This window comes from Pseudophryne corroboree, assembly GCF_028390025.1.
Source record: "Pseudophryne corroboree isolate aPseCor3 chromosome 3 unlocalized genomic scaffold, aPseCor3.hap2 SUPER_3_unloc_1, whole genome shotgun sequence".
NCBI lineage: Eukaryota > Metazoa > Chordata > Amphibia > Anura > Myobatrachidae > Pseudophryne > Pseudophryne corroboree.
The window spans coordinates 154,928-227,016 of NW_026967493.1; the positions used below are offsets into that span (position 1 = coordinate 154,928).

A 72,089-nucleotide genomic window follows, 5' to 3' on the forward strand; every position below is an offset into this window, starting at 1 on the left:
CAAAATATTACCCATGCCACGCGCTAGTCCAGGGAGGCAGAGGGAGATTAGGGAGGTAAATGTGTGGCTTAGGGATTGGTGCAGGAAAGAGGGGTTTGTGCTCCTGGAACACTGGGCGGACTTTTCAGTCATGCACCTTCTTTTTTGTCGTGATGGATTGCACCTGAATGAGGAGAGGGCAGCTGTGCTGGGGGGGAAGGATGGTTAGAAGGTTGGAGGAGATTTTAAACTAGGAGCCTGGGGGTAGGGTTTAGCTAGAAACTACTGGTCATGCAGTGAGAATAGTGGGGATGGCGGTAGTAAACAAAATGGGGGAGAAATTGGGGGGAGGGTAAGAGCATCCGGTAAGGTTACTAACATGGGTACTAAAAGAGATTTTACCAAAGCACTAACTAATAACGATTATGGGCCATCATTGCTACATAAGGTGAATGATGTCCCTAACGCAAGGGGAAATACTTACCTTAGTTGTATGTATGTGAACGCTAGAAGCCTTACTGGTAAAAAAAAGGCAAGCTAGAAATACTTACAGCAAGCAAACAGTATGATATTATAGGCATTACTGAAACTTGGTGGGACGAATCTCATAATTGGACAGTCAATCTAGAGGGCTATATGCTGTTTAGGAGAGACAGACTAAATAAAAGGGGTGGAGAGGTGTGTCTTTATGTAAAACCATTTTTAAAACCTGATATATGGGAAGATATGCAGGAGTGGACTGTAGACACTGTTGAGACGTTATGGGTAGAAATTGCATGCCGGGAAAAAGGAATAAAAAAGTTAGTATTGGGTGTATGCTTCAGGCTACCTGGTATTAATACAAAGAATGAAACAATGACTTGCGCCCTAGCCGCAGCTTGATATACGTCCAAAAAGAACATCACTTCTTTCTAAATACAATAATACACTGATGGGCGATCTCCAAGCGCTGCTATGTAAATCTGGAATCCTTGTGTTTGAGAACCCTCAAAAAAAGCAGAGTACAACCATATTTATGAGGAAATCTCTGGATTTGGACGTTCACTTGTAGTATCCTCAATGACTGACCTTTGTTAATTGCCCTATGTTCCCATAAAGGTTTCTTTCACACTCTCTTCAATTCAAGGCACTGTGACATCACCATCTATGACATACAGATCATTAGAACCAAGCTTACCTTAATGATAAGCCCTACATGCATCCAAAGGTATCTTTAATGGTTCCTCCTTCACTGAAATCCTCTATCACTCCTGTGTGCGTATATACAGCCTCTCAACAACTCATTAAAAAAACTCCAAAAAGTCCTTTTTTTATAAAAAAACGATAATTTCTCTTTAATTTCCACAATCCGCATAAAAGAGATTAAAATTCCATACAGAAATAGAAGTACCCAATTTGTAGACAGGCAGAACCACTTCTACTTACACCCCTAAGATGGAATGGGGGGTAGGTACAAACCACTACTGATGCAGATATTTAAAGCCAATCAAGTAGGTGTCCAAATAAGTGGTAGGCTCAAGCCTGGGGTCTTCAAGTATACAAGGACACCCTGAGGAAGGATTGATATCCGAAACACGTTGGTATTTATACTTGAAGACCCCAGGCTTGAGCCTAACACTTATTTGGACTTTCTCGGTGCTTCACACAGACGCCGGTAATAGCTTCCTGCATGCTGCTTTGGTTTGCTGAGAGTCTGTTCCAGTCCTGCTGTATCCGGTCATTCCTGTCCTCAGAAGTCCTGTATCCGGGAGTTGTCATCTCATCTCAGGAAGTCATTTGGTCCCCAGTAGTCCTTACTGATCACCTTAGAATATCGAGTGGTGTTTCGTGAGTTGCGGCTCTGCCGTGTGTTGCGGCTCAGCCGCTTTATCTTTATATATTCTGTTTTTGGAGCATTTGCGGAGGGTTTCGCTTCCACAAGTCCTCTCTGGAACTCGGCGGTGCCGGGTAGGAGAAGTGGACAAGTGGATATTTTGGTTGTCCTTTTCCCTGGCGGTTTTTCTGCACATATTCTAGTTTTAAGTTAGCTTGTAGCCCCTGGCCTGGTTGTTTAGTCAGAGGGCCCCTTGTTATCACTCTGTCTCGGATTTCCATTTGTCTCTCATTAAGACCTGGGGGGGCATCGGAGTTGGGCAGACATAATCCGCCCTTTAAACGCGTCTGCCATGGGCTCAAGCAACCATAGTCTCGCAGGGGATTTCTGACAGCACGGGCGAGACAATGGAGTTAGGGCGCAAGGGGCTATTTTCTATTCCCGCTCCCTTCCCCAGCATTACGTTCCAGTGCTCCGGTCCTCGCAATAAGATCTCCTCAGACCAGAGTGCTGGAATCATAATATTATTACCGGCACTACCAAAAAATTTAAATTAAACAGGGTTTAATTTTTTCCTCTCGTTAGGTTTTTGTAAAAAATTTTTGGCCTCATGAATCCGACAGGTTTAGGGCCAAATCCTGGCCAGCTCTTAGTCAATCAGATTCAAGAACTTACTCAGATGGTTCAGGATCTTTCTCTTCGGGTGAGGTCGCAGGAAGATCTTTTGCGAGCCTCCCCAAAGGTAGTCCCTGAACCAAAGATGCATTTGCCTGACCGTTTTTCTGGTGATAGAAAATAATTTTTAAATTTTAAAGAATCCTGTAAACTTTATTTTCATTTAAGACCTACTTCCTCTGGTACTGAATCTCAGCGGGTTGGGATTATTATTTCTTTACTCCAGGGGGATCCTCGGACCTGGGCATTCGGTTTAAGAGCAGAGGATCCTGCGTTGTTGTCAGTAGACGCTTTCTTTAAGTCTTTAGGGCTTTTGTATGATGACCCAGATAGAGAGGCGTCCGCTGAGAGTCAGCTGCGCGCTCTCAAACAAGGTAGAAATCCTGCAGAGGTTTATTGTACTGAGTTTCGCCGTTGGTCGAACGACTGTGGCTGGAATGACCCAGCCCTGCGCAGTCAGTTTCGCCTCGGCTTATCAGAGTCTATTAAAGACAGTCTCCTCCAGTACCCCGCTCCTGAGACTCTCGATAAACTCATGGAGCTTTCTATTAAGATTGATCGTCATCTCAGAGAGCGGAGGGCTGAAAGAGGAACATCTGTAAGGTCAAGTCCTTGTGTTTATTCCATTCCAGAAGACGTCGAGGAGCCCATACATGTTGGGTCTCTCCCGGCTGTCTCCTGAGGAAAGGACCAGAAGGCAAAATTCCGGTCTTTGTTTGTACTGTGGTGGTAAGGGACATTTTGCTCGTAACTGTCCGAACAAGTCGGGAAACGCTTTGACCAGGTGAATTGTGAGGGGGTTCACCTAGGTATGCAGCTTACCTCCTCGAATAACTCTCTTTTAGTCCCAGTTAAGGTTTCCTTTGACAACCTCAGTTCTTTGGTGTCGGCTTTTGTTGACAGTGGAGCTGCAGGAAACTTTATGGATTTAACTTGGGCTAAGGCCTTAAGCATTCCACAGTTACCATTGGATAGGTGTGTCACCATGCATGGCTTAGATGGGAGTCCGCTTTCCAATGGGGTTATTACTCACCGTACACCTCCCGTAGTACTTACAGTAGGAGCCTTACATTCCGAAAATATCGAATTCTATCTAACACATTGCCCAGCAGTTCCAGTTGTTCTGGGTCACCCTTGGCTGGCCTTTCATAATCCCACCATAAGAACCTGCAATAAATTGAATCAGCTAAACGGCTTAATGCCCGGCAGGCACGTTGGGCATTATTTTTTACTCGTTTCAAATTTATAATCACTTTCAGGCCTGGTTCCAAGAATACTAAAGCTGATGCCCTGTCACATAGCTTTCTTCCGGTTCACAATAACAATCCTGTTGTTACCCCAATACTTCCTTGTTCGGTTATCCGGACAGGCCTCACACAGGATTTATTTACCCAGTTAAACCAGCTTCAACACCAAGCTCCTAGATTTACTCCTGCTGGTCGTCTTTACATTCCTGAATTTTTGAGAGCTACTGTTTTAACTGAATTCCATGACAACAAAGTTACAGGGCATCCGGGAATCACTAAGACATTGGAGTTAGTCTCTCGCTCAGTATGGTGGCCTAGTATTTCTAAAGACGTTAGGGAATTTGTTTTTTCATGTCAGGTTTGTGCACAGCATAAGGTTCCCCGTTCCTTGCCTATCGGGCAACTTATGCCCTTAAGTGTCCCTCTCAGGCCATGGTCTCATATTTCCATGGATTTTGTGGTTGACCTTCCCCTTTCAGCCGGATTCCGAGTCATATGGGTGGTAGTGGACCGTTTTAGTAAAATGGCTCATTTTATTGCTCTTCCCCGATTGCCTTCTGCTCAAGGGTTGGCAGTTTTGTTCCTCCGCCATGTGTTCAGGCTTCATGGGTTGCCCACTGATATTGTTTCTGATCGGGGTCCACAATTCATCGCACAATTCTGGAAATGTTTTTGTGCTTCATTAAAGATGAAACTGTCGTTAACATCCGGTTACCACCCACAATCCAATGGGAAAACTGAACGAGTTAACCAGTCATTAAAACAATATCTGCGCTTGTATTCAGCCAAACTCCAGAATGATTGGTCCGAGTTTCTTCCTTTGGCTGAATTTGCTTACAATAATTCTTGTCATTCCTCCACTAAAGAGTCTCCTTTCTTTTCAGTTTTTGGTTTTCACCCCAGAGCTAATTCTTTTTTTCATCATTCTCCAGTCTCCTCGCTGGCATTGACCTCCCATCTCAGAGCAATTTGGAAAAAAGTGCACCTTGCTCTCAGAAAAGCGGCCTTTCGGGAGAAGAAATTTTCTGACAGGCTCCGACGTCCTTGCACTTTTAAGGTGGGAGATAAGGTGTGGTTGTCAACTCGCAACATCAGGCTTCGACAATCCTCGGCTAGACTGGGACCCAAATTTATTGGACCATTTCTTATTATTAAAAAAGTCAACCCAGTTGCCTTTCGGCTACGTTTACCAAGATCTCTTAAGATTGGTAATACTTTTCATTGTTCCTTGTTGAAACAATACGTTTCTTCCAGTAAATTTCCTCGGAGGGTCTCTCAGGGTAGATCTCCAGTGGATGTACAGGGACAACAGGAATTCTTGGTGGAGAAAGTTCTTGACTCTAAATTGTCCCAGGGTCGGCTTTATTTTTTAGTGCACTGGAAAGGCTATGGTCCGGAGAAGAGGTCTTGGGTACTGGATAAGGATCTTCATGCCCCTAGACTCAAGAGGGCATTTTTTCGAGAATTTCCTCAGAAACCTGGCTTTAGGGGTTCCTTGACCCCTCCTCAAGGGGGGGTACTGTTAGGCGCCGGGGTCCGCGATGTCCTCACGGCCCGGCGCCTAGCAACTAGGGACGCCGTGCGTGCGTAGCCGCCGGCTCCCTAGCAACGCAGGGACGCCGAGCGGCTGAGCCGCCTGGACCCTGGCAACGGGGACGCCATGGACGGATCGCGTTCCCCGTTGCAGGGTCAGATTACTAATCACACGCTGCTCTTGTGGGTGTGCAGCAGGGCAGCTGCACAGCATTGGGGGCAATTAGACTGGGGGCATCTGATTGGAGGTCTCTTTGTTAAAGGCTTTCTCGGTGCTTCACACAGACGCCGGTAATAGCTTCCTGCATGCTGCTTTGGTTTGCTGAGAGTCTGTTCCAGTCCTGCTGTATCCGGTCATTCCTGTCCTCAGAAGTCCTGTATCCGGGAGTTGTCATCTCATCCCAGGAAGTCGTTTGGTCCCCAGTAGTCCTTACTGATCACCTTAGAATATCGAGTGGTGTTTCGTGAGTTGCGGCTCTGCCGTGTGTTGCGGCTCAGCCGCTTTATCTTTATATATTCTGTTTTTGGAGCATTTGCGGAGGGTTCCGCTTCCACAAGTCCTCTCTGGAACTCGGCGGTGCCGGGTAGGAGAAGTGGACAAGTGGATATTTTGGTTGTCCTTTTCCCTGGCGGTTTTTCTGCACATATTCTAGTTTTAAGTTAGCTTGTAGCCCCTGGCCTGGTTGTTTAGTCAGAGAGTCCCTTGTTATCACTCTGTCTCGGATTTCCATTTGTCTCTCATTAAGACCTGGGGGGGCATCGGAGTTGGGCAGACATAATCCGCCCTTTAAACGCGGCTGCCATGGGCTCAAGCAACCATAGTCTCGCAGGGGATTTCTGACAGCACGGGCGAGACAACGGAGTTAGGGCGCTAGGGGCTATTTTCCATTCCCGCTCCCTTCCCCAGCATTACGTTCCAGTGCTCCGGTCCTCGCAATAAGATCTCCTCAGACCAGAGTGCTGGAATCATAATATTATTACCGGCCCTACCAAAAAATTAAAATTAAACAGGGTTTAATTTTTTCCTCTCGTTCAGTTTTTGTAAACATTTTTGGACTCATGAATCCGACAGGTTTAGGGCCAAATCCTGGCCAGCTCTTAGTCAATCAGATTCAAGAACTTACTCAGATGGTTCAGGATCTTTCTCTTCGGGTGAGGTCGCAGGAAGATCTTTTGCGAGCCTCCCCAAAGGTAGTCCCTGAACCAAAGATGCATTTGCCTGACCGTTTTTCTGGTGATAGAAAAGAATTTTTAAATTTTAAAGAATCCTGTAAACTTTATTTTCATTTAAGACCTACTTCCTCTGGTACTGAATCTCAGCGGGTTGGGATTATTATTTCTTTACTCCAGGGGGATCCTCAGACCTGGGCATTCGGTTTAAGAGCAGAGGATCCTGCGTTGTTGTCAGTTGATTGCTTTCTTTAAGTCTTTAGGGCTTTTGTATGATGACCCAGATAGAGAGGCGTTCGCTGAGAGTCAGCTGCGCGCTCTCAAACAAGGTAGAAATCCTGCAGAGGTTTATTGTACTGAGTTTCGCCGTTGGTCGAACGACTGTGGCTGGAATGACCCAGCCCTGCGCAGTCAGTTTCGCCTCGGCTTATCAGAGTCTATTAAAGACAGTCTCCTCCAGTACCCCGCTCCTGAGACTCTCGATAAACTCATGGAGCTTTCTATTAAGATTGATTGTCATCTCAGAGAGCGGAGGGCTGAAAGAGGAACATCTGTAAGGTCAAGTCCTTGTGTTTATTCCATTCCAGAAGACGTCGAGGAGCCCATACAGATGGGTCTCTCCCGGCTGTCTCCTGAGGAAAGGACCAGAAGGCAAAATTCCGGTCTTTGTTTGTACTGTGGTGGTAAGGGACATTTTGCTCGTAACTGTCCGAACAAGTCAGGAAACGCTTTGACCAGGTGAATTGTGAGGGGGTTCACCTAGGTATGCAGCTTACCTCCTCGAATAACTCTCTTTTAGTCCCAGTTAAGGTTTCCTTTGACAACCTCAGTTCTTTGGTGTCGGCTTTTGTTGACAGTGGAGCTGCAGGAAACTTTATGGATTTAACTTGGGCTAAGGCCTTAGGCATTCCACAGTTACCATTGGATAGGTGTGTCACCATGCATGGCTTAGATAGGAGTCCGCTTTCCAATGGGGTTATTACTCACCGTACACCTCCCGTAGTACTTACAGTAGGAGCCTTACATTCTGAAAATATCGAATTCTATCTAACACATTGCCCAGCAGTTCCAGTTGTTCTGGGTCACCCTTGGCTGGCCTTTCATAATCCCACCATAAGAACCTGCAATAAATTGAATCAGCTAAACGGCTTAACGCCCGGCAGGCACGTTGGGCATTATTTTTTACTCGTTTCAAATTTATAATCACTTTCAGGCCTGGTTCCAAGAATACTAAAGCTGATGCCCTGTCACATAGCTTTCTTCCGGTTCACAATAACAATCCTGTTGTTACCCCAATACTTCCATCTTCGGTTATCCGGGCAGGCCTCACACAGGATTTATTTACCCAGTTAAACCAGCTTCAACACCAAGCTCCTAGATTTACTCCTGCTGGTCGTCTTTACATTCCTGAATTTTTGAGAGCTACTGTTTTAACTGAATTCCATGACAACAAAGTTTCAGGGCATCCGGGAATCACTAAGACATTGGAGTTAGTCTCTCGCTCAGTATGGTGGCCTAGTATTTCTAAAGACGTTAGGGAATTTGTTTTTTCATGTCAGGTTTGTGCACAGCATAAGGTTCCCCGTTCCTTGCCTATCAGGCAACTTATGCCCTTAAGTGTCCCTCTCAGGCCATGGTCTCATATTTCCATGGATTTTGTGGTTGACCTTCCCCTTTCAGCCGGATTCCGAGTCATATGGGTGGTAGTGGACCTTTTAGTAAAATGGCTCATTTTATTGCTCTTCCCCGATTGCCTTCTGCTCAAGGGTTGGCAGTTTTGTTCCTCCGCCATGTGTTCAGGATTCATGGGTTGCCCACTGATATTGTTTCTGATCGGGGTCCACAATTCATCGCACAATTCTGGAAATGTTTTTGTGCTTCATTAAAGATGAAACTGTCGTTAACATCCGGTTACCACCCACAATCCAATGGGAAAACTGAACGAGTTAACCAGTCATTAAAACAATATCTGCGCTTGTATTCAGCCAAACTCCAGAATGATTGGTCCGAGTTTCTTCCTTTGGCTGAATTTGCTTACAATAATTCTTGTCATTCCTCCACTAAAGAGTCTCCATTCTTTTCAGTTTTTGGTTTTCACCCCAGAGCTAATTCTTTTTTTCATCATTCTCCAGTCTCCTCGCTGGCATTGACCTCCCATCTCAGAGCAATTTGGAAAAAAGTGCACCTTGCTCTCAGAAAAGCGGCCTTTCGGGAGAAGAAATTTTCTGACAGGCTCCGACGTCCTTGCACTTTTAAGGTGGGAGATAAGGTGTGGCTATCAACTCGCAACATCAGGCTTCGACAATCCTCGGCTAGACTGGGACCCAAATTTATTGGACCATTTCTTATTATTAAAAAAGTCAACCCAGTTGCCTTTCGGCTACGTTTACCAAGATCTCTTAAGACTGGTAATACTTTTCATTGTTCCTTGTTGAAACAATACGTTTCTTCCAGTAAATTTCCTCGGAGGGTCTCTCAGGGTAGATCTCCAGTGGATGTACAGGGACAACAGGAATTCTTGGTGGAGAAAGTTCTTGACTCTAAATTGTCCCAGGGTCGGCTTTATTTTTTAGTGCACTGGAAAGGCTATGGTCCGGAGAAGAGGTCTTGGGTCCTGGATAAGGATCTTCATGCCCCTAGACTCAAGAGGGCATTTTTTCGAGAATTTCCTCAGAAACCTGGCTTTAGGGGTTCCTTGACCCCTCCTCAAGGGGGGGTAATGCTAGGCGCCGGGGTCCGCGATGTCCTCACGGCCCGGCGCCTAGCAACTAGGGACGCCGTGCGTGCGTAGCCGCCGGCTCCCTAGCAACGCAGGGACGCCGAGCGGCTGAGCCGCCTGGACCCTGGCAACGGGGACGCCATGGACGGATCGCGTTCCCCGTTGCAGGGTCAGATTACTAATCACACGCTGCTCTTGTGGGTGTGCAGCAGGGCAACTGCACAGCATTGGGGGCAATTAGACTGGGGGCATCTGATTGGAGGTCTCTTTGTTAAAGGCTTTCTCGGTGCTTCACACAGATGCCGGTAATAGCTTCCTGCATGCTGCTTTGGTTTGCTGAGAGTCTGTTCCAGTCCTGCTGTATCAGGTCATTCCTGTCCTCAGAAGTCCTGTATCCGGGAGTTGTCATCTCATCCCAGGAAGTCGTTTGGTCCCCAGTAGTCCTTACTGATCACCTTAGAATATCGAGTGGTGTTTCGTGAGTTGCGGCTCTGCCGTGTGTTGCGGCTCAGCCGCTTTATCTTTATATATTCTGTTTTTGGAGCATTTGCAGAGGGTTCCGCTTGCACAAGTCCTCTCTGGAACTCGGCGGTGCCGGGTAGGAGAAGTGGACAAGTGGATATTTTGGTTGTCCTTTTCCCTGGCGGTTTTTCCGCACATATTCTAGTTTTAAGTTAGCTTGTAGCCCCTGACCTGGTTGTTTAGTCAGAGGGCCCCTTGTTATCACCCTGTCTCGGATTTCCCTTTGTCTCTCATTAAGACCTGGGGGGCATCGGAGTTGGGCAGACATAATCCGCCCTTCAAACGCGGCTGCCATGGGCTCAAGCAACCATAGTCTCGCAGGGGATTTCTGACAGCACGGGTGAGACAATGGAGTTAGGGCGCAAGGGGCTATTTTCCATTCCCGCTCCCTTCCCCAGCATTACGTTCCAGTGCTCCGGTCCTCGCAATAAGATCTCCTCAGACCAAAGTGCTGGAATCATAACAACAAGGGACGAGGGTGTTACACTCCCGTAATATAAATCACTAGTGAGGCCACACCTTGAATACTGTGTACAATTCTGGGCACCATACTATAAAAAGGATATCCTGGAGCTAGAAAAGGTTCAGAGGTGGGCAACCAAACTAATTATGGGCATGGAGACACTGGAATACGAGGAAAGGCTTGCAAGACTAGGCATGTTTACACTGGAAAAGAGGAGGCTGAGAGGGGACATGATGAACATCTACAAATATATAAGGGGACAATACACAGAGCTTGCGTGGGACCTGTTTTTGGTTAGATCAACACAGTGGACTCGTGGACACTCGCTCAGATTAGAGGAGAGGAGATTCCGCACAATATGGAGTAAAGGCTTTTTCACGGTAAGGACAATACATGTTTGGAATTCCCTGCCTGAGGGAGTTGTAATGGCGGACTTAGTCAACACCTTTAAGAATGGGTTAGATAAATTCCTAATGGATAAGGATATCCAGGGTTATGGTGCATAGTCACGCACTATAGTTAGTATAAAAAGAGGGATAAAACGAAATGGCTGACATCAGCATCAGTCAAAATTTTAGACAAAATAATCCTGCATAGGAGACCACAAATAGGTTGAACTCGATGGACAATTGACTTTTTTCAACCTTAGATACTATGTTACTATGTTACAATGTAAATTGACAGTTAGGATGTGATTGACTGGTGCATTATCACCTTCCACTTATCACTGCTTTATCCCTTTTCCAGCCTTAATACATCTACCCCCAAATTTGCTAGTGATGCCAGAGGTGATTGTGAATGCAGCGATGATGAATGGTTCACCAGATGGTTCTCTTGGCTAAATCCAGTCAACTGGTTTAAAAGCATAGGTGAATGATTTGCAGGGATCTTGCAATTGATACTCAAGGGCGTATTGTTACTAGCAGGTATTTACATTACCATAAAATTAATAATATGTATTATTAAAAAAATCTCTGAAATGTTTTTTTTTTTTCAAGATAAAGAGAAGTCTTATAAGTAACCAGTAAAAATTGGACTGGCCCTGCATATTACTGCTTCATTTTACCAAAGACGTATCACTCTGAAATAATGCCTTACAAGACAACCAAGGAGAATAATTTCATGACCGTGACTAATCAGTATTGGTCTGTTAGCAGCATGGTGGTGATAAATCTGATATCTGAAGTTGCCCATACAGACTCCATCTTGTAAGGCAAACATGTTATTTTATGCAAGACAGCTTTAAGTAAAGACTTATTCAGAACACAAGACATGATTTTTCACAGTAGATAGTTTCTAGGGATGGTCATTGGTGGGTTATCCATCGATGGCTGTCATTGATGGTACCATTGGTGGCAACCATCGATGATCTTAACCTATTTGCTAGGGATACATCGATGGTTTCACCCATCGATGGTTATCCCTGCTTTACTTAAAAAAGTGGACTGTGGGCCAATCAGTGACTGGGGGTGGGGCTTAATGGGTGTCAGGGGGCGGAGCTATGCTTCATCTCCAAACACATTGTAAGGGAAGAAAAATTAGGATTTTAATTACCTGCCGGTAAATCCTTTTCTTGTAGTCCGTAGAGGATGCTGGGGTCCACAATAGTACCATGGGGTATATACGGGTCCCTTGGGAGCCATGGGCACTTTAAGAGTTTAATAGTGTGGGCTGGCAACTCCCTCTATGCCGCTCCTACCAGACTCAGCCTAGAAACTGTGCCCGAGGAGACGGACATACTTTGAGAGAAGGAAATACACAGATAGTGGTGAGATTCACACAAGCTCACCCAAAAGAGGCAAACCAAGCTAACCAGCTTGAACAACTTCAGCAACAGCTGAACAGCAGTACTTAACCAAGTAACAATGCAGTACTGAACCAAGTAACTACTGCAGGATAATGAAGCGCTGGGCGGGCGCCCAGCTTCCTCTACGGACTACGAGAAAAGGATTTACCGGTAGGTAATTAAAATCCTATTTTGTCTTACGTCCTAGAGCAGGGGTGTCAAACTCAAATTCATCGGGGGCCGCATCAGCAGTTTGGTCCCCATCAAAGGGCCGGTTGTATCTGTAGGTCTATCCAAAATTTACCGCTCCACCTGCCTTATATGTGCCCAGCCATCTGCCCCCTTTTAAAGTGCCCAGCCATGTGCCCCCTTTTATAGTGCCCAGCCATGTGCCCCCTTTTATAGTGCACAGGTCCCCACTTTACACATTGCGGCAGGCACAGGTCCCCATTTTACACATTGCGGCAGGCACAGGTCCCCATTTTACACATAGCGGCAGGTACAGGTCCCCATTTTACACATTGTGGCAGGCACAGGTCCCCATTTTACACATTGTGGCAGGCACAGGTCCCCATTTTACACATAGCGGCAGGTACAGGTCCCCATTTTACACATTGTGGCAGGCACAGGTCCCCATTTTACACATTGTGGCAGGCACAGGTCCCCATTTTACACATAGCGGCAGGTACAGGTCCCCATTTTACACATTGTGGCAGGCACAGGTCCCCATTTTACACATTGTGGCAGGCACAGGTCCCCATTTTACACATTGCGGCAGGCACAGGTCCCCATTTTACACATTGCGGCAGGCACAGGTCCCCATTTTACACATAGCGGCAGGTACAGGTCCCCATTTTACACATTGTGGCAGGCACAGGTCCCCATTTTACACATTGTGGCAGGCACAGGTCCCCATTTTACATATAGCGGCAGGTACAGGTCCCCATTTTACACATAGCGGCAGGTACAGGTCCCCATTTTACACATTGTGGCAGGTGGTGGAAGGAGGGAGAGAGAGAGAAAGAGAGGAAGGGAGAGGGGCTGACTTACATTTGAAGCGGTTCTCGCCGCTCTTCAGCCGCCTCTCCCTCCTCGTCTGCGCGGCTCCCTTCTCCCTCCTCCGACGGGGTTTCGTTGAATGACGCGTTTGCGCCGTGACGTCACGACGCAATCGCGTCATTCCGCGAAACCCCGCCCCCCCCCGAGCTGGGCACTCGGGAGAAGGGGGTTTCATGGCGGCGGCACCGCGGGCCATCAGACGAGGTCTGGCGGGCCGGATTTGGCCCGCGGGCCTTGTCTTTGACACCCCTGTCCTAGAGGATGCTGGGGTCCACATTAGTACCATGGGGATGTACCAAAGCTCCCAGTACGGGAGGGAGAGCGCTGAGGCTCCTGCAGAACAGATTGACCAAACTTTAGGTCCTCTGAGGCCAAAGTATCGAACTTGTAGAACTTAGCAAACGTGTTCGACCCTGACCAAGTAGCCGCTTGGCAAAGTTGTAAAGCCAAGACACTCCAGGCAGCGCCCAGGAAGAACACACCTTATGAGTAGAGTGGGTCGTAACAGATTTTGGACACGGCAATCCTACCGTAGAATATGCATGCTGGATAGTGATTGCAACAGAAAAAGAGGAGGCTGCGCTTTGAGAGGAAATGAACAATATCCACTATAATGTGTAAAATTTGTAACAATTTATTAAAAAAACATTACCTAATTTAAAAAACAGTATTATTCTGTACAGTTATATTGTGCCATATGTATATACATATACACGGCCGGGGAACTTTTACAGGCTACTGAATAACGATACGTCACTTCCGGTTTCCGTTACCCAGGCAACGGCCCAGGAGCGAATGTAAAGCCTCCACAAATAAACACATAAATACATCCAGCGGCTCATAAGAATAAGAAGGTCTGGAATAAGGCAACAGTAATGGTCACCCTTAAATAACAGATCAATATGGGTCTGATTACCTCCGTAAAGCTAAGTATATAAGAACAGGTTGTTCCTATCTGGATCATGTGACACTAAGCACATGACCAATACTAATCATATGACCTTTCATTCTACCCATGAAACCCTTCTGCTCATAGTTTCCATGACTACATAGTAGTAAACAAAAGTATTGATTGGATCAAACACATCTCTAAGTATGAGTCAGATGTATAACAAACATTTATTAGGACTAGAAATAAAAGTATAATATTACTAGAAGCTCTTATTCACAAGTAGGTCTGTCTCCTATATTTATTTTAACTGTTTTAGTCATTGTAAATAGAGATATGTATGATTAACAGGAAATGTGCATCCAGGTGCCAATTAAGCCACCATTTTGTCTAGGGTATATAAAGCCCAAACCCAGGCATTATTGTATTCCTTTGAAAAAGCTGCAAGGCATACGCAACGAAACGCGTCAGGTTTCTGCATGTTCTGAGCACGACTTTCTCCAATTGGATCCGAACCAGCCCACAACATTTCCAGCTACCCAGAGGAATCCCAGAGAGGCACCATCCAACCACCGCATTGCATGAGGTACCCACAGCTTTTGGGACAGTTTTTCCATCTAAAATCCTCTAGCGGTCTATGGAAACTATAAAGGACTCTCCTGGTACCATCTAAATGGGACTCATATAGTGGAATACCACTGGATATATACCACCTAAGGGCAATACTTGGAACGGATCCTCTAGAGCTCACACGACATATGTCCGGAATTAATATTTTGGGTAAAAATTTATTTCTCCAAAGCATGTATATGGCACAATATAACTGTACAGAATAATACTGTTTTTTAAATTAGGTAATGTTTTTTTTAATAAATTGCTACAAATTTTACACATTATAGTGGATATTGTTCATTTCCTCTCAAAGCGCAGCCTCCTCTTTTTCTGTTGCAATTGTATGTATATTGGGAGTGACTTCCCTCTTAAACATTGGCTGCCGCTTAGCTGAGCTCTTCATCTCACAGCGCCCGAATACCCCAGGGTATTTTTTTACCTTTCTTTTGCATGCTGGATAGTGAACCTGATCCAGCGAGAAATCGTCTGCTTAGAAGCAGGACACCCAACCTTGTTGGGATTATAAAGGACAAATAGAGAGTCCGACATTCTGTGACGAGCAGTCCTCTTCACATAGACCATCAAAACCCTCACAACATCCAAGGACTTTGAGGGAATTGAGGAGTCAGTAGCCACTGGCACCACAATAGGTTGGGTGATATGAAAAGCCGACACAACCTTTGGAAGGAACTGCTGATGCGTCTGGAAAATTAAGTAGGGGCTTTTACAGGACAAAGACCCCAATTCCGACACACGTCTAGCAGATGCTAACACCAACAGTGTGACAGCCTTCCAAGTGAGAAACTTGACCTCAACCTCCTGTAAAGGCTCGAACCAATCTGATTGTACGAACTGCAATACCACGGTAAGATCCCAGGGTGCCGTAGGAGGCACAAAGGGAGGCAGGATGGGCAGAACCCCTTTCAAGAAAGTCTGAACCTCAGGGAGGGCAGCCAATTGTTTCTATAAGAAAATGGATAAGGTCGAAATTTGGAGTAGAAACCGTCCAAGTTGAAACTCCACTGTAGGAAACTTCTTGGATTCACACCAAGACACACGCTATTTTCCAAATCCGATGGTAATGATTAGACGTTACTCCTTTCCTAGACTGTATCAGGGTAGGAATAACCTTATTCAGAATGCCCTTCCGAGCTAAGGTCTGGCATTCAACCTCCATGCCATCAAACGTAGCCGTGGTAAGTCTCGATAAGCGAACGGCCCCTGTTGCAGAAGGTCCTCACGAAGAGGAAGAGGCCTCGGATCCTCCAACAGTAACTCCAGAAGATCCACGTACCAAGCCCTTCTTGGCTAGTCCGGAGCAATGAGGATCGCCTGAACTCTTGTTCTTTTTGATGAGTTTGAGAATCCTTGGGATGAGCGGAAGCGGAGGGAACACATACACTGACTTTAACTCCCATGGAGTCACCAGGGCGTCCACCGCCACTGCTAGTGAATCCCTCGACCTGGAACAGTACCTCTGAAGATTCTTGTTGAGGCGTGAGGCCATCATGTCTATTTGAGGTACGCACGAAAGACTTGTCATCTCTGCGAGCACCTCTGGGTGGAGGCCCCACTCTCCCGGATGGAGATCGTTTCTGCTGAGGAAGCCCGCTTCCCAGTTCTCTACTCCCGGAATGAAGATTGCTGACAGCACCACTGTGTGCTTTTCCGCCCAGAGGATGATTCTTGTTACCTCTGACATTGCAGCTCTGCTCTTCGTTCCGCCCTGTCGGTTTATGTAGGCCACCGTCGTTACATTGTCCGACTGCACCTGAATCCTGAATGGCCTGATCTTGCAGAAGATGTGCCGCTTGTAGAAGACTGTTGTACACAGCTCTTAGTTCCAGAATGTTTATCGTAAGGATGGATTTCAGACTTGACCACCTTCCTTGGAAGGTTTCAGTGGCGCACGCAGGGGGGGGTTCGGAGTACCTGGAAACCTTCCCTGATGACCCCCAAAAATGTTTTGAGATGGAGACACAGCTGTGTCTCCATCTCAACAAAAGCAAAAGCCCAAGCCTTGAAACAATGTTTTTTGCGCCATTAAAAAAAAATTTTAATACAGTTTGACTTTATTTAAGTCCCTGGAGTGCCACCTATTTTTCTTCAATAGAGGTCCTATCACAAGACCCAAGGAGGATTACCGGTTATATTAATTTCAGGAGGGCACCCTGGCATCTTTGCTTTTTATCATCCAGAGTGCCAGACGACCACACAAATATATTAAGACTGAATCGAACAAACGGAATTCTCCCATAGGGAACTTCTGAAATGGGGGCATGATGCTTGAGGGGCTACACCTCAAAAGTGATTGGACATACTGAGCTGAAATTTGGCATGGACGCATAGAATCGTCACCCTGTGCTGCATGCCAAATTTCAGGCCAAAATGAGGAATTGGGAGTAACCTAAAGTTTCAACTGTCAGTTTTTTTCTGTGACTTCCTGTGTGGCTTTTGAGGATGGTTTTTCCATATTGTCTATGAAAAGATTTTTGGGATGGCATAACTCAGGGTAGAGGACAAAGAAAGACTTGGGGTTTGTTTTATTAGATAGAGCATGTCCCAGTGTAGTGCCTTTTGAGGTTGTGGTTTTTCAGAAAGTTATAGTTTTGTTTTTTTTATTTAGTAAAATATGCCCCATTTTAAAGATAGGGCTTTTCAATTTGTTACACCTGCGCAGTGGCCGCCAGCAGGGGGTGTACAGAGAGTAGCTTCACTTGGGTGTACAAACATGGCCGATGTCACCCATCTAGCCAATTTTATCCGTGTGTAGTAGAGGCTTTAGAGACATTTGTGTCATATTGCAAAGTAAGGGGTGGGGGTGGGGGGGGGGTGTTTTTTAGCTGTGCCGTGCAAAATGTGATTTTACGCTAGCAGTGCTCACATTAAAGAATGAGTTTGTGCGGTGGTCAGGCAGGTATTAACATAGCCGCACCCACTTCAGTGACGTCACCAGCGGGAAATATATCTATATAACTGCAAATGATGAATGGCACGCCTTACTAGTACCGCACAACATGCTCCGGAGCCCGTCAGAATCAGATAATATGTATGGAAGCAGGACGGCACTCATAGAGACTAGTAAACCATAGAAAATCAGCACAGGACGCTGTAGCTGTATGTCAACATTTCAGAGTTAGACTCTTTTAAAGGAGTCTAACTCTGAAACGTTGACAAACAGCTTCAGCGTCCTGTGCTGATTTTCTATGGTTTACCAGTCTCAATGAGTGCCGTCCTGCCTCCGTACATACATATGTATGTATGTTTGCATGTGTGTGTGTGTGTGTGTCTGTATATATCTATATATATATTTATTACACATACCTGCACATATACATACACACCCACCTACCCACCCATCCACGGAAACCCCCCTTGCTAAATCCTGCGTTTGACACTGGGTTTCCCCTTGGGTGACAGCGCCCCAACCTCTGAGACTTACATTTGTGGTTAGAAGGATCCAGTTCTGAATCCCAAACCTGCGGCCCTCGAGAAGGTGAGGCATTTGCAGCCACCATAGGAGTGAAATCCTGGCTTTCGGCGACAGACGAATTCTCTGGTGCATGTGTAGGTGAGCTCCTGATCACTTGTCCAGGAGATCCAGTTGGAAGGACCATGCATGAAATCTTCCATACTGTAGATCCTCGTAGGAGGCAACCATCTTCCCCAGAAGGCAAATGCACTGATGAACCTATACCTGGGCAGGCTTCAAGACATCCCGGACCAGTGTTTGTATCACCAACGCTTTCTCCACCGGTAGAAATACCCTCTGCACTTCCATGTCCAGGATCATACCTAGGAAAGAGCGTCTCCTTATTGGCTCGAAATGTGACTTTGGAAGATTCAGGATCCATCCCTGATCCCTGAGCATTCGAGCCATGAGACTGTAACAACCTCTCCATGGACAATGCCTTTATCAGCAGATCATCATATATGGAATTATGTTCACTCCCTGCTTGAGGAGGAGTACCATTATCTCTGCCATCACCTTGGTGAACACCCTCGGTGCCGTGGAGAGGCCGAATGGCAGTGCCTGCAACTGATAGTGACAGTCCAACAGCGCAAATCTGAGATAAGCCTGGTGTGGCAGCCAAATCGGAATGTGGAGGTATGCATCCTTGATATCTAGGGATACCAGCAATTCCCCCTCCTTCAGACTTGAGATCACTGCTCCCAGAGACTCCATTTTGAACTTGAATTTCCTCAAATAAGGGTTTAACGACTTCAGGTTCAAAATTGGTCCGACCGAACCATCCGGTTTCGGTACCACAAATAGGTTTGAATAGTAACCCTTGCTTTCCAGATGAGGTGGAACTGGAACAATTACATTTGCCTTTTCAAAGTTTTTAATGGCTTCCTGTAGGATAGCCCTTTCTGTCAGCAAAGCTGGTAAGCCTGATTTGAAGAATCTATGAGGTGGGAGCACTTGAAACTTCCAGTCTGAACCCCTGGGACACAATATCCTGTACCCAGGGATCCAGGCCAGAAGACACCCAGACGTGACTGAAATGTCTGAGCCTCGCTCCCATCCGCCCGCTCTCCAGGCTGGGAGGTCCACCGTCATGCTGAGGTTTTTGAGAAAATAGAGCCAGGCTTCTGTTCCTGGGAACCTGCAGGTGCAGGTTTTCTGGATTTTCCCCGACCACCTCTGAAGAAAGTGGTAGGGGCCTTGGACTTCTTAACATTTGCGGTCCGAAAGGACTGCACTGTAGACGTAGAAAATGATTTCTTCTGTGTCTGAGTGGCTGAGGGAAGATAGGTTGACTTACCCGCGGTTACCGAGGAGATCCACGCATCCAATGCTTCCCCAAATAGAGCCTGACCTGTGAAGGGTAGGTTCTCCACACAAATTTAACTTGGTTTCCTCGTCTGCAGACCATTGGCGCAGCCAGAGTCCCCTGCGTGCCGAGACAGCCATGGAAGACGTCCTTGCATTCAGATGACCCAGGTCTTTCATGGCCTCCACCATGAAACCCGCAGAATCCTGTATGTGACGTAAAAACATTTCAATGTCACTTCTATTCAGAGAATCTAATTCTTCTAGTAATGTGTCTGACCACTTTACTATGGCTTTAGAAACCCATGCACAGGCAATGGTGGGCCATAACGCCACGCCTGAAGCAGTGTATATGGATTTGAGCGTAGTCTCAATCTTGCGGTCTGACGGTTCTTTGAAAGCGGTAGACCCAGGGACAGGTAAAACCACCTTTTTAGACAACCTAGATACAGAAGTGTCTACTATAGGTGGGGTTTCCCACTTTTTTCTGTCCTCCTCAGGAAAAGGAAAAGCAACGAGAACCTTTTTTGGGATCTGGAAATTTTTCTCCGGGTTTTCCCAGGATTTTTCAAATAATGCGTGTAATTCCTTTGACGCAGGGAAGGTCAGGGATGATTTCATATTGTCTGTAAAGTAAGCCTCCTCAACCTGCTCAGGTGGTCTGTCAGTCATGTGTAACATATCCCTAATGGCCATCAATCATACCCCTTTTGCAAGGAAAGCCTCCCCCCCCCCCTCTCCCCCCCTCAACCCCCACATATTCCCCTCACCGTCTGCCGTGTCAGAGTCTGTATCTGTGTCGACCTGCATAATCTGGGCAAGCGCACGTTTCTTTGGGAATATACAAGAGGAATTTGAGGTAGTGGGTACAGAGCCAGATAAAACATCCACAGACTGTTTTAAAACCCTGTGCATCAGTCTCATAATGCGCAATACTAGTAGAAATTTGGGATAACATTCCCTTATTAGAAGCCACCCCCTGTTCGGATTCGGCAGGCTGAGACATAATCTAACATCCCTGAGTACATGGAATGGATTCCTCTGGTGAAGATACATACTCTGCAGCAAGATACAGAGCCCCTGGACATAGTAATGTGAGATTTACATACACACACACACACACACACACACACACACAGGAAAATGTCAGACACAGTTTTCCCCAATTACCTTCAGAGAGACACAGAGCATGGAGCCAGCACACCCAGTGCCCCAGTAGACAGTTAGAAATAATTGTCTGGCGCAGACTGTGTACCTTTAACAGACTACACAGTAAGAATGCCCTCACCCCTTCCCCCCCAATCTATAACCCCCTGTACCTTACAGGATGACTGGAGGTCCGTGGAGGGTCAGCGTTGCTGTGTGATTTCTGCATGGAGAAAATGGCGCTGGAGAGCTGCTGGATACGCTCTGAGAAGCTCCGCCCCTGAAAATGGCGCATCTTCTTACACTTGAGATTCCTTATACTGGCCTGAGGTTAGTGTCTAGCAGCAGTTCAGAGACCCTGATAGAGGGAGCGACCAGTGTAAAGGTATTGCGCTGGCCCAGTGCGCCCCTCACAGCGCCACACTGCAGTACTGCTGAGCCTCAGGAGCGCAGCTTCAGTACTGCGCTCCCACCCCATAGCCGCCATTCACACTGGTTCCCCGCTTGTCGGGTTGCTGGTGACTAACTCACCACCGGAATCTTCTGGCTCTGTTAGGGGGTGGCGGCATGCTGCGGGAGTGAGCGGTCACCTCAGGGGTTAACGATCATCACCCTCAGGAGCCTAATGTCCTGTCAGCGGAGATAGTGGTCATTAACCCCTGAGAGTTGGACACTACTCCCCCCCTAAGTCCCACGAAGCAGGGAGGCTGTTGCCTGCAGCCTCCCTGTGCCTAAACTCTAATAAAAATAAGAAAATTAGAAAAACTCCTATGGAGCTCCCCTAGCTGTGATCGGCTCCACCGGGCACATTTTCTAAACTGAGTCTGGTAGGAGGGGCATAGAGGGAGGAGCCAGCCCACACTATTACACTCTTAAAGTGCCCATGGCTCCCAAGAGACCCGTCTATACCCCATGGTACTAATGTGGACCCCAGCATCCTCTAGGACGTAAGAGGAAAAACTATTTGGTTGGCCTTTACCATCGATGGCAGGAAACCATGTGGTTCTCCACCATCGATGACTAAAGTAATCAACATCGGCCATAAATCATCAATGATTTTGAATCATCGATGGTCGATGGCCATCCCTAATAGTTTCATTAGTTCGCATAAGATAGCATATGTAGCTGTGAGTGGCCTTCGTGATATACTAGAGAACAATAAAGAATAAGTTAGGGGGTAGTCAGCAGCTGGGGAAGCTAGACTCCCATGTAGTTCACACCATGTAGATGTAGCTATTACAAAGACAAGGGTTTTTCTGTATGCTCCTTTGTATTATTCTATGCACTTCCATGTTTGAAAACATATATATTGTTTGACACCGCCCATAGGGCGTCATTCCGAGTTGATTGTAGCTGTGCTAAATTTAGCACAGCTATGATCGTAATCTCAGGCATGCGCGGGGACGCCCAGCACAAATAAAAAGGCATCACGCTTTTGTAGCTGTGGAGTAACACCCGACCAGTGCAGGTCCTGCAGCTGGCCGGGAGTTGTTTGCCGCCGCGCCACCCCCCCACCAATGGCCAGGCTACGCCTGCGTTGGCCGGACCGCGCCTACTAAACAGCGGCTTAACGCCGCCATTCAGCCCCCTCCCGCCCAGAGTCCGCCTCTGTCTCAGAGGCAATCGCTGGGCACCGACGACTACCATGCAACGGTGCACTGCGGCGCTGGCGCATGCGCAGTTACGACCCGATCGCTGCGTTACGACAAACTGCAGCGAGCGATTGGGTCGGAATGACCCCCATAATAAATTAGAGACTGCTTATACACAACCTGCTGTAAATGTGTCCGTTCTCTCTCAGCGCTGATATACTACGGGGCTTCTGACACATTTAGGGCCTAATTCAGATCAGATAGTCGCTGCCCAAAGGGGGATGGTAAAATCGCTGTGCAAGTGTGTAACCACATGTGTTGCAGAGCTGCACAAAAATCAATTTGTGCAGTCTCTGCGCAGCCCAGGACTTACTTATCCAGTGCGATAGAATCCTGCTGATCATGGCCGGAGCTGACGCCACACACCCTCCCCGAAAATGCTTGAGCCTGCCTGAATTTTTCAGGACACTCCCTGAAAACGGTCAGTTGCCCCCCACAAATGGCCGCTTTCTGTCAATCACCCTGAGGTACGCCCGTGCGAATGGATCCTTCGCACCATCCCGACGCTGACCGGCGATGCCCATTGTAGCTGTCCGACGCGCCTGCACATTGCGGTGCATACGCATGAGCAATTCGGACCATATCGCCCGCTGTGCGACAAACCACAGCTGCGATCAGATCTGAATTAGGCCCATAGAATTCTTGTCGGCAGTGAACCAAGAGAGTCATCAATTATCGATCTGTTACCTGGTATCAGTGGGATATGGTAGGCTGGTATCAATATAATAGTATAATAGTAATAGAGGGGGAATAGACCGGGAGGAAGGGGAGCATACACCATCTCCTCGCAGGTGACAGTTAAACTTCTCGGAAACTGAGAGCACCGGAGCCAGGCCGGGGGGGGGGGGGGCGGTACCTAACTGCAGGGAGAGGCCTGTACCACAGACAGCGGGGGATGCCCAGGAACAACATGCCGCCAACATAGATAGAGACGGCCCTAACCAATATGGTGCCCTAGGCAAGATTTCGACTGGTGCCCCCTAGCACCGCCTCTAGTTCCGCCTCTGACCCTGCACCCCTTTCCCAGCACCATCACCCCTGACCCATAGCAGTCCTCATTTTGGTGTTCCTGTTCCCTATATTTTAAATAAGAACAGTGCACACATTCGGCGTACAGCCCAAAAAGGGGCGTGTTCTTGCTGGGAAGGGGCATGACCTCACAATAGTACCCACAATTCAAAATATGTTACACAGTAGTGCCACTTTATTCACATTTTATCATACGATAGTGTCCCACCCGCACACAGCACTCACATAGCCGCTAACACTGTGACCTCTGCCTCTGCTTGGATACAGATGTGTACTCATACATCCTGCCTCAATACGCCATGCAGCAGATGCCTGGTGTGAGTCAGCTGGCAGCTTTGCTTATATCGGGTGCCTTTGTTTCATTAAAATGCGTCTTATTTGCATTACTATGTGGCTAGGATGCACAAGCAGCTTCTGCTGATTAAAATGATATGCAGCATGGCATATCATGTGTGCGACTGTGGCTGTATCTGCATACGAAATGCTACATTACAGTGATTTCCAGGAATACACTGTAACGTAGCATTTCGTATGGCAGATATAGCCGCAGTCGCACACAGAATATAGGCATGCTGCATATCATTTTAATCAGCAGAAGCTGCTTGTGCCCCTAGGCATACCAAATGCCCTAGACATTTGCCTAGTTTGCCTATGCCTAGGGCCGGCCCTGCCAACATGCCCCAAAGGCCTGTTCCGCTCCCCACACTGCACTGGCGCCTGGTGTGATGATGTGATTATGTCAGCATCAATGCAGACTGCAGTGCAGGGAACCACGGAGAGCCACCTGTTGTTCAGCAGCGATGCAGGATTCCGTGTCCGTGCAGCACTGCTATCAAATCTGGAAGATTGTATCCACCCAGCGCAAAGTGGTACAACCCCTGTTTGCCGACACAGACCATTAAAAAATGGTACTGTACCGGCTAAAACAGTATAGTTGGAGGGTATGCATTGCAAGGTAAGTTGGGATGGTAGCAACACCACCACGAGACAGGTGGGCCTTGTTGCAACACACTGAGGGAGCGGCTATTACACTGATGCAGGTATCTGGCGTGGTCCCAGCTCACTTCGGGTTTGCCATAAGTCACCGAGGGGTGTGGTATTGAAAGTCGACAGTAACTAGGCCGACAATGTCTAGGTCGACCACTATTGGTCAACAATAACTAGGTCGACAGGGTGTCTAGGTGGACAGGGTCTTTAGGTCGACATGTTCTAGGTCGACAGGTCAAAAGGTCGACATGAGTTTTTAATGTTATTTTGGTGTCGTTTTCTTCGTAGAGTGACCGGGAACCCCAATTAGTGCACCGCGTCCCCTCGCATGGCTCGCTTCGCTCGCCATGCTTCGGGCATGGTGCCTTCGCTCCGCTGCCGCTTCGCTCGGCACAGATTACCATTCCAATCGTAGTCCAATTGTGAAAAACTCCTGTCGACCTTTTGACCTGTCGACCTAGAACATGTCGACCCAAAGACCCTGTCGACCTAGACACCCTGTCAACCTAGTTACTGTCGACCCATAGTGGTCGACCTAGACACTGTCGACCTAGTTACTGTCGACTTTCAATCCGGATCCCGTCACCGAGGCCTGGTCCCTAGCTCTCTGTATACCGGCCGACCGAACTGCTTGCCCAGCCCCGGTCTCTCAGTGTGGCTGGACCGGCCCATGAGCCCTTCTGGCATTTGCAGGATGACCAGCAGTCCAGCTTGCCTTGATCAAGGGAGCTTAATAAGAAAAAATATATTTTTATTTTTTATTTTTTTATTCTACACATCAAGGATCACTTGATGTACAGATCTTTTATTCTGACACGTTACTAAATATCATTGTATTCTATATGAAGTACAATATGTGAGGGGAGTTAATATATGAAATAGTAGATGCAAAAATAGATAATATTCAGAATCCAAGTTCACATTTTGGTTTTGTTTGTTTTTTAATTCTTTTTAATATGAAGCGTCAGCCATTTTGTTGTAGCACATTTAGTAAACGTCTGTTGTTAGAGAAATACTGAAAATTGCTCTTGTAAAAAGATGCACTGGCTATCTCGTAAGTACTATATCTCCCATCTTACTGGCGGTGACGATTTAATTGTTACAGTAGCAAAATACTTGTTTTTCTATTAGTGTGTTGTCCCCACTGCGAATCCGCGGCGGCCATTTTCCCATAGTCTCCCTGACACGACAACGCTGAACGCTCTAGTCTTACCTCGGCTCTCCCCGCCCGGAACCAGTGATGCCAGGAAGAGGGCGTGGTCACAGACTCTACCAGACGCAATCTTTAAAATGTGAAATGGGCAGAGGTAATAATATATTCTATAATGTTATTGTTATTCTGTGAGAGCGATCTCTCTAGTGATAGGTGTTGTTGTTATTATATAGGGGAGAGGGGACTGTACATTGATATATGATGGGGGGGACACTGATATGTGGTATTATTATTATATAGTGGAGAGGGGACTGTACAGTGATATATAATGGGGATAACAACAAACCCCCCCCCCCCCCCCCCTGAACACACTGATATGTGGTATTATTATATAGGGGAGAGTGGGCTGTACAGTGATATATGATGGGGGATAACACAGCTCCCGGCACACACTGATATGTGGTATTATTATATAGGGGAGAAGGGACTGTACAGTGATATATAATGGGGGATAACAACAAACCCCCTCCCCCCCTGCACACACTGATATGTGGTATTATTATATAGGGGAGAGTGGGCTGTACAGTGATACATGATGAGGGATAACACAGCTCCCGGTGCACACTGATATGCGGTATTATTATATAGGGGAGAGTGGGCTGTACAGTGATATATGATGAGGGATAACACAGCTCCCGGTACACACTGATATGCGGTATTATTATATAGGGGAGAGGGGACTGTACAGTGATATATAATGGGGGATAACAACAAACCCCCTGCACACACTGATATGTGGTATTATTATATAGGGGAGAGTGGGCTGTACAGTGATATATGATGGGGGATAACACAGCTCCCGGCACACACGAATATGTGGTATTATTATATAGGGGAGAGGGGGCTGTACAGTGATATATGATGAGGGATAACACAGCTCCGGTACCCACTGATATGTGGTATTATTATATAGGGGAGAGGGGACTGTACATTGATATATGATGGGGATAACGCAGCTCCCGACACACACTGATATGTGGCAATATTATATAGGGGAGAGGGGGCTGTACAGTGATACATGATGAGGGATAACACAGCTCCCGGTACACACTGATATGCGGTATTATTATATAGGGGAGAGGGGACTGTACAGTGATATATAATGGGGGATAACACAGCTCCCGGCACACACTGATATGTGGTATTATTATATAGGGGAGAGGGGGCTGTACAGTGATACATGATGAGGGATAACACAGCTCCCGGTACACACTGATATGCGGTATTATTATATAGGGGAGAGTGGGCTGTACAGTGATATATGATGAGGGATAACACAGCTCCCGGTACACACTGATATGCGGTATTATTATATAGGGGAGAGGGGACTGTACAGTGATATATAATGGGGGATAGCAACAAACCCCCTCCCCCCCTGCACACACTGATATGTGGTATTATTATATAGGGGAGAGTGGGCTGTACAGTGATATATGATGGGGGATAACACAGCTCCCGGCACACACGAATATGTGGTATTATTATATAGGGGAGAGGGGGCTGTACAGTGATATATGATGAGGGATAACACAGCTCCGGTACCCACTGATATGTGGTATTATTATATAGGGGAGAGGGGACTGTACATTGATATATGATGGGGATAACGCAGCTCCCGACACACACTGATATGTGGTAATATTATATAGGGGAGAGGGGGCTGTACAATGATTTATGATGGGGGATAACACAGCTCCCGACACACACTGATATGTGGTATTATTATATAGGGGAGAGGGGGCTGTAAAGTGATATATGATGGGGGATAACACAGCTCCCGGCACACACTGATATGTGGTATTATTATATAGGGGAGAGGGGACTGTACAGCGATATATGATGGGGATAACACAGCTCCTGGTACACACTGATATGTGGTATTATTATATAGGGGAGAGGGGACTGTACAGTGATATATGATGAGGGATAACATAGCTCCCGGCACACACTGATATGTGGTATTATTATATAGGGGAGAGGGGACTGTATAGTGATATATGATGGGGATAACACAGCTCCCGATACACACTGATATGTGGTATTATTATATAGGGGAGAGGGGACTGTACACTGATATATGATGGGGATAACACAGCTCCCGGTACCCACTGATATGTGGTATTATTATATAGGGGAGAGGGGACTGTACATTGATATATGATGAGGGATAACACAGCTCCCGACACACACTGATATGTGGTAATATTATATAGGGGAGAGGGGACTGTACAGTGATATATGATGGGGGATAACACAGCTCCTGGCACACACTGATATGTGGTATTATTATATAGGGGAGGGGGGGCTGTAAAGTGATATATGATGGGGATAACACAACTCCCGGCACACACTGATATGTGGTATTATTATATAAGGGAGGGGGATTGTACAGTGATATATGATAATAACACAGCTCCCGGCACACACTGATATGTAGTAGTATTATATAGGGGAGAGAGGACTGTACAGTGATATATGATGGGGTATATCACAGCTCCCAGCACACAATTATATGTGGTATTATTATATAGGGGAGAGGGGACTGTGCAGTGAGTGATATGTGATAAGGGAATAACACAGCTCCCGGCACACACTAATATGTGGTGGTATTATATAGTGAAAAGGGGACCGTACAGTGATATATGATGGGGGATAACGCAGCTCCCGGCACACACTGATATGTGGTATTATTATATAGTGGAGAGGGGACTGTACAGTGATACATAATAGTGGAAACACAGCTCCCGGCACACACTGGTATGTGGTATTATTATATAGGGGAGAGGGGTCTGTACAGTGATATATGAAGAAGATTAGCGCATACCCTCCAACATTTTACACATGAAAACCGGAATAAATTAGGGAAGGGGCGTGACAACAGGTAAAAGGGGTGTGACCACACCCCTTTCCCTTACTTTCAATGTTAATTTGGAGAGTCAAAAATCGGTACAAATACCTTTTTGGCAGGTATAGACCATAAAAAAAAGGTACAGTTGGAGGGTATGATAGCGCAGCCGCCAGCACACACTGATATGTGGTATTATTATATAGGAGAGAGTAGTGAGGGAGTCTAGGAGTGTCACTGTGACATCATAACTCTTCCTTAGCAAAGGTGCTTTAATCTTGATTATGGGAAGATTATACTCTTTTTTTTTTTTTTTAAATGAAAAATATAATCTCTTTCAATACACAGGACACAGGATTAGATAGTGAAGAAGACATCTAGTGAACATTTCATACCCAGCAGCCTTCTCCATATGTCAGGAGGACTGAGCAGGACCCAGAACCCCATCACGGTGCCTCCACCTCACTCACTGATACATGAGAGGCACAATGGGGGTGATTCCGAGTTGGTCGCTCGCTAGCTGCTTTTAGCAGCATTGCACACGCTAAGCCGCCGCCCTCTGGGAGTGTATCTTAGCTTAGCAGAATTGCGAATGAAAGATTAGCAGAATTGCGGAAAAAAAATTCTTAGCAGTTTCTGAGTAGCTCGAGACTTACAAATAGCGATCAGTTCAGTCAGTTTCGTTCCTGGTTTGACGTCACATACAGGCCCAGCGTTCGGCCAGCCACTCCCCCGTTTCTCCAGACACTCCCACGTTTTTCCCTGACACGCCTGCGTTTTTCCGCACACTCCCAGAAAATGGACAGTTTCCGCCCAGAAACACCCACTTCCTGTCAATCACACTCCGATCACTTCAACTATGAAAATTCTTCATTCGGACGTGAGTAAATCTACTAAGTTCTTAATTGCTCCGTTGCGAAAATCGGCAACGAGCGAACAACTCGGAATGACCCCCCCCCCCATGACCAGAAGATCATTCACCTGCTGACTGGAGAGGTGACTGCTGGGAATGGGATATTATACAGTAACACCAGGGAATGTGTCTGGAGAGGTGAATTCTGGGAATGGGACATTATACAGTAACACCAGGGGATGTGACCGGAGAGGTGACTGCTAGGAATGGGGCATTATACAGTAACACCAGGGGATGTGACTGAATGATGACTTTATTATTGTGTGTGCCAGGTTCCTATAAGGTGTGAGGATGTCATTGTCTATTCCTCCATGCAGGAGTGGAAGTATATAGAGGAATACATACACGGACGTGATGATGGAGAATCGCTGGCCCCTCACATCACTGGGTAAGAGAGGTTAAAAGACATTACAGTGATGTTTTAATTTTACATTGTTAATTCACTTAACATGTATACATATATCAGATGCGGGTACATTAGTAAGGTTATTCGTATTTCTTTTTCTGCTGCGGGGTACACTGGGCTCCACAAGGATTCACATCGGGGTGTAGAGTAGAATCTTGATCCGAGGCACCAACAGGTTCAAAGCTTTTGACTATTCCCAAGATGCACAGCACCGCCTCCTCTATAACCCCGCCTCCATGCCAGTGAGCTCAGTTTCTAAGTTGGTGCCATGCAGTATGCAGGCACTTTACAGGAGGCTGCCTTAAGCAGCCTTTTCAGAGCTTCATTCTACAAAGACTGACAGAAGAATCTGTAAGAAGACTACAAGCGTTGCTGCAGGCAAAGTCTCAGAGACTTTCCTGCGTGCAGCTCCATCACCCGCAGCGGCGCTGTATACTCCCGCGCCAGGGTTGCCAGGTCACTGCAGCAGAGGCACCGGCCTCTTCCTAAAGTGAGTCACACACACGCCGCCGTCTCCTGGATTGCGGGGCCGCAGACAAGGGGGAGGTAAGGGGCTCCTGTGCCGCACTTTACTGCGATCCAGCGCGGCCATAGGAGGCGGGTACTGGGCAGCTGCGCCACTAGCCACCAGGGTCATATTTTGGGCACATGTCAGGGGGATTTTGTACCAAGTTCCCCCGGTTTGTTTTCTGACCGCACACCCTGTAGGTACGCCTCCCTCACCTTTGTAGATTTAAACAAGGTTTTGGCTATCCATTACTGATTGATAAAGAACACACCACTCTTTGAAAGATACTGTTATGGGCGTTCAGACATCTGTCTCTATGTAAGTCAGGTGCGTTCACAGGAGCGCTATGGTTTTACCATCAGCATAGAAAGATACTTATCACAATATAAATTAGGTACGCCAACAAACAGTGGTAAAGATACCACGTTTTTTTCCTTCTATTACGACTATACCACACATTGTGTACTTTTGTTTTACATTTCATATATGGCCGAGTTCTCTATCAAAAATGTTGGATATAGAACAACCTTGGTAACCCTCTTGGAGTGATGTCCTTGAAAGAAACCGTTATATGAGGATACCTACCGTCTTTCACATGAGTGTTAGATACACCCCTTTCTCGCGATAGTGGATACCATTTAGATGCTGGCTATCTACCACTGACTGATAAAAAATACACTACATTTTGAAAAGATACCTTTATGGACGTTTCAACACCTGTCTCTATGTAAGTCAGGTGTGTTCATAGTAGGATATTGTTTCCATATTTGGCTATAAAAGATACCTTCATACGTATTTTCTGACAACTCGCATTGCTCAGTGAAGTACGTCAGCATATAATCTTAGATCACGTATTTTTCGTCTGTTCATCACGACATTACTACACATTGTGTATTTTTTTTTTTTTTTTTGTACATGGTTGAGTTCTCCATCAAAAATTGGATACAGAATATCCTTGGCAATTCTTCTGGATACGGCACAGCTAAGTATTTGTTTAGCACTCTCCTATTCACCATCACTGCTTGAACGATAGCGCCATCTAGTCCACACCACCACAATTTCTCTAACGTCCTTAGTGGATGCTGGGGACTCCGTCAGGACCATGGGGAATAGCGGCTCCGCAGGAGACAGGGCACAAAAAGTAAGCTTTTAGGATCACATGGTGTGTACTGGCTCCTCCCCCCATGACCCTCCTCCAAGCCTCAGTTAGGTTTTTGTGCCCGTCCGAGCAGGGTGCAATCTAGGTGGCTCTCCTAAAGAGCTGCTTAGAAAAAGTTTTTTAGGTTTTTTATTTTCAGTGAGTCCTGCTGGCAACAGGCTCACTGCATCGAGGGACTTAGGGGAGAGAATTTCAACTCACCTGCGTGCAGGATGGATTGGATTGTTAGGCTACTGGACACCATTAGCTCCAGAGGGAGTCGGAACACAGGTCTCACCCTGGGGTTCGTCCCGGAGCCGCGCCGCCGACCCCCCTTACAGATGCTGAAGATTGAAGGTCCGGAAACAGGCGGCAGAAGGCTCTTCAGTCTTCATGAAGGTAGCGCACAGCACTGCAGCTGTGCGCCATTGTTGTCACACACTTCACACCAGACGGTCACGGAGGGTGCAGGGCGCTGCTGGGGGCGCCCTGGGCAGCAATATATAATACCTTTTATGGCAAAAGAATACATCACATATAGCCATTGAGGCTATATGTATGTATTTAACCCATGCCAAATGTCTAAAACTCCGGGAGAAAAGCCCGCCGGAATAGGGGGCGGGGCTTATTCTCCTCAGCACACAGCACCATTTTCCTGCTCAGCTCCGCTGTGAGGAAGGCTCCCAGGACTCTCCCCTGCACTGCACTACAGAAACAGGGTAAAACAGAGAGGGGGGGCATATTTTGGCGATATTTTTATATATTTAAGCGGCTATAAGGAACAACACTTATATAGGGTTGTTCCCATATATATTATAGCGCTTGGGTGTGTGCTGGCAAACTCTCCCTCTGTCTCCCCAAAGGGCTAGTGGGGTCCTGTCTTCGATAAGAGCATTCCCTGTGTGTCTGCTGTGTGTCGGTACGTGTGTGTCGACATGTATGAGGACGATGTTGGCGTGGAGGCAGAGCAATTGCCGATAATGGTGATGTCACCCCCCAGGGAGTCGACACCGGAATGGATGGCTTTGTTTATGGAATTACGTGATAATGTCAGCACATTACAAAAATCAGTTGACGACATGAGACGGCCGGCAAACCAGTTAGTACCTGCCCAGGCGTCTCAGACACCGTCAGGGGCTGTAAAGCGCCCTTTACCTCAGTCGGTCGACACAGACCCAGACACAGACACTGAATCTAGTGTCGACGTTGATGAAACAAACGTATTTTCAAGTAGGGCCACACGTTATATGATCACGGCAATGAAGGAGGCTTTGCATATCTCTGATACTACAAGTACCACAAAAAGGGGTATTATGTGGGGGGTGAAAAAACTACCTGTAGTTTTTCCTGAATCAGAGGAATTAAATGATGTATGTGATGAAGCGTGGGTTAACCCAGATAGAAAAATGCTAATTTCAAAAAAGTTATTAGCATTATACCCTTTCCCGCCAGAGGTTAGGGCGCGCTGGGAAACACCCCCTAGGGTGGATAAGGCGCTCACACGCTTATCGAAACAAGTGGCGTTACCGTCTCCTGATACGGCCGCCCTCAAGGATCCAGCTGATAGGAGGCTGGAAACTACCCTGAAAAGTATATACACTCATACTGGTGTTATACTGTGACCAGCCATCGCCTCAGCCTGGATGTGCAGTGCTGGGGTCGTCTGGTTGGATTCCCTGACTGAAAATATTGATACCCTGGATAGGGACAGTATTTTATTGACTATAGAGCAATTAAAGGATCCTTTCCTTTATATGCGAGATGCGCAGAGAGATATTTGCACTCTGGCATCGAGAGTAAATGCGATGTCCATATCTGCCAGAAGGAGTTTATGGACGCGACAGTGGTCAGGTGATGCAGATTCCAAACGACATATGGAAGTATTGCCGTATAAAGGGGAGGAATTATTTGGCGTCGGTCTATCGGATCTGGTGGCCACGGCAACTGCCGGAAAATCCACTTTTTTACCTCAGACCCCCTCCCAACAAAAAAAGACACCGTCTTTTCAGCCGCAGTCCTTTCGTTCCTATAAGAACAAGCGGACAAAAGGACAGTCATATCTGCCTCGGGGCAGAGGAAGGGGTAAGAGAGGGCAGCAAGCAGCCCCTGCCCAGGAACAGAAGCCCTCCCAGGGTTCTGCAAAGCCCTCAGCATGACGCTGGGGCCTTACAAGCGGACTCAGGAACGGTGGGGGGTCGACTCAAGAATTTCAGCGCACAGTGGGCTTGCTCACAGGTGGACCCCTGGATTCTACAGGTAGTATCTCAGGGTTACAGGTTGGAATTCGAGAAGTCTCCCCCTCGCCGGTTCCTAAAGTCTGCTTTGCCAACGTCTCCCTCGGACAGGGCGACGGTATTGGAAGCCATTCACAAGCTGTTTGCTCAGCAGGTGATAGTCAAGGTACCCCTCCTACAACAGGGAAAGGGGTATTACTCCACGCTATTTGTGGTACCGAAGCCGGACGGCTCGGTAAGACCTATTCTAAATCTCAAATCTTTGAACCTGTACATACAAAAATTCAAGTTCAAGATGGAGTCACTCAGAGCAGTGATAGCGAATCTGGAAGAAGGGGACTTTATGGTGTCCCTGGACATAAAGGACGCTTACCTGCATGTCCCAATTTGCCCTTCACATCAAGGGTACCTCAGGTTCGTGGTGCAAAACTGTCATTATCAGTTTCAGACGCTGCCGTTTGGATTGTCCACGGCACCTCGGGTCTTTACCAAGGTAATGGCCGAAATGATGATCCTTCTACGAAGAAGAGGCGTATTAATTATCCCTTACTTGGACGATCTCCTGATAAGGGCAAGATCCAGAGAACAGCTGGAAGACGGAGTAGCACTAACCCAACTAGTGCTGCAACAACACGGGTGGATTCTGAATTTTCCAAAATCTCAGTTGACCCCGACGACACGTCTGCTGTTCCTGGGAATGATTCTGGACACGGTTCAGAAAAAGGTGTTTCTTCCGGAGGAGAAAGCCAGGGAGTTATCCGAACTTGTCAGGAACCTCCTAAAACCAGGGACAGTGTCTGTGCATCAATGCACAAGAGTCCTGGGAAAGATGGTGGCTTCTTACAAAGCGATTCCATTCGGCAGATTCCACACACAAACTTTTCAGTGGGATCTGCTGGACAAATGGTCCGGATCGCATCTGCAGATGCATCAGCGGATAACCTTATCGCCACGGACAAGGGTGTCTCTTCTGTGGTGGTTGCAGAGTGCTCATCTGTTAGAGGGCCGCAGATTCGGCATACAGGACTGGGTCCTGGTGACCACGGATGCCAGTCTGAGAGGCTGGGGAGCGGTCACACAAGGAAGAAACTTCCAGGGAGTATGGTCAAGCCTGGAGATGTCTCTTCACATAAAAATACTGGAGCTAAGAGCGATTTACAATGCTCTAAGTCTGGCAAAACCCCTGCTTCAGGGTCAGCCGGTGTTGATCCAGTCGGACAACATCACGGCAGTCGCCCACGTAAACAGACAGGGCGGCACAAGAAGCAGGACAGCAATGGCAGAAGCTGCAAGGATTCTTCGCTGGGCGGAAGATCATGTGATAGCACTGTCAGCAGTATTCATTCCGGGAGTGGACAACTGGGAAGCAGACTTCCTCAGCAGACACGATCTACACCCGGGAGAGTGGGGACTTCATCCAGAAGTCTTCCACATGATTGTGAACCGTTGGGAAAAACCAATGGTGGATATGATGGCGTCCCGCCTCAACAAAAAACTGGACAGGTATTGCGCCAGGTCAAGAGACCCTCAGGCAATAGCTGTGGACGCTCTGGTAACACCGTGGGTGTTCCAGTCAGTGTATGTGTTCCCTCCTCTGCCTCTCATACCAAAAGTACTGAGAATTATACGGCAAAAGGGAGTAAGAACGATACTAGTGGCTCCGGATTGGCCAAGAAGAACTTGGTACCCGGAACTTCAAGAGATGCTCACGGAGGATCCGTGGCCTCTACCTCTAAGACGGGACCTGCTTCAGCAGGGACCGTGTCTATTCCAAGACTTACCGCGGCTGCGTTTGACGGCATGGCGGTTGAACGCCGAATTCTAAAGGAAAAAGGCATTCCGGAAGAGGTCATTCCTACACTGGTAAAGGCCAGGAAGGAGGTGACTGCACAACATTATCACCGCATTTGGAGGAAATATGTTGCGTGGTGTGAGGCCAGGAAGGCCCCCACGGAGGAATTTCAACTGGGTCGATTCCTACATTTCCTGCAAACAGGATTGTCTATGGGCCTCAAATTGGGGTCCATTAAGGTTCAAATTTCGGCCCTGTCGATTTTCTTCCAGAAAGAATTGGCTTCAGTTCCTGAAGTCCAGACTTTTGTAAAAGGAGTACTACATATACAACCCCCGGTTGTGCCCCCAGTGGCACCGTGGGATCTTAATGTAGTCTTGGATTTTCTAAAATCCCATTGGTTTGAGCCGCTCAAATCGGTGGAGATGAAGTATCTTACATGGAAAGTAACCATGCTACTGGCCCTGGCTTCAGCCAGGAGAGTATCAGAATTGGCGGCTTTATCATATAAGAGCCCATATCTGATTTTCCATACGGACAGGGCAGAACTGCGGACGCGTCCTCATTTTCTGCCTAAGGTGGTGTCAGCGTTTCACCTGAACCAGCCTATTGTGGTGCCTGCGGCTACTAACGAGTTGGAGGATTCCAAGTTGTTGGACGTGGTCCGGGCATTGAAAATATATATTTCAAGAACGGCTGGAGTCAGAAAGTCTGACTCACTGCTTATATTGTATGCACCCAACAAGATGGGTGCTCCTGCTTCTAAGCAGACGATTGCTCGTTGGATTTGTAGCACAATTCAACTTGCACATTCTGTGGCAGGCTTGCCACAACCTAAATCTGTCAAGGCCCATTCCACAAGGAAAGTGGGCTCATCCTGGGCGGCTGCCCGGGGAGTCTCGGCATTACAACTCTGCCGAGCTGCTACTTGGTCAGGGGCAAACACGTTTGCAAAATTCTACAAATTTGATACCCTGGCTGAGGAGGACCTTGAGTTCTCTCATTCGGTGCTGCAGAGTCATCCGCACTCTCCCGCCCGTTTGGGAGCTTTGGTATAATCCCCATGGTCCTGACGGAGTCCCCAGCATCCACTTAGGACGTTAGAGAAAATAAGAATTTACTTACCGATAATTCTATTTCTCGTAGTCCGTAGTGGATGCTGGGCGCCCATCCCAAGTGCGGATTGTCTGCAATACTTGTACATAGTTATTGTTACAAAAAAATCGGGTTGTTATTTGTTGTGAGCCGTCTGTTCAGAGGCTCCTACGTTTGTCATACTGTTAACTGGGTTCAGATCACAAGTTATACGGTGTGATTGGTGTGGCTGGTATGAGTCTTACCCGGGGTTCAATATCCTTCCTTATTGTGTACGCTCGTCCGGGCACAGTACCTAACTGAGGCTTGGAGGAGGGTCATGGGGGGAGGAGCCAGTACACACCATGTGATCCTAAAAGCTTACTTTTTGTGCCCTGTCTCCTGCGGAGCCGCTATTCCCCATGGTCCTGACGGAGTCCCCAGCATCCACTACGGACTACGAGAAATAGAATTATCGGTAAGTAAATTCTTATTTTTCTCTGCTGTATTTTTTGGACTACCTGGGATAAGTCCACCTTTGGACTGAGAAGGCAGCAATCGGTTTACTAGAAGCGCCATTAAGGATTTCACCACCCTTTTTTATAACCCTGTGGGGATGCCAGCAGGGGGAGCAGGCCGGACCTGAGGCCCCTCCCCCCAGCCCCAGGGCGCTATTTCTACAATGTTCCCGCCCTGGAGCTGCTTCCTTCTCCCCCACTACTGGTCAGCAGCCATGACAGATAGAGCCTTGCTGTTGCTGGGGCAGATCTTCCTCTGTGGGACCGCCTGACTGCCAGTGCTGTGCTTCCTACAGGACACTTGAGTATTCTACCTGTCACTGGGACTGTGTTAGTTAAGAAAGAGTGCATACATTCAGGGTTGTGTGGTACAAACACCCTGTGATATACATCCAGTGCTTACTGTGTTTGTTATATCTATTATTATCACATATAGCCATACTGAGTATTACTGTGTATTGCTAGTCCAGTGCAGTTTATGGTACATAATATCTGCATGGTACGCTTGTGACTATGGCCCTCATTCCGAGTTGTTCGCTCGCAAGGCGATTTTAGCAGAGTTGCTCACGCTAAGCCTACGCCTACTGGGAGTGTATCTTAGCATCTTAAAATTGCGAACGATGTATTCGCAATATTGCGATTACACACTTCTTAGCAGTTTCTGAGTAGCTTCAGACTTACTCGGCATCTGCGATCAGTTCAGTGCTTGTCGTTCCTGGTTTGACGTCACAAACACACCCAGCGTTCGCCCAGACACTCCCCCGTTTCTCCGGCCACTCCTGCGTTTTTTCCGGAAACGGTAGCGTTTTTTCCCACACGCCCATAAAACGGCCTGTTTCCGCCCAGTAACACCCATTTCCTGTCAATCACACTACGATCGCCGGAGCGATGAAAAAGCCGTGAGTAAAAATACTATCTTCATAGCAAATTTACTTGGCGCAGTCGCAGTGCGGACATTGCGCATGCGCACTAAGCGGAAAATCGCTGCGATGCGATGAAAATTACCGAGCGAACGACTCGGAATGAGGGCCAATATACGTGTGTGTGCATGTAGCTGCTGCGTGGTTGCCTTATTGCAGGGTATTTCACTCAGCGTGCTATTCCTATTTCTCTGACGTCCTAGTGGATGCTGGGACTCCGTAAGGACCATGGGGAATAGCGGCTCCGCAGGAGACAGGGCACAAGAATAAAAGCTTTAGGATCAGGTGGTGTGCACTGGCTCCTCCCCCTATGACCCTCCTCCAAGCCTCAGTTAGATTTTTGTGCCCGAACGAGAAGGGTGCAGGCTAGGTGGTTCTCCTGAGCTGCTTAGAGTAAAAGTTTATTTTAGGTTTTTTATTTTCAGTGAGTCCTGCTGGCAACAGGCTCACTGCATCGTGAGACTAAGGGGAGAAGAAGCGAACTCACCTGCGTGCAGAGTGGATTGGGCTTCTTAGGCTACTGGACATTAGCTCCAGAGGGACGATCACAGGTTCAGCCTGGATGGGTCCCGGAGCCGCGCCGCCGGCCCCCTTACAGAGCCAGAAGAGCGAAGAGGTCCGGTGAAATCGGCGGCAGAAGACGGTCCTGTCTTCAACTAAGGTAGCGCACAGCACCGCAGCTGTGCGCCATTGCTCTCAGCACACTTCACACTCCGGTCACTGAGGGTGCAGGGCGCTGGGGGGGGAGCGCCCTGAGACGCAATAAAACAGAAATACCTTAGGTTGGCAAAAAGAAATGCATCACATATAGCTCCTGGGCTATATGGATGTATTTAACCCCTGCCAGTTTTCCAGAAAAAAGCGGGAGATAAGGACGTCGTGAAGGGGCGGAGCCTATCTCCTCAGCACACAAGCGCCATTTTCCCTCACAGCTCCGCTGGAAGGACGGCTCCCTGACTCTCCCCTGCAGACCTGCTACAGAATCAGGGTAAAAAAGAGAAGGGGGGGCACTATTGGCAGCTAATATAAAACAGCAGCTATAAAGGGAAAAACACTTATATAAGGTTATCCCTGTATATATATAGCGCTCTGGTGTGTGCTGGCAAACTCTCCCTCTGTCTCTCCAAAGGGCTAGTGGGGTCCTGTCCTCTATCAGAGCATTCCCTGTGTGTGTGCTGTGTGTCGGTACGTGTGTGTCGACATGTATGAGGAGGAAAATGATGTGGAGGCGGAGCAATTGCCTGGGTTAGTGATGTCACCCCCTAGGGAGTCGACACCTGACTGGATGGTCGTATTTAAAGAATTACGTGACAATGTCAGCACTTTGCAAAAAACTGTTGACGACATGAGACAGCCGGCAAATCAATTAGTGCCTGTCCAGGCGTCTCAGACACCGTCAGGGGCCCTAAAACGCCCGTTACCTCAGTGGGTCGACACAGACCCAGACACAGATACTGAGTCTAGTGTCGACGGTGAGGAGACAAACGTAATGTCCAGTAGGGCCACACGTTACATGATCACGGCAATGAAGGAGGCATTGAACATTTCTGACACTACAAGTACCACAAAGAAGGGTATTATGTGGGGTGTGAAAAAACTACCAATAGTTTTTCCTGAGTCAGATGAATTAAATGAGGTGTGTGATAAAGCGTGGGTTTCCCCCGACAAAAAACTGCTAATTTCTAATAAATTATTGGCACTATATCCTTTCCCGCCAGAGGTTAGGGCGCGTTGGGAAACACCCCCTAGGGTAGATAAAGCGCTCACACGTTTATCTAAACAAGTAGCGTTACCGTCTCCTGATACGGCCACCCTCAAAGAACCAGCTGATAGAAGGCTGGAAAATATCCTAAAAAGTATATACACACATACTGGTGTTATACTGCGACCAGCAATCGCTTCAGCCTGGATGTGCAGTGCTGGAGTCGCGTGGTCGGATTCCCTGACTGAAAATATTGATACCCTGGACAGGGACAATATATTATTAACTATAGAGCATTTGAAGGATGCATTACTATATATGCGTGATGCACAGAGGGATATTTGCACCCTGGCATCAAGAGTAAGTGCTATGTCCATTTCTGCCAGAAGAGCGTTATGGACGCGACAGTGGTCAGGGGATGCGGATTCCAAACGACATATGGAAGTATTGCCGTATAAAGGGGAGGAGTTATTTGGGGCCGGTCTATCGGACCTGGTGGCCACGGCAACGGCTGGAAAGTCCACCTTTTTACCCCAGGTCACCTCTCAGCAGAAAAAGACACCGTCTTTTCAAACTCAGTCCTTTCGTTCCCATAAGTACAAGCGAGCAAAAGGCCACTCATTTCTGCCCCGGGGCAGAGGAAGAGGAAAAAGACTGCACCATGCAGCCTCTTCCCAGGAGCAGAAGCCCTCCCCTGCTTCTGCCAAGTCTTCAGCATGACGCTGGGGCTTTACAAGCAGACTCAGACACGGTGGGGGCCCGTCTCAAGAATTTCAACGCGCAGTGGGCTCACTCGCAAGTGGACCCCTGGATTCTGCAGGTAGTATCGCAGTGGTACAAACTGGAATTCGAGGCGTTTCCCCCTCGCCGGTTCCTGAAGTCTGCTCTACCAAAGTCTCCCTCCGACAGGGAGGCAGTTTTGGAAGCCATTCACAAGCTGTATTCCCAGCAGGTGATAATCAAGGTACCCCTCCTACAACAGGGAAAGGGGTATTATTCCACGCTGTTTGTGGTACCGAAGCCGGATGGCTCGGTGAGACCAATTTTAAATCTGAAATCCTTGAACACTTACATAAAAAGGTTCAAATTCAAGATGGAGTCACTCAGAGCAGTGATAGCGAACCTGGAAGAAAGGGACTATATGGTGTCTCTGGACATCAAAGATGCTTATCTCCACGTCCCAATCTACCCTTCTCACCAAGGGTACCTCAGGTTTGTAGTACAAAACTGTCATTATCAGTTTCAGACGCTGCCGTTTGGGTTGTCCACGGCACCTCGGGTCTTTACCAAGGTAATGGCCGAAATGATGATTCTTCTTCGAAGAAAAGGCATCTTAATTATCCCTTACTTGGACGATCTCCTGATAAGGGCAAGGTCCAGGGAACAGTTAGAAGTCGGAGTAGCACTATCTCAGGTAGTGTTACGTCAGCACGGGTGGATCCTAAATATTCCAAAATCGCAGCTGATTCCAACGACACGTCTACTGTTCCTAGGAATGATTCTGGACACAGTCCAGAAAAAGGTGTTTCTCCCGGAGGAAGGCCAGGGGTTTATCCGAGCTAGTCAGGAACCTCCTAAAACCAGGCCAGGTGTCAGTGCATCAGTGCACGAGGGTCCTGGGAAAAATGGTGGCTTCTTACGAAGCGATTCCATTCGGAAGATTCCATGCAAGAACGTTTCAGTGGGATCTACTGGACAAATGGTCCGGATCGCATCTTCAGATGCATCAGCGGATAACCCTGTCGCCAAGGACAAGGGTGTCTCTTCTGTGGTGGCTGCAGAGTGCTCATCTACTAGAGGGCCGCAGATTTGGCATTCAGGATTGGATCCTGGTGACCACGGATGCCAGCCTGAGAGGCTGGGGAGCAGTCACAAAGGGAAGAAATTTCCAGGGCTTGTGGTCAAGCATGGAAACATCTCTTCATATAAACATTCTGGAACTAAGGGCCATTTACAATGCCCTAAGTCAAGCAAAACCCCTGCTTCAGGGTCAGGCGGTATTGATCCAATCGGACAACATCACGTCAGTCGCCCACTTAAACAGACAGGGCGGCACGAGAAGCAGGAGGGCAATGGCAGAAGCTGCAAGGATTCTTCGCTGGGCGGAAAATCATGTGATAGCACTGTCAGCAGTGTTCATTCCGGGAGTGGACAACTGGGAAGCGGACTTCCTCAGCAGACACGATCTCCACCCGGGGGAGTGGGGACTTCATCCAGAAGTCTTCCAAGAGATGGTAAACCGTTGGGAAAAACCAAAGGTGGACATGATGGCGTCCCGTCTCAACAAAAAAACTAGACAGATATTGCGCCAGGTCAAGGGACCCTCAGGCAATAGCGGTGGACGCTCTGGTAACACCGTGGGTGTACCAGTCAGTGTATGTGTTCCCTCCTCTGCCTCTCATACCAAAAGTACTGAGAATCATAAAAAGGAGAGGAGTAAGAACTATACTCGTGGTCCCGGATTGGCCAAGAAGGACTTGGTACCCGGAACTTCAAGAGATGCTCACGGAAGAACCGTGGCCTCTACCTCTAAGAAAGGACCTGCTCCAGCAGGGGCCTTGTCTGTTCCAAGACTTACCGCGGCTGCGTTTGACGGCATGGCGGTTGAACGCCGGATCCTGAAGGAAAAAGGCATTCCAGAAGAAGTCATCCCTACCCTGATCAAAGCCAGGAAGGATGTAACCGCAAAACATTATCACCGCATTTGGCGAAAATATGTTGCGTGGTGTGAGGCCAAGAAGGCCCCTACAGAGGAATTTCAACTGGGTCGCTTCCTGCATTTCCTGCAAACAGGACTGTCTATGGGCCTAAAATTAGGGTCCATTAAGGTTCAAATTTCGGCCCTATCGATTTTCTTCCAAAAAGAACTGGCTTCAGTGCCTGAAGTTCAGACGTTTGTAAAAGGAGTACTGCATATACAGCCTCCTTTTGTGCCTCCGGTGGCACCTTGGGATCTCAATGTGGTTTTGGGGTTCCTAAAATCACATTGGTTTGAACCACTCACCACTGTGGAATTAAAATATCTCACATGGAAGGTGGTAATGCTGTTAGCCCTGGCTTCAGCCAGGCGTGTCTCAGAATTGGCGGCTTTATCTTATAAAAGCCCTTACCTGATTTTTCACACGGACAGGGCAGAATTGAGGACTCGTCCTCAATTTCTCCCTAAGGTGGTTTCAGCGTTTCACGTGAACCAGCCTATTGTGGTGCCTGTGGCTACTAGGGACTTGGAGGACTCCAAGTTGCTGGACGTTGTCAGGGCCCTGAAAATATATATTTCCAGGACGGCTGGAGTCAGGAAATCTGACTCGCTGTTTATCCTGTATGCACCCAACAAGATGGGTGCTTCTGCTTCTAAGCAGACTATTGCTCGTTGGATTTGTAATACAATTCAGCTTGCACATTCTGTGGCAGGCCTGCCACAGCCAAAATCTGTAAAAGCCCATTCCACAAGGAAGGTGGGCTCATCTTGGGCGGCTGCCCGAGGGGTCTCGGCTTTACAACTTTGCCGAGCAGCTACTTGGTCAGGGGCAAACACGTTTGCAAAATTCTACAAATTTGATACCCTGGCTGAGGAGGACCTGGAGTTCTCTCATTCGGTGCTGCAGAGTCATCCGCACTCCCCCGCCCGTTTGGGAGCTTTGGTATAATCCCCATGGTCCTTACGGAGTCCCAGCATCCACTAGGACGTCAGAGAAAATAAGATTTTACTCACCGATAAATCTATTTCTCGTAGTCCGTAGTGGATGCTGGGCGCCCATCCCAAGTGCGGATTGTCTGCAATACTCGTATATAGTTATTGTTACAAAAATTTGGGTTATTATTGTTGTGAGCCATCTTTTCAGAGGCTCCTTCGTTTATCATACTGTTAACTGGGTTCAGATCACAAGTTGTACGGTGTGATTGGTGTGGCTGGTATGAGTCTTACCCGGGATTCAATATCCTTCCTTATTATGTACGCTCGTCCGGGCACAGTATCCTAACTGAGGCTTGGAGGAGGGTCATAGGGGGAGGAGCCAGTGCACACCACCTGATCCTAAAGCTTTTATTCTTGTGCCTTGTCTCCTGCGGAGCCGCTATTCCCCATGGTCCTTACGGAGTCCCAGCATCCACTACGGACTACGAGAAATAGATTTATCGGTGAGTAAAATCTTATTATTACTATACCTGAGGGGGCCAAGTGTTTCAGGTTTTTCTGTAATTAATATAGGATTGTATCACAAGATATACTGACGGGGTATTTTTACTTGTGATTTATAGTCACCATATATTCCATGTCTATTGAACTCCTGGTATGTGCCATCTTAGGCTTCTGTTCTGAGAGTTCTTGCTAGGTATAGTGCTGCTACACTTTGTACCGGGTTGCCCATTACTGTGCACATAGTTATATCTGCTACACGTGGCAACGACGTTGGGGCCTCCCACACTGCGTGGTAGTGAGGCCGCAGACGTAATGGAGGATAATTTAGCAGCTGAGAGTTCAGGTTCAGGGGGTTCCTTACCCCCCAGTGGGTCGGTAGCGCTTGGGGCATCACAGGACCCACCTTGGGCTACATTCCCCACATTGTTAAACACGCTTGGGACTAATTTGACGCCCCCTGTGGGGCCACCTGTGCCGCTGTCACAGATTATGGTCCCCGCTGTGAACTTGCCATGGGTGGATCAGCTTTCCACTCAGTTACAGCATTTCAACAGATCCATGTCTAAATCTAAGGGTCACTCTCGCCTGCATAAGACTAAGTCGTCTTCTAAAAGGGCCATTCCCTCCTCCCAATCCGCGGCCTTAACTGACACGTCCTCTGAGGAGGATGTCGCATATACTGACCCCTCTGACACTGACGCTGATATTTCAGATGGGGAAGAGAAGTAATCCGTGGATGTCTCGGAATTGATTGAGGCGATACAGCTCATTCTTCAAGTGTCTACATGATTCTGAGCCCGAAACTGTCTCCAAGATACCGGATAGGTTTAAGCGTAAGAAGGTGGTTTTTCCCTACTCTAAACACCTGGTTGACATAAGTCAGGAATCCTGGGAAAATCCGGGGACAAAATTTACACCGAATAAGAGACTGTTGGCTCGCTATCCTCTCTCTGCGGAGGTGTGTAAAAATTGGGAAACCCCACCGCCTGTAGATTCATGTGGCACGCATGGTTGTTTCCTCTGCTTTGCCAGTAACTACCGTCGCATCTCAGAAGGAACCGACGGATCGTCGTGTGGAGGGCTGTTTAAAAGCGATTTATACCCTTACGGGGGCTGTACAAAGGCAAACTATTGCAGCGACTTGGGCTGTTGAAGCTGTTGAGGCCTGGGCTCAGGAACTCGAGGCGGAACTGCCTACCGACGCGTCTGAGCATGCTCGACAATGTCTCTTGTATATTGCCACGGCTTCTCTGTACCTTAAGGAGGCAGCCTCCGATGCTGGGGTGCTCGCAGCCAAGGCTGCTGCTGCGTCCGTCTTGGCCAGACGTATCCTTTGGTTGAGATCCTGGTCGGTGGATTTGGATTCCAAGAAAACCCTGGAGGTGCTTCCTTTCAAGGGAGACATTCTCTTTGGAGAAGACCTCAATAAGATTGTGGCCGATCTGGTTACTGCTAAAACAGCTTGCCTGCCTAGTATGGCTCCTTTTGCACAGAAGGCTAAAAGTACTTTCCCTCTGCCCTTTCGTACCCCAGGTAAAGCAAAAGGTCAGGCGTACCCAAAGCAAGATCGTGCTTCCAGACCTGCCAAGCCCAGATCGAAGCGTGCCTGGGCCGCCCGTCAGCCGGCTTCCAAAACTGACAAGCCTGCCGCATGACGGGACAGGCCTCCCTCTGGGGGATCCCAAGGTGGGGGGCTGACTTCTAGGTTTTGCCCAGGAATGGTTAAAGACCACTTCAGATAGCTGGGTGAGGGAAGTTGTCACTCAAGGTTACGCCATCCCTTTCAAGTATCGACCCCCTCATCGATTTTGCCAGATGTGCCTCTGGATCCGGCAAAAGCAAACACATTGCACTCGGTGGTATATTCCCTCCTGTCCACAGGAGTGGTGGTACAGGTGCTTCTGACCCAGAGGCGCAAGTGGTTCTATTCACCGCTGTTTCTAGTCACGAAACCGAACGGGTCCTCGCGGCCCATTTTCAATCTGAAGTCCTTGAACAAGCATGTGCGGGTCTCCAAGTTTCGTATGTAAACGCTGCGCTCTATTGTTCTAGCCATGGAGCCTGGGGACTAGATGGTCTCCCTGGACATACAGGATGCCTACCTACATATTCCTATTGTGGTATCTCATCAGCAGTACCTGCGGTTTGCGGTGGGCAAACTTCATTACCAATTTCGGGCGTTACCCTTTGTTTGACAACGGCTCCGCGAGTTTTCACCAAAGTAATGGCGGTCATGATGGCTACCCTCTGCCGTCAAGGGGTCAGGATACTACCATACCTAGATGATTTGTTGATCCTGGCGAGTTCCCCAGAAATTCTCCTGTGTCATCTCGATCTGACGGTCCAGTGCATGACAGACCATAGTTGGCTGATCAACTGGAAGAAATCCTACCTGGTTCCGGCTCGGAGCATGGTACACCTGGGAGCGTTGTTGGACACTCACAACCAGCGGTTGTTCTTGTCTCAGGAGTAAGTCCTGAAACTTCAGGACAAGATCCGATGCTTCCTATCCCGTCCGCAAGTGTCGATTCATTCGGCGATGCAAGTGTTAGGTCTCATGGTGTCGGCTTTCGACATGGTGGAGTATGCTCAATTCCATTCTCGCCCTCTTCAGAAGTTGATTCTGTCCAAGTGAGACGGCCTGCCTCATCGGTTCAGATATCACATGATCTCCTTGTCTCCGGAGGTCCGCCTATCGTTGAGCTTGTGGCTTCAGGACCAATGATTGAGCAGGGGTCGTCCCTTCTGGATATCCAACAGGGTTCTGATGGATACCCTCAGACTGACGGATGCCAGTCTGAGAGGTTGGGGCGCGGTATTTGAACAACACTCTCTCCAGGGTCGGTGGACCGAGGAGGAGTCCCTACTCCCGATAAACATTCTGGAACTGCGGGCAGTGTTCAATGCGTTGACAATGGCCCAGCATCTCATACAGAACAGACCTGTTCAAATACAATCGGACAATGCCACCACGGTGGCGTACATCAATCATCAAGGCGGCAGTCGAAGCCGCATGACAATGAGGGAAGTATTAAGGATTCTTCAGTGGGCAGAACGCCATCTGCGGCTGTATCAGCAGTGTTCATTCCGGGAGTTCTGAACTGGGAGGCGGACTATCTCAGTCGTCAGGACGTGCACGCCGGAGAATGGAGCCTACATCCAGACGTGTTTCAACGTCTCGTGGACACAATCACAAGGTTCCGGTCTTCAGAGCAAGGACAAGGGATCCTCAAGCAGCATTCGTGGATGCTCTGCCAATCCCGTGGTACTTTCGGCTGCCGTATGTGTTCCCTCCAGTGTCACTCCTGCCCCGAGTATTACAGAAGTTCAAGCAAGAAGGAGGAAACCTACTTCTAGTCGCTCCAGTGTGGCCCGGACCGCACTGGTTCTCCGATCTACAGGGCCTCTCGTTGGATCGTCTCCATCTACTTCCACAACGACCAGACCTCCTTGTTCATGGCCCTTTTGTTTACCAGGATTTGGCCCATCTGGCTTTGACAGCATGGCTCTTGAAGCTTCCATCCTGAGGGCCAAGGGTTTTTCTGAGGCGGTTTTTCTGAGGCGGTCGTTCAAATTATGTTGAAGGCCCGTAAGCCAGCTTCTGCTCGGATATACCATAGGGTCTGGAATGCTTACTTTACTTGGTGTGCGTCTCACAATCATGACGTTTTCAAGTTTAGTACGGCCAAACTATTGGCCTTTCTACAACAAGCAACAGACAGAGAGGTGGAGGGTGCAAATCTCCACCCCTAAATTTCACTTCAGCACACTAAAAATTACCTGTAACCATACCTGAACCTATCTGGTAATAGAAATTAAGAGAATTAGTCACACATGTTGGCAAACGCATGTTTAAGCTGCTGAGCCACTTTACGGCTTCTCTGATATCAGCAGTCCTAACACTACATAATAGATGTGGGCACTGCTATTATGTAGTGTTAGGAATGCTGATATCAGAGAAGACATAAAGTGACTCAGCAGCTTAAACATGCGTTTGCAAACGTGTGACTAATTCTCTGAATTTCTATTACCACATCCCTGGGCGTTTTAGGTAAAATGGGATTTTTGTACTGAACTTAAATTCTTTTCTCATAATCCGTCCAGGGACACGATGCCCTCCCTTTACTCTTACCATTTGTTTCCTCTGTGGAGAACGTTTTCTTTTTCTTTCTCCACCCTTGTTATGTGTTGCTGGTCTGTCCTTTGGGCTGTCGTCGGACAAAGTTGAGGCTCCCTAGCAGGGTTGAGTATGAAATCCAGGCAGTCAGGATCCCGACACGTCCTGGTAAGTATTTTCTCTCTAACCCTAATCAACCCCTCTCACCCTAACCTCCCCTTACCACAGCCTAACCCTAACCTCGACCACCCCTTTAGCCAAACCCTGTCCCTAGTACCTAACCCCAACCACTGTATTTACCTCTGGTATGTGTCAGGATTCTGACCATCAGGATCGCGCTGTCTGCTGGTATTTTGACAATAAACCCCCTGCCGGGTACTAGGGTACAGAGTGGGAGGAGCCTCGGTTTTTGCCAATCTTAATGTGATCAAGCTCCCTGTGTCACTCACTGTCTCCCATGGCACCACTCCAGTGTACGACAAGAAGAGGAATTCATGTAAATACAAAACTCCCGTTTTGTGTGTGTGTATATATAAATAATCTGGCTTTTCACATAGTGCAGGGCACCTTTGTATTAGTAATACTGGCAATCAGCAGCTAACAATACCAGTTGGGGTACACATTCAGCATTTAGTGACCTTCCAAACTCCCCATATATTAGTATACTTGGATATACACTATAAGATTATCTTTCCAATCTTTCCGGTTGGAGTAGAAATCTGGTAAAATATGGAAGCAAATGACAATCAACCATTTGCTCCTAAATCCTGTAAATTGACAAAAACTGAAATCCCTAATTCTGATATATAGGGAAAGTCTGCAGGATCGTCCTTGTTATATGGCATGATTAATAGTGAGGATAAAATTACATTTTATACACTTAAGCTTCATACTTTTTTTCCCCAACAGAACTACATAAAGATCCATCTTCTCATATTAAGGAAGAAATGATCCTACGTGAAGAAGGAACTCACCGAATCACTGACTCTTATGCACCTACTGGTCATACCCAGTATACATCTACTTATATGAAGGAGGAATCAGCCTCATGTGACGGAGGAGACCTCAAACACACTGACATGTATACACCCACAGGTCATACACAGTATACAGCTACTCATATTAAGGAAGAACCATACTCATGTGACAGAGAAGACCTCACACACACTGATAATTATACTCCCACAGATCATACACAGTATATATCGACTCATATTAAGGAGGAACCAGCCTCATGTGATGGAGGAGACCTCACAGACACTGACATGTATACACCCACAGGTCATACACAGTATACAGCTACTCATATTAAGGAGGAACCATACTCATGTGATGGAGGAGACCTCATAGACACTGACAATTATACTCCCACAGATCATACCCAGTGTACAGCTACTTATATTAAGGAGGAACCATACTTATGCGATAGAGGAGACCTCACACACACTGACATATATATACCCACAGGTCATACACAGTATATATTTACTCATATGAAGGAGGAACCTGTCTCATGCGATGGTGGAGACCTCACAGACACTGACATGTATACACCCACAGATCAAGCACAGTATACAGCTACTCATATGAAGGAGGACCCAGTGTCATGTGAAGGAGGAGACCTCACACACACTAACAATTATAGCCCCACATATCATACACAGTATACATCTCATACTAAGGAGGAACCAGTATCATATGATGGAGGAAACCTGAAACACACTGACAATTATACCCCCACATATCCTACACAGTATACATCTAGTTATATTGAGGAGGAATCAGGACCTTCTACCAATGGCGAGACATGTGTTAATATACAGATCAGCTCTGTTAAACACCAAAGAAAAGAACAAAACGATCATATTGAAGATAAATCTTGTTCCTGCATTGAGTGTGAAAACTATTTTGGGTGTAATTCGGAGCATCCACAATGTCCCGCAGGAGAGAAGCCATTTTCCTGCTCTGAGTGCGGAAAACATTATGTTAGTAAAAAGAATCTTGTTCGACATCAAAAGACCCACTTGGGAGACAAACCGTATACATGCCCCACATGTGGCAAAAGTTTTACTGTGAAATCCAGCATTAACAGGCATCAGATGATTCACGAACGAGAGCGGCCATTTTTATGCTCGGAGTGTGGGAAACGCTTTAAGCTTAATGCCGAGCTTGCCGCGCACCAGAAAAGTCACACGAGGGAGAGGAAGTATTCCTGCTCTGACTGTGGGAAATGTTTTAAAAGTCGTTCAGAACTTGTCAGCCACGTTGTTAACGGTTTGGACTTTACTTAAATCGTTTATACACCTGCAAAATTTCTTCAACCCCACTGTTTTGTACAGTAGAACATTTCTGAGGGTATGTCAGATAAGGTAACAAGACCTCTCACAAGGGTAATGTTCTCTATTTCATTCTCATTTCCCACCAGACCAGAGCAGGTAGACCACTTCCCCTCACGGCCATTAGACTGTGCCTCATATCAGTCATACTGTCCCAACGTCAGTTGTAAGATGGCGGGGTTGGCGGAAGCATGGTCAAACACTGAGGTGCGTAGTGTGATCAGATTTCTACATGTAAAGGACACATCAATAGCCAACTTGTCGAGGTGTACGGTGATGTCAAAGTCAAATTGCATATTTCGATATTTAGAATACGCTGTGGCATTTATTAATGGATGCATCTACGATGCATGCGTCGATCTGGTAGGGCGCGAGTGACCATAACGGCAAGTTACTGTGCACTTTACGGTAGAAGATGCATTTGTTAATAAATATCATACTGTGACAAAATAGCAAATATTTCTAACACACACTCAAATGTGGTACTTCCAGGAATACATATCAAATAGTGTCTTAAACATAACAGATTGCTTAAACAGCCATTGTGAACATACAATGTAGTGTTCTTTACTCATAGGCTTTTCTTTGTTGGGAAGGTAAATACCTTATGTGTGTCTAACTGTAAGGACGGACAATTGAGAGTTGTGTGTTGAGTCAATAGATCCTGGACTGTCATTGTTAAACTATAGGTCAGAACAAATAAGAACACAATATAACATACAAAACCCTAAGGATAGGCAAATGCCTGATCGTGTACTCAAACAACACAAGCCAGAACCTGGTTTGCTTAAACCTTTAAATGATTTAAGCAAGACCACCACAAGTTGACATTCAATATCGTACAGACCAGACATTGATGTATGATATATCAAATGTATAATATTTATATTCTACACATAGTTTTAAACACATCTAACACATGGTTTATATATATTTCATAACGTAATTGTAATAGCAGGACACATATATATATGTCTCATGAAGATGGGATTGCATAAAGACATTGTGTGTGGGGTCAAATTGTTCAGGGTTACATAAACAGTAATCCGGTGGTTGTGAGGATATTGTTGCATACTGCGGCAACAAGTTATTAGCAAAACCAGATTACTGTATGATAATGTGGTGGGTTTGACTGGTCCTGGAGCGGGACATCAGAGGTAAACAATGGTAATCACATTTCAGGATTTAGGCATCGCTCACCGGTTGTACTGGAGATGTCCCACCCCCGGACCAATGGGAGAAGAGCTTACATTCCCTATTGTACTACCTTTTGAACTATTGTATAAAAGAGCACACTCCTAGCCCAGGTTGAAAAACTCACCTATCTCAGAACTATCACACATACACTTTCATACACACACACATACACTCTCATTCACACAACCACACACACACTCTCTGCTCTGATGACTGGCTGCCTGCACCAGGGAAACTTGCGTATGTATTATTGGCTGTAACTTACTCTGACAGTCTGTATAATACTTGCTGTTTACCTATATTTCTGTACTTGTATTATTTTACCTTTTTCTGCTAGTATTAAATCTGTATGTGCGTTGGACCACATTACAAATGTATATGGGTCCATAGTTGGATTCTTTAAGGTATTTGTGTGTGCATAACCGCACGTAAGGAATGCTTCGCATTTCTATGCTAACTGCGTCCGCAACAATATACTTTGCTTTGTTATTAATATTCAGAACTTAACAGTGATAAAGTCATGTCACGGAAACAGGTTTGGGTTTGGTGCACTGCCTTGGACAACAGTAGGACAGACGTTCAAGATGAGCAGCGATCCGGCCTCCATTGGGAGGTACTGGACCATCCTCCCTACAGCCTGAATCTGGACACCCGAGTGATTTCCATCTCTTTGGACCATTGAAGAAGTACTTGGGTGGAAAGCGATTTGAAGTTGAGCAAGCCGTCACGTCCTAGCTTCAGGCTCTTGACACTGATTTCTTCCATGTTGGGATAGATGCCTTGGTGTAGCATTGAACAATTGCTTAGACAAGTATGGGGATTATGTTGACAAATAATCTGTACCAATTCCATACTCTTGATTATACGTATATGTACGAGTTGAATACATTTACACGATGAGAGGTCTCGTTGCCTTATTAATTGAACCATCCTCATATATGAACTTGTTTTTAATGCATCATCCTGTTCATGTTTACGTGTACCAGGAGACTCGAATTGGGGGAGTTATGTAGGAGCACCACAGAGACAGAGGTGGTTACAGTAATGGGCAACCACTGCTAGGCCCAGTGCCTGGACCGGGGTCAGAAAGGTTCCTGTTATGGAGCCCCTGGTATGATATTACAGATTCCTTTTATTCATTTACAAAAGGCAAATTGTTAAAATGAATAGGGGAAGTTGATTCTTCCCACCAGTGCCATTGGCTGGCTGCCACTAATGCCGAGGGGACAAGTTTCCCCTTGTGAAAGCGCTAACCAGGACCAGGATATGCCAGGCAAGGCTGGTCAAACCTCAACAGGGAGACCGCCCACAGTATGTGATAACTGTCTCCAGCAGTGGGATGGAATCCCCTAGGATAGGCAGACTACAACAAAATGGAAGCGTCCCCATCCCGGTACTGAATAGGCCCGCTGGATCTCGTCATTCCCCAAACTTTCTCATTAGGTAATTCAAACACCAAATATTTTGAAGATTTTGTGCAATTTTTTACACCCAAATCCAAAACAGATCTTAAGGGCCCTACACACTTGGGGATATCTTTGAAAGATATGAACGATATCCCCGCAATCGTTCATCGTTGATCGATCATCGTTTAAACATGCAAGCCAATTTGGGAGCTATCGATGTACGTAATGTCATATTGTCCAAATCAGCCGTATATATCGTCCAGTGTGTATGCTAAAAAACGGCCAACGATAATATCGTTGGTTGGAAACATCGCCCAAAATCTCCAAGTATGTAGAGCCCTTTAATCCTTGTGTAGTTCACAGGGAACGTTTAGCCACAATTGTTGATCTGATTCTGAGTTACACGCAGAGGAAGACGAGGCAGCGTCTGTTGGCGGTCTCTTCTATTTGCTGCTACAAACGCCTTCCCCACTAGCCACCTCCCAGTCAGCACTTGTGAACACCCAGCACTTTTTATTCTGCCACATTTCTGATACTCTCCTGATTGCAACAGCATCTTTGTTGCGCTGTAGGGGGTTTTCTGAAGTTGTCGTGGAGTTGCAAACAATCGCTCAGCTAGCAGGTTGCGTGTGGCTGGGAATCAGGCCCTGTAACCTAAAGTAAGACGAGGAAAAATATACTTAACAACAAACGCAGCTGCTTTTGACGGAGCTTCACTGGGACATGGCATAGAACTCATTGGGCGGTATTCAATTGTTTGAAAAGTCAGTTGGGTGTCTGTTTAAAAAACACACCCAACCGACTTTTCAAACAATTGAATATCCCCCATTCTGTCTACCACGGTGTGAGGGGTGGGTTAGGTCTAGGGTTACAGTTAGAATACTCACCAGGATCTGTCGGCATTACGACTATTGAGATTTCTCCGTTGGGATTCTGACCGTTAACATTTCATACCCAATCCGTGCCAGAGCAGTTCTATGCACTGTGTATGGCACGTGTGCACCGTTGAATGGCCTGTGTTAGTATCTATAATGCAGTGTAGCACAATATTACAGTACGCTGTCTACTTACATGCACTGTTATGCTATGTATTTGACACTGGAAACCTTCTGCACCTACCAGTGTTACCTAATGCCGATGATGCATGTTGGTGCAGGACACATCCTTCCGCCATCATCTGCAATTCAGTGTTGTACAATGTAGTAGAGTGTTACTGTTTAGCGGAGTACGCGGCTATTGTACGCGTATGACGCATTTTATGTACCTAGCGGAAATAAACCGGATTGTTTTCACCCAGCCTCTCAGCCTTTAAACGTGCCCTCAAAACTCATGTTTTCATTATAATCTACCACGCCCTGCTCCTCTCTCCGACCTATGCACCCCCAACTCTATGTGTTGATCCCCCCCCCCCCCCCCCCCGTATAATGTAAGCTCTCACAGGGCCCTCTCCTGTCGTCTCCTATAAAAAAAAACGGATGTCATTGTGTTCATATGTAAATCTTGTCGGCGCCTCCTTCTTCTTATGTAAGGTTATATGCCGTCACCTGTGAACAGCGCTATGGTATCATCATTGTGCTGTCATATAAATAAAGCTAATTATAAAATAAATATTTTAAATGGGAAATAAAACTCAAAAAGGGAAACCTTGGCTGTCAGTGTCATTGGATGTATTCTTATTTTTTTTTATCTCTTTTGATTGGTTGGTATGGGCAACTTCTTTGTTTAGAAGGCTTGAGACATTTCCCCCTTTGGGCCTAATTCAGGGTAGTTCGCAAAAGCAAAATCTTTCTCTAATGGGCAAAACCATGTGCACTGCAGATGGGGCAGATGTAACATGTGCAGAGAGAGTTAGATTTGGGTGGGCTATTTTGTTTCTGTGCAGGTTAAATACTGGCTGCTTTAATTTTACACTGCAATTTAGATTTTAGTTTGAACACACCCCACCCAAATCTAACTCTCTGCACGTGTTACATCTGCCCCACCTTTCCCATTAGAGATAGATTTTGCTGTTGCAATCAACTCTAAATTAGGCCCTAAGGGAGAGATGTCTCAAGCCTTCTAAACAAAGGCGAAGTTGCCCATAGCAACTATTCATACCTACTGTTTTAAGGCCACTTTGGGGGGCGCTGTAGGACTGTCACGTCATTCAATAGGCGTTGCCCCCAAGATGTGAAATGCCTGTGATTTGCGGGTCCACTGAGGGGGCTGGGCAAAATGTTTCAACTTGTCATTTAGCCCCACCCCCTCCATAACAGCATTGCAATGCCAGTGATTGCCCAATCCTGGCCACTTCACTAGGAAGTAGGCGGAATGCAGTGGAGCAGCCTACTCTTCCAGGACTGCAGGGTACTACACAAAAATAGTCTCCCGCAACTAGCAAGTTTGCCTCTACCTATCATTTTATAGAAAGTAGTCGAGAAATGACAGCTTGAGCTGATTCGTTACTTAGGGCAACTACTGTGCTCTTTAGGAGGTTTTCCTGTATAACCGTCACTGTACCTAAACTAATCTGTTTTGTTTCGGATACTTTTCATACATATAGTATGACTATATTAGTACTGTTTATGTCCCCTCATTGGTCAGAATTAGTCCAGGTATAGTTGCATGAACGTAGTTCTCACGTCTCTCCGTTGCTGGGACCGTTGAGCTGCTTCCAAACGTTGAGCAGCTGTATATGAAAAGAAGAAAAGTACTTATTGTGTCAGTAAGTCATATAATATTTCTTCTTTTGTTAATGTAATATTGCATTATTAAATGTTCGCTTACAGGCACCCCTTCGTACGCATTGCCGCTCTGTAATAAGCCATTTCAGCCACTCTGTAGGATTTTTATTTTTTCCTATTACATTAACTTAGGGCGGAATAGAAACTTGCCCAGGGATTTAGCTAATCAATGAATGGAAAAGAGGAATTTTGAGTATTTAAAATAAAACATTTGGTGTGGGAGTTTCTCTATCTTCTATTACCTATAAGGTAGGTTTGTGGAACTACATGTTGAAACGGCACATTTTGTGGCAGCCATGAGCATTATTCTGCATCTCCAGGAGCATGCTACATGTAGTCATGCACCGCCATACTGTAGTGACTTGAATTTGCTGCTTCCTGGTTCCGTTCTCCTGGAGTGGGGCAGGTCACAAGTCAGGAAGGAACATATAAATGATTCCTCCTTCTATACATAGTAAATGTCACAAAGAAGTAAATCTTACATCTTGCTGACTTCCTCCACTTCATATTCACTTTCTCAGCTCTGCCTTTCCTCCTGCTAAGAAGTCCTACATAAATCTGTTATCTCCCAACCTTCCAGTCCACGCTTCCTCTTTTTCCCCTTAAGTTCTCCCCCCCCCCCCCTTTCACCTCTTCCCTTCCCATATTCATACCTGCATGTGACTTTAACATCCACTCTACTTGTAAAAATCTATACCATCCACAGTGACCTCTGCTTTCATCTTACCCCTCTCTCTTACCAACAGACAGCCATCATTATGTTCTTGTGTCTCACAGGCAGAAGTTCAGGCACTTCTCCTTCCACATGACCTCATGATCCAAACCTCTCCTACCTCATCCAGATGTCTGCTTCCACATTTCAAACCTCAACCTATCATCTTTTCCGGTATCTTTTTCTCCTCCTTCAGGCATGCCCTGGTCTCCGAGAGCATGTCTCAAGAAACCATCCCTTAGCACCCTCCTCCCTCTCTAACTATAGCTTTATATCTATTCTCGCCTCTGTATTGTTTGAGTTTCTTGCCTACCACAAACTTCTCCTTTTTTGCCACCCACATCTAAATCGACCCTCTCCCGTCTGGTTTCTGTCCTCACCACAGTCATCATTATTTTGGTCTTTGGAAATTCCAGGACCACGTCTTTATACTGATATTTCTTAATCTCTGCAGTTTCAACACCTTCAACTACTTCCTCCTTCCGATTCTCCTCTCCACTTGCCACCATGATACTGCACTCTTATGGTTCTCTTCTAATTGTCCAACCATTACTTCTCTGACTCCTTCCTCTATCTCACTTCCATTCCCCCTTCCTGTTGGTGTAACCCACGTCTCTGTCTGTTTCTTAACATTTACTTCTTATTTTCAGTTTCATCTATCTATGAGTGTACTTTGTACAGTATGTATTATGTTTAGTCTTTCTACATATATTCAGATGTCATAGGAATAATAAGCAGTAAAAAAATTGGTTTTATTGAAATATGTCAAATTTAAACAAAACCTAATAACATTATTAATGTTAGAACGCATTAGAACATGGTTGATCGAGGTTTCTAATACATGATTCAATAATTTTTTTTCATTAAAACATTAAAAAAATAGTATGGTTTTAACGCAAAAAAAACCCGGTTTAATCCAAAAAGCAGGGTTTGTTATTTTTTAAATACTTTTTTTTTTACAACCCTGTCTTTCCCCCTTTGTTTCCCTCTCCCCCTCCACCCCCGTCCCCTTCATTGTTGACAACACCTCCAATTCTACTCCAGGAGACTAGGTGCCATCCTCTGCTCTGTCCTCTCTCTCCCCACATCCAGTTCCTCTCCATTATCATTTCCATCACCATGAAAGCCACCAGAGCCCTTATCCATGCTCTAATAATTTCTTGCCTTAAATACTGTAATCTATTCCTCCCATGCCTACCAATATCCCACCCAGTCCCCTACAATCTATTCATAAAAATAAATACTTAGTGCAAGAAAATTGGTATCCTCGAACAGATACAAGGGGAGAGGTATCAAGCCTTGGAGAGTGAGAAAGTGGAGTAGTTGTCCAAAACAACTGATCAACCGCTGTCATTTCGGAGACTGCTAGATAAATGCCAGTAGCTGATTGGTGCCTTTGGGCAGCGTCTCTGCTTTATCTCTCTCCAGGGATCGATACATCTCCCCCATAAAGCTTATTAAAAGGGTGTCGCACCAACAAGCGCAAGTTGAAAGATGGGTGTAGTGAGTATGTTGACTTAAGGGGAGAAGACTTTCCTGGTTTCTCCCTTGTGGCTAGGTTTTGTAACGGACTCGCTAGGGACACCACCAGACCAGGAAAGTCGGCATCAAGTACTGTTTCATGACACTGTGGCCAGCCGACTTGTGTATTACTACAATGAACTCATGTAGAGATTTTTGCGCCTCATAAACCAATTTTTTTCTGTTATTGCCCGTTATTATATAGCGCACTAATATTCCGCAGCGCTTTACAGAGTATATTTGGTCATTCACATCAGGCCCTGCCCCAGTGGAGCACACAATCTATATTTCCCTACAATATGTGCAGTGCATCTGGAAAGTATTCACACCGCTTCACTTTTTCCACATTTTCTTATATTACAAAAAGGAATAAATAAATTTTTCCCCTACAAATGAACCCAAAATTACGTGAAAAGAGTTTTTTTTTAGATTTTTGCTAATTTATTAAAAATAAAAAACTAAGGAATCACATGTACATAAATATTCACAGCTTTTGCCATGGAGCTCAAAATTGGGATGTTCCTACGGCTTACTTGGAGTCCACCTGTGGTAAATTCAGTTGATTGGACATGATTTGGAAAGGCACACACCTATCTATATAAGGTCCCACACTTGACAGTGCATGTCTGAGCACAAAGCAAGCATGAAGTCATAGGAATTGTCTGCAGACCTCTGAGACAGGATTGTCTCGAGGGTACAGAAAAATATCTGCTGCTTTGAAGGTCCCAATGAGCACAGTGGCCTCCGTCATCTGTAAATGGAAGAAGTTCGGAACCACCAGGTCTCTTCCTAGAGCTGGACGGCCATCTAAACTGAGAAATCGGGGGAGGTGGCCAAGAACCTGATGGTCACTCTGTCAGAGCTACAGCATTCGTCTGTGGAGAGAGGAGAACCTTCTAGAAGGATAACCATCTCTGCAGCAATCCACATATCAGGCCTGTATGGTAGAGTGGCCAGATGGAAGCTACTCCTTAATAAAAAGCACATGTCAGCCCACCTGAAGTTTGCCAAAATGCACCTGAAGGACTCTCAGACCATGAGAAACAAAATTCTCTGGTCTGATGAGACAAAGATTGAACTCTTTGGCGTGAATGCCAGGCGTCATGTTTGGAGGAAACCAGGCACCGCTCATCACCAGGCCAATACCATCCCTACAGTGAAGCATGGTGGTGGCAGCATCATGCTGTGTGGATGTTTTTCAGTGGCAGGAACTGGAGACTAGTCAGGATAGAGGGAAAGATGAGTGCAGCAATGTACAGAGACATCTTGGATGAAAACCTGCTCCAGAGCGCTCTTGACCTCAGACTGGGGCGACGGTTCATCTTTCAGCAGCACAACGACCCTAAGCACACAGCCAAGATATCAAAGGAGTGGCTTCAGGATAACTCTGTGAATGTCCTTGAGTAGCCCAGCCAGAGCCGAGACTTGAATCCGACTGAACATCTCTGGAGAGATCTGAAAATGGCTGTGCAATATCACCCATTAAATTAGGTTCGTTAAAGTACTTGATCTTGAAGTATATTATTTCTCAAAATCTTCTTAATTGTACCTGATTGATTGTTAAATTTCTATCTAAAACACATTTGTGTACTCTCCTGTCCTTTTCCCCCAACATAAACGATTGCTTTCTTTTATTTTCCTTTACTTTCAAAAATTCCGTTCTATCTGTTCTCAATACTCTCTCATATGCATTTTGGAGTAAAGGTGTGGAATATCCTCTCAAGGTGAAATCTTTAAACATCTTACTGGCTTGTAATATGAATGCTCCAACTGTGGTGCAATTTCTCCTTAACCTACTGAACTGGCTATAGGGACATTGGGGGTCATTCCGAGTTGATCGCTAGCTGAAAATGTTCGCTGCGCAGCAATGATGCAAAAAAAGGCACTTCTGCGCATGCGGTGCAATGCGCACGTGCAACGTACTTTCACAACAGGCTATGTAGTTTCACGCAAGGTCTAGCGAAGCTTTTCAGTTACACTGCTGGCCGCAGAGTGATTGACATGAAGTGGGCGTTTCTGGGTGTCAACTGACCGTTTTCAGGGAGTGTTCGGAAAAACGCAGTCGTGGCTGGGAGAACGCAGGCGTGTTCATGACGTCAAAACAGTCTGAAGTGATCGCAAGCGCTGAGTAGGTCTGAAGCTACTTTGAAACTGCACAAAAATAATTTGTAGCCGCTCTGCGATCCTTTCGTTCACACTTCTGCTAAGCTAATATGCACTCCCAGTGGGAGGAGGCATAGCGTTCGCACTTCTGCTAAGCTAATATGCACTCCCAGTGGGAGGAGGCATAGCGTTTGCACGGCTGCTAAAAACAGCTAGCGAGCGATCAACTCGGAATGACCCCCCCCCCCCCATTGGGGCAGATGTATTAAGCCTGGAGAAGTGATAAAGCAGTGATAAGTGCAAGGTGATAACGCACCAGCCAATCAGCTCCTAACTGTCATTTTTCAACTCCGTAGTGACTGGCAGGTGCGTTATCACCTTTCACTTATCACCGCTTTATCACTTCTTTATCCCTTCTCCAGGTTAATACATCTGCCCCAGGGTTTGTAATGGCCTCTGGAAAAATGGATAAAAGGAATCGTATCTACCTACTCCTTGAAATTTTCAGTTATAATAAGAGAACTCTACGAGGAGATAGTCAGATACAAAAAGTTAGCCGAAAGGTGATCAAAGTAACGGGTAAACTTCAAATTAAACTGGTTTTCATTTAAAAAAAACTAATTCATGTGCTCTCTGTACATCCCCTTCCCAAATAATAAAAATATCATCTATATAGCAGCCTTAGTACACTAGGTTCGCGCCGTAGGGTCCATCCCATATGTACATTTGTTTGAATATACCCATATATAGATTTGCAAGACTTGGCGCAAACCTACAGCCCATGGCCGCACCTAAAAAAAAAAAAAAGGTGAAATAATTGTGTTGTAAAATAAAAGTGATAGCCTTAACTAAACAATTACTCTGCAGAGATCTCTAGATCTGTGTCCAGAAAACTATTCATAACTTTCACACCCTTTTCATGTGGTATGTGCGTATAAAGTGCTTGGACATCTAATAACAAAAATTAATAATTCAACTTCCACTCAATTTTTCTCCAATGTATTTAATAAATCTGTAGTGTCACGGATATAAGATCTCAATTTTACCACATATTTTTGCAGAAAATAATACATTGTGACAAATTAGATATGAGGGACCCGGGTGTGGTATGGCTGACCGGCGGTCAGCATACCGACGCCATGATCCCGGTAGCGGAATCCTGGCGGGGGAGGGAGCAAGTTCAGCAAGACCCTTGCGGTCGCCACGGGTTCTATTCCCACTCTGTGGGTGTCGTGGACACCCATGAGTGGGAATAGTCCCTGTTCGTCGGCATGCCAACCGTCAGGATAGTGAGGGGGCAGGATGTTGGGGGAGGTCATGTGACCGTTGGTCTCCTGACCGCCGGTCACATGAATACATCCCAAGGGACCCAACACCTGAAATAATAGGTCTCCCAGGAGGTGCTGTGAGTGATTTGTGAATTTTGGGAATGTGATAAAAAAAAAGGAACCACCGGATGCTAAATAAATAAAAATATTCATCTTTGGATATGACATCTCCCTGGAGGGCCTCTTCAAGCATAATTTTGTATTGTATTTTGATAAATGTTAGTTGGGTTGTGCTCTAATTCCTGATAGAACAATTTATGATTTATACCCCTTTTCCACTGCGGTAACCGTTGGGCAGGTCGACCCTACATAGGTCAACAGTCACTAGGTCGACCACTATTGGTTGACATTGACATAGTCAACATGGACAAATGGTCGACACAGGATAGGTAGATGCATGAGTAGATCGACTGCTTTTAAAAAAAAAATTTTTTTTTTTTTACTTTTTCATGCTTTACCATTCAAGTGGACTACGATTGGAAATGTTAACGCCACAGCCGCGAGCCATGCAAGGGGATGCAGTACACTAATTGGGGTTCCTGGTCATGTTACGGAAAAAATGACACCAATAACAGTTCCAAAATCCATGTCGACATTTTCATGTGTCGACTATTTGTCCGTGTTGACCATGTCAATGTCAACCAATAGTGGTCGACCTTAACATGTTCAACCATTCATACCAAAACCTTCCACTGCAACCCGGGAAATTGCAGAGTCTTTAAATCCGACAAATTCCCAGGTTTCAGCTCCATGACTGTGGTCGGGTACCCGGGACTTGCTGACATTGACCAAAATCACGGGTTTTGCATGTTCACGTGAGAATAATTTCTTTCTAATTCTTTTAGGACTGCTCTTTCTCTAGGGGTCAAATTAGACCAACTCGTTTTCTTAGTACAAATCTTTTGAAATTCAACTAACTTTTTTCTATAGAAATACATGATAGGTCCTGATTTCTGACTGACAAGGAACAATACTCAGAAACACCTGGAGTGGTATGGTTTTAACCCTTGATCCAACCAACAGATATGTAATGCATTTTATTATCATATATTATGTATGTTGTATAATTGATTTGGATTATTTATATTTATACACATTTTTTATTGTATGCTTATTGTGGTTGCTATGTAGTATGACAAAGCAATAAATTAAAAACATTTGTAATTCACATATCAGACTCTGTTGTACATAAGCGCAAAATCAAATAGATTTTTTAATAAAACAATTCAGCCTCCTAACCATTGATGGCTACTGTGGAATGGGCATATGCCCATTACATAGTTGCTGTGTAGGGTTCATAAAGTACAGTTAGATATTTAGGAATAGCTCTTTGTATATACTTGTAGATATTAGCCAACTGGAATCTACTAGACCAGTGGTTCCCAAATGTATTCCTCAAAACACCTTAACAGTCCAGGTTTTCAGGACATCCATGCTTACGCACAATTTACTTAATTAGTACCTCACTCAATTTTATCTAACCATCTGTGCTTGAGCACGAATATTCTTAAAACCTGGATTGTAAGGGTGTCTTGAGGAACGAGTTTGGGAAACTCTCTTCTAGACCATTGAGCAAGGCATTGATAGTTAATCCAGGTAAGTGATGCAACCATTGATTTAAGCCTGTATTAAAAGACTCAATCTACAATGCCACAAAATAAAATGTAATTAAGGTAAAGGGTCTGAGGATGTTATACTTCACCGCCTGGTCAAAGGTAGGGGAGAGTTTGTTTACGCTAGCCACCAAACAACCACTGTTGCTAATTCCCCTAGCCTTGCAAGCTGCAAAGGGGTTGGATGAGGTATCCTGAAATTCATGTAGGAATGGTAGAAAAAAAGAGTTTCTCTTACGTCCTAGAGGATGCTGTGGTCCACATTAGTACCATGGGGTATAGACTGGTCCATTAGGAGCCACTGGTACTTTAAGAGTTTGAGAGTGTGGGCTGGCTCCTCCCTCTATGCTCCTACTACCAGATTCAGTTTACAAAATGTGCCCAGAGTATCCGGTCACAGCTAGGGGAGCTCTACAGAGTTCTCCTAGTAAAGTTTAATTTTAGAGTTTATTATTTTACTGCTTCTGCAGTAGCGCTGTCAGTGATGGAAAGTCCATCCATATCAACTCCAGTTATCTCTAACGCTACCAGGGGGTTGTATAAGGGGGGGAGGCTGTTGTACAGGCTGTGTAACCTATTAAGGTGCACAGCCTTAATAGGTCTCCCTATACCTTAAGAAGCGATGTGTGTGGGTTGGCTCCAATCTCTGTGTCTCTCTTGCCATTCTTGAGGGTGAAACTCTGTCTGCCCGTGTGTGTGTGCGTGTGTGTGTGTGTGTGTGTGTGTGTGTGTGTGTGTGTGTGTGTGTGTGTGTAGTGTCTGTGGTCTCCATTAAGCTATGTCTATGTCATATGCTGCAGAGGATTTGTCCTCTCAGGATGATCTGATTCCAGGTAATCAGGATTGCACTGTTTTAGCGCAGATACCAGCAAGGGAGCCGGAATAGTTTACCTCTTTCAAATCTGTGATGGCTAAGATTTCTACTGGGGTTACACAGAATGAATCTGCAACTCAGGTTTTACAGAACTCTATGGCAGTTTGGTCCAGTTCTGTTACCTCAGGGCCCCCCTCTGTAGGTTGCCACAAACGTGCTCTTGCCCAAATGATGCAAGATGACACGGATACTGATTCTGATACAGCAGACGGTGATGTGCTCAGGGGGACCGCATCGCTTGCTAAAGGGGTGCAGTTGATGATAGAGGCTATTAGGGATGTGTTGAATATTGCTGACACAACACCTGAGCAGGTTGAGGAGGCTTACTTCACAGACAGTAAGAAAGTGTGGGAAAAAATTCCAGATCCCTAAAAGGGTTCTGGTTGCTTTTACCTTTCTTGGAGAGGATAGAAAAAAATGGGAAAACCCACACATAGTGGACGCGTCTGTATCCAGACTCTCAAAAATGGTGGTTTTACCTGTTCCAGGATCCACCGCCTTAAAGGAGACGGCTGATCGAAAAGTTGATGCTATGCTCAAATCCATATACACGGCTTCAGGGGCGATACTGCGTCCTACTATTGCCTGTGCATGGATTTCCAAAGCTATAGCAAAGTGGTCAGGAACTTTGCTAGAGGATTTGGATACACTGGATAAAAGTGACGTTGAATTGTTTTTACATAACATTCAGGATTTATGGTAGAATCCATAAAGGACCTGGGTTCAATGGCTGCAGGAATTTCTTCCATGTCTGTCTCAGCTCGCAGAGGACTGTGGCTGCGCCAGTGGTCTGCCGACACGGAATCCAGTAAAGGTGTGGAGACCCTACGCTACACAGGTCAGGCTCTCTTTAATGCGTGGATTTCCACAGTCCTTTCGGCTTACTAAAGCAAGAAAGGCCAAACCGTCCAACACCTTCTTTAGAGGAGGTCGACCAAAATCCAAGAAACCTGCCGCTGCGGGTTCCCAGGAACAGAAACCTGCTTCAGGTACACCAAAGTCCTCAGCATGACGGTGGACTGCACAGCCTGGAGGCAGGGCCGGTGGGGGCGAGACTAAAATGTTTCAGTCACGTCTGGGTGTCGTCCGGCCTGGTTCCCTGGGTACAAGATATTGTGTCACAGGGGTACCAGCTGGAATTTCAAAATCTCCCTCCGCAACTGTTCTTCAGATCAGGCTTGTCGGCTTTGCTGGCAGACAGGGCTATCCTACAGGGAGCCATTCAGAAGGTGGTGGAGGCACAGGTTATTGTGCTAGTTCCTCCAAAGATGCAAAACAAAGGTTAATATTTGAACCTTTTCGTGGTACCAAAACTGGATGGTTCGGTCAGGCCCATTCTGAACTTAAAATCACAAAAACCCTTTCTGAGGGAGTTCAAGTTCAAAATAGAGTCTCTAAGGACAGTGATATCAGGTATGGAGGTGGGGGAATTCCTGGTATACCTGGATATCAAGGATGCATACCTCCACATTCCAATTTGGCTGCCGCATCAAGATTATCTCCGATTCGCATTGTTGGACAGTCACTATCAGTTCCAGGCCCTGCCATTCGGCCTCTCCACAGCACCGAGGGTATTCACCAATGTGATGGCGGAAATTATGGTTCTCCTCTGCAAACAGGGGGTGAACATAATTCCATATCTAGAAGATCTGCTGATAAAGGCATTGTCCATGGAGAAGCTGTTACAGTCGATTCTTCTCATGACCCACCTGCTCAGGGAACACGGTTGGATCCTGAATCTTCCAAAATCACATTTGGAACCAACCAGGAGGTTGTCCTTTCTGGGAATGATCCTCAACACGGAAGTGCAGAGGGTGTTTCTTCCAGAGGAAAAGGCGTAGGTGATACAAACAATGGTCTGTGATGTCCTGAAGCAAGCCCAGGTGTCGGTTCATCAGTGTATTTGCCTTCTGGGAAAGATGGTAGCATCTTACGAGGCTCTGCAATACGGGAGGTTTCATGCTTGGTCCTTCCAACTGTGTCTCCTGGACAAGTGGTCGGGATCCCATCTACATATGCACCAGAGAATACGTCTGTCACCAAAGGCCAGGATTTCACTCCTCTGGTGGTTGCAACTGCCTCACCTTCTGGAGGGCTGCAAGTCCGGGATTCAGGACTGGATCCTTCTAACCACGGATGCAAGTCTTCGGGGCTGGGGCGCAGTCACTCAAAGGGAGACCTTCCAAGGAAGGTGGTCAAGTCTGGAAGCCGGCCTGTAAATAAACATTCTGGAACTAAGAGCCGTCTACAACGGTCTTCTCCAAGCTGCTCACCTTCTGAGGAAGCGGGCCATTCAAGTGCAGTCGGACAACGTAATGACAGTGGCTTACATAAACCGACAGAGCGGAACGAAGAGCAGAGCTGCAATGTCAGAGGTAACAAGAATCATCATCTGGGCAGAAAAACACGCATTGGCGCTGTCTGCAATCTTCATTCCAGGAGTAGACAACTGGGAAGCGGACATCCTCAGCAGACACGATCTCCATCCAGGGGAATGGGGTCTGCATCCGGAGGTGTTCAGTGAGGGAACAGATCTTTGGGGTCTACCTCAAATGAACATGATGGCCTCTCGTCTCAACAAGAAGCTTCGGCGATATTGTTCCAGGTGGAGAGACCGCAAACAGTGGCAGTGGATGCCCTAGTGACTCTGTGGGTTTTCCAGTCGGTGTACGTGTTTCCACCACTCCCACTCATTCCAAGAGTGCTAAAGCTCTTAAGGAGAACAAGGGTTGAAGCGATCCTCATTGCTCCAGACTGGTCAAGGGCTTGGTATGCGGATCTTCTGGATTTACTGCTAGAAGAGCCGAGGCCTCTTCCTCTTTGGGAGGACCTGCTGCAGCAGGGGCCGTTCGCCTATCAAGACTTACCACGGCTGCATTTGACGGCAGGGAAATTGAACGCCAGATACTAGGTCAGAAGGGCATTCCGAACAAGGTTATTCCTACCCTGATACAGGCTAGGAAAGGGGTAACGTCTAAACATTACCATCGTATTTGGAAAAAATATGTATCTTGGTGTGCGTCCAAGAAGATTCCTACGGTGGAGTTTCAACTGGAACGTTTTCTCCTCTTCCTGCAAGCAGGTGTGGATATGGACCTGAGGTTGGGATCCATAAAAGTCCTTATTTCGGCGCTATCCATTTTCTTCCAGAAACAATTGGCTGTCCTCCCTGAGGTTCAGACTTTTTTGAAGGGAGTTCTGCATATCCAACCTACCTTTGTACCGCCTACGGCGCCATGGGATCTTAACGTGGTGTTGCAGTTCCTGGTACTGGTTTGAAACTCTACAGGAGGTTGAAGTCAAGTTTCTCAAGTGGAAGACTGTCACTTTGTTGGCCTTAGCTTCTGCTAGACGTGTCTCGGAGTTGGGGGCTTTGTCATGTAAAAGCCCATATTTGATCTTCCATGAAGATAGAGCTGAGCTCCGGAAACGTCAGTAGTTTCTTCCGAAGGTTGTGTCGGCATTTCATATCAACTAACCTATTGTGGTGCCAGTTGCGACTGGCTCCTCAATCTCTTCAAAGTCCTTAAATGTTGTAAGGGCTCTAAAGATCTATGTAAGGAGGACTGCTCGTCACAGAAAATCGGACTCTCTGTTTGTCCTGTATGATCCCAAGAAAATTGGGTGTCCTGCTTCTAAGCAGACGATATCTCGCTGGATCAGGTTCACTATCCAGCATACGTATTCTACGGGAGGCTTGCTGTGTCCTATGTCTGTTAAGGCCCACTCTCTCGTAAGGTGAGATCTTCCTGGGCGGCTGCCCGGGGTGTCTCGGCTTTGCAGCTTTTCCGGGCAGCTACTTGGTCAGGGTCGAACACGTTTGGTAAGTTCTACAAGTTCGATACTTTGGCCTCTGAGGACCTTAAGTTTGGTCAATTGGTTCTGCAGGAGCCTCCACGCTCTCCCTCCCGTTCTGGGAGCTTTGGTACATCCCCATGGTACTAATGTGGACCCCAGCATCCTCTAGAACGTAAGAGAAAATAGGATTTTTATTACCTACTGGTAAATCCTTTTCTCGTAGTCCGTAGAGGATGCTGGGCACCCGCCCAGCGCTTCGTTTTCCTGCAGTGTTTATCTGGTTCAGTACAAGTTTGTTTTTAGTTATGTACTGCATGATTACTTGGTAAGTAATATTACAGCCGTTGCTGTGTTTCAAGCTAGTTAGCTTGGTTTGCCTTGTATGTGTGAGCTGGTGTGAATCTCGCCAGTATCTGTGTATAATCCTCTCGAAGATGTCCGTCTCCTAGGGCACAGTTTCTAGACTGAGTCTGGTAGGAGGGGCATAGAGGGAGGAGCCAGCCCACACTATAAAACCCTTAAAGTGGCTATGGGGTATATGCAATTAGCGGCGAATCGCGGCAAATTTTCGCCCGTTTTTTAATTCGACACAATTCGACCATTCAATTTCGGAAAGTGGTTGCCGAAATTCACCATATTCAATGGAAAACGGATTCGACAGTCACGCGGGCGAAAAACGGCCGATTTGAAAAAAACGGGAAAAACCCGGAAAAAAATGGCGTGGGGTCCCCCCTTCAAAGCATAACCAGCCTCGGGCTCTTCGAGCTGGTCCTAGCTCTAAAAATGCGGGGAAAATTGGACAGGGGATCCCCCGTATTTTTAAAACCAGCACCGTGCTCTGCACCTGGTGCTGGTGCAAAAAATACGGGGGACAAAAAGAGTAGGCATCCCCCGTATTTTTTACACCAGCATCGGGCTCCACTAGCTGGACAGATAATGCCACAGCCGGGGGTCACTTTTATACAGTGCCCTGCGGCCGTGGCATTAAATATCCAACTAGTCACCCCTGGCCGGGGTACCCTGGGGGAGAGGGGACCCCTTCAATCAAGGGGTCCCCCCCCCAGCCACCCAAGAGCCAGGGGTGAAGCCCGAGGCTGTCCCCCCCATCCAAAGGCTGCAGATGGGGGGCTGATAGCCTTGAGAAAATTCAGAGAATATTGTTTTTGTCAGAAGAACTACAAGTCCCAGCAAGCCTCCCCCGCAAGCTGGTACTTGGAGAACCACAAGTACCAGCATGCGGGAGAAAAACGGGCCCGCTGGTACCTGTAGTTCTACTGGTAAAAAAATACCCAAATAAAAACAGGAGACAGACACCGTGAAAGTAAAACTTTATTTCATACGTCGACACACACATACTTACCTATGTTCACACGCCGACATCGGTCCTCTTCTCCAAGTAGAATCCAGGGGTACCTGAAAAAAAAAGATAAATATACTCACCTCATCCATGGTCCAGAGATAAATCCACGTACTTTAAAAAAAAAAAAAAACGGACACCCGTACCACACGGACTGAAAGGGGTCCCATGTTGACACATGGGACCCCTTTCCCCGAATCCAGAGAGACCTCTCCATGACAGCTGTCACAGAAAGGTCTCTTAAGCCAATCAGGAAGCGCTACTTCGTGGCGCTCACCTGATTGGCTGTGCGCTGTCTGAACTCAGACAGCGCATCGCACAGCGCCCTCCATTATATTCAATGGTGGGAATTTTGCCGTCAGCGGGGGGTTACCCACTGACCGCGGATGACCTCACCGCTAGCCGCAAAGTTCCCACCATTGAATATAATGGAGGGCGCTGTGCGATGCGCTGTCTGAGTTTAGACAGCGCACAGCCAATCAGGTGAGCGCCACAAAGTAGCGCTTCCTGATTGGCTTAAGAGACCTTTCTGTGACAGCTGTCACGGAGAGGTCTCTCTTCATTCGGGGGTGTGGTACGTGTGTCCGTTTTTGTTTTTTTTTTAAGTATGTGGATTTATCTCTGGACACTGGATGAGGTGAGTATATTTATCTTTTTTTCAGGTGCCCCTGGATTGTACTTGGAGAAGAGGACCGATGTCGGCGTGTGAACATAGGTAAGTATGTGTGTGTCGACGTATGAAATAAAGTTTTACTTTCACGTGTCTGTCTCCTGTTTTTATTTGGGAATTTTTTTTACCAGTAGAACTACAGGTACCAGCGGGCCTGTTTTTCTCCTGCATGCTGGTACTTGTGGTTCTCCAAGTACCAGATTGCGGGGGAGGCTTGCTGGGACTTGTAGTTCTTCTGGCAAAAACAATATTCTCTGAATTTTCTCAAGGCTATCAGCCCCCCATCCGCAGCCTTTGGATGGGGGGGACAGCCTCGGGCTTCACCCCTGGCCCTTGGGTGGCTGGGGGGTGGCCCCTTGATTGAAGGGGTCCCCACTCCCCCAGGGTACCCCGGCCAGGGGTGACTAGTTGGATATTTAATGCCACGGCCGCAGGGCACTGTATAAAAGTGACCCCCGGCTGTGGCATTATCTGTCCAGCTAGTGGAGCCCGATGCTGGTGTAAAAAATACGGGGGACCCCTACTCTTTTTGTCCCCCGTATTTTTTGCACCAGCACCAGGCGCAGAGCCCGGTGCTGGTTTTAAAAATACGGGGGATCCCCTGTCCAATTTTCCCCCGGATTTTTAGAACCAGGACCAGCTCGAAGAGCACGAGGCTGGTTATGCTTTGGAGGGGGAAACCCCACGCCATTTTTTTTCGGGATTTTACCATTCCATCTATAAAAAAAATAAGAATTTACTCACCGGTAATTCTATTTCTTGTAGTCCGTAGTGGATGCTGGGAACTCCGTAAGGACCATGGGGAATAGCGGGCTCCGAAGGAGGCTGGGCACTCTAGAAAGATCTTAGACTACCTGGTGTGCACTGGCTCCTCCCACTATGACCCTCCTCCAAGCCTCAGGATACTGTGCCCGGACGAGCGTACACAATAAGGAAGGATTTTGAATCCCGGGTAAGACTCATACCAGCCACACCAATCACACCGTACAACTCGTGATATGAAACCCAGTTAACAGTATGAAACAACAGAGCCTCTCAACAGATGGCTCAACAATAACCCGATTTAGTTAACAATAACTATGTACAAGTATTGCAGATAAACCGCACTTGGGATGGGCGCCTAGCATCCACTACGGACTACGAGAAATAGAATTACCGGTGAGTAAATTCTTATTTTCTCTGACGTCCTAGTGGATGCTGGGAACTCCGTAAGGACCATGGGGATTATACCAAAGCTCCCAAACGGGCGGGAGAGTGCGGATGACTCTGCAACACCGAATGAGAGAACTCCAGGTCCTCCTCAGCCAGGGTATCAAATTTATAGAATTTTGCAAATGTGTTTGCCCCTGACCAAGTAGCAGCTCGGCAAAGTTGTAAAGCCGAGACCCCTCGGGCAGCCGCCCAAGATGAGCCCACCTTCCTTGTGGAATGGGCATTGACAGACTTTGGCTGTGGCAGGCCTGCCACAGAATGTGCAAGCTGAATTGTATTACAAATCCAACGAGCAATAGTCTGCTTAGAAGCAGGAGCACCCAGCTTGTTGGGTGCATATAGGATAAACAGCGAGTCAGATTTTCTGACTCTAGCCGTTCTGGAAACATATATTTTCAGGGCCCTGACAACGTCTAGCAACTTGGAGTCCTCCAAGTCCCTAGTAGCCGCAGGCACCACAATAGGCTGGTTCAGGTGAAACGCTGACACCACCTTTGGGAGAAACTGGGGACGAGTCCTCAATTCTGCCCTATCCATATGGAAAATCAGATAAGGGCTTTTACAGGACAAAGCCGCCAATTCTGATACTCGCCTGGCAGAAGCCAAGGCCAATAACATAACCACCTTCCACGTGAGATATTTCAGATCCACGGTTTTTAGTGGTTCAAACCAATGTGATTTTAAGAAACTCAACACCACGTTGAGATCCCAAGGTGCCACAGGGGGCACAAACGGGGGCTGAATATGCAGCACTTCTTTAACAAATGTCTGAACTTCAGGTACTGAAGCTAGTTCTTTTTGAAAGAAAATCGACAGAGCCGAGATCTGTACCTTAATGGAGCCCAGTTTTAGGCCCATATTTACACCTGCCTCCAGGAAATGCAGAAATCGACCTAGTTGAAATTCCTCCGTTGGGGCCTTTTCGGCCTCACACCATGCAACATACTTCCGCCATATGCGGTGATAATGAGTTGCTGTGACCTCTTTCCTGGCTTTAATAAGCGTAGGAATGACTTCCTCCGGAATGCCCTTTTCCTTCAGGATCCGGCGTTCAACCGCCATGCCGTCAAACGCAGCCACGGTAAGTCTTGGAACAAACAGGGCCCCTGCTGTAGCAGGTCTTGTCTGAGCGGCAGAGACTACGGGTCCTCTGAGATCATCTCTTGAAGTTCCGGGTACCACGCTCTTCTTGGCCAATCCGGAACCACGAGAATTGTGTTTACTCCTCGCTTTCTTATTATTCTCAATACCTTTGGTATGAGAGGTAGAGGAGGGAACACATAAACTGACCGGTACACCCACGGTGTCACTAGAGCGTCCACAGCTATCGCCTGAGGGTCTCTTGACCTGGCGCAATACCTCTCTAGTTTTTTGTTTAGGCGGGACGCCATCATGTCCACCTGTGGACGACCACATTGATTTACAATCATTTGGAAGACTTCTGGATGAAGTCCCCACTCTCCCGGGTGGAGGTCGTGCCTGCTGAGAAAGTCTGCTTCCCAGTTGTCCACTCCCGGGATGAACACTGCTGACAGTGCTAGTACATGATTCTCCGCCCATCGGAGAATTCTTGTGGCTTCTGCCATTGCCATCCTGCTTCTTGTGCCGCCCTGTCGATTCACATGGGCGACTGCCGTGATGTTGTTTGACTGGATCAGCACCG

At 46.7% G+C, this 72,089-nt stretch overlaps 1 protein-coding gene across 2 annotated transcripts; it reads left to right on the plus strand.

Moving 5' to 3' along the window:
- The first annotated feature begins 25,264 nt into the window (after window positions 1–25,264).
- On the plus strand, window positions 25,265–52,011 carry LOC134983078 (oocyte zinc finger protein XlCOF8.4-like). Of its 2 annotated transcripts, none has more exons than XM_063948773.1 (3): window positions 25,265–25,365; window positions 29,302–29,417; window positions 48,486–52,011. In XM_063948773.1, the coding sequence occupies exons 2-3, from the start codon at window positions 29,384–29,386 to the stop codon at window positions 49,865–49,867; spliced, it is 1,416 nt and encodes a 471-aa protein (XP_063804843.1). In that variant the 5' UTR covers window positions 25,265–25,365; window positions 29,302–29,383; the 3' UTR covers window positions 49,868–52,011. The 2 variants fall into 2 exon arrangements, with proteins under 2 accessions (XP_063804843.1, XP_063804844.1); XM_063948774.1 differs by having other exon boundaries at window positions 29,347–29,417.
- The last annotated feature ends 20,078 nt before the right edge of the window (window positions 52,012–72,089 follow it).

Excerpts from the sequence above, each read along its gene's own strand:
- LOC134983078 (XM_063948773.1), top strand. The coding sequence starts at position 29,384 with ATGATGGAGAATCGCTGGCCCCTCACATCACTGG. Across the intron at positions 29,418-48,485 it reads CTGGCCCCTCACATCACTGG|AACTACATAAAGATCCATCT; the intron begins GTAAGAGAGGTT and ends TTTCCCCAACAG.